The sequence below is a fragment of the Equus przewalskii genome, chromosome 3, assembly GCF_037783145.1.
Source record: "Equus przewalskii isolate Varuska chromosome 3, EquPr2, whole genome shotgun sequence".
Taxonomy (NCBI): Eukaryota; Metazoa; Chordata; class Mammalia; order Perissodactyla; family Equidae; genus Equus; species Equus przewalskii.
In genome coordinates this window covers 31,047,752-31,108,699 of record NC_091833.1, presented here as the reverse complement: position 1 = coordinate 31,108,699, position 60,948 = coordinate 31,047,752, and the positions used below count along the sequence as shown (strand labels likewise).

General features: G+C 49.1%; 1 protein-coding gene across 1 annotated transcript; it reads right to left on the bottom strand.

Moving 5' to 3' along the window:
• Positions 1-7,482: 7,482 nt before the first annotated feature.
• Positions 7,483-24,486, bottom strand: MLYCD (malonyl-CoA decarboxylase). The gene is made up of 5 exons (XM_008530749.2): positions 23,420-24,486; positions 15,106-15,218; positions 13,956-14,112; positions 10,725-10,874; positions 7,483-8,719 (listed from the first exon to the last, which is right to left on the bottom strand). The coding sequence occupies exons 1-5, from the start codon at positions 23,951-23,953 to the stop codon at positions 8,186-8,188; spliced, it is 1,488 nt and encodes a 495-aa protein (XP_008528971.2). The 5' UTR covers positions 23,954-24,486; the 3' UTR covers positions 7,483-8,185.
• Positions 24,487-60,948: the final 36,462 nt, after the last annotated feature.

Genomic DNA, 60,948 nt, shown 5'->3' with positions numbered 1-60,948 from the left:
ATATGAGTGGAGTCATACACAGATTATCCTTCTCTCCCTGGCTTATTTCACTCAACATAATTCTCTCAAGGCCCATCCATGTTATTGCAAATGGAATGATTTTGTTCTGTTTTGCAGCTGAGTAGTATTCCATTGTATATATGTACCACATCTTCTTTATCCATTCGTCTGTTGATGGGCACTTAGGTTGCTTCCACGTCTTGGCTACTGTAAATAATGCTGCAATAAACATTGGGCTGCACAGGACTTTTGGGATTGCTGACTTCAGGCTCTTTGGATAAATACCCAGTAGTGGGATGCCTGGATCGTATGGTAGTTCTATTTTTAGTTTTTTGAGGAATCTCCATACTGTTTTCCATAGTGGCTGCACCAGTTTGCATTCCCACCAGCAGTGTATGAGGGTTCTTTTTTCTCCGCAACCTCTCCAACATTTGTTGCTATTAGTTTTAGATATTTTTGTCATTCTAACGGGTGTAAGGTGATATCTTAGTGTAGTTTTGATTTGCATTTCCCTGATGATCAGCGATGATGAGCATCTTTTCATGTGCCTATTGGCCATCAGTGTATCAAGAAATACTGAGTTTTTATTTATGGCAATGATATAAAAAATGGCGATGGTGGTCACCGAATGACAGAGGTTTGAGGCCATGACCCCCCAGTTTCGCTGGGTTTGTGGTCTGGGCTCCAGGCCTGAACAGAAAGTCTTCCGTCAGCCTGAGTGGAGACCCCCAAAGGGACTGGAGAGGGGGTCCTCTGGGACATTTATAAGTGACCCTACCCAATTCAGTCAGTGACTGCCTGTGGGGGAAGCTTCACGAAAGCCACCACAGGCCACTGCAGGGCTCTGAGTGTTGTCACTTAGGCCCTGAGAGAGAATGGGAGCCTGTTGGGCGGGGTCTGGGTCCAGGGGTAAAGCCCTGGTGGGTCACCTGTGAAGAATGCAAGTTAAACTCCCAGTTTGGGAAAGGAAGAGGCAGCTGCGCCATCTGGTGGCTGATGGGCTGGGCAGCGCCCATGATGACGGCTGATTCCCACACAGTTGTTCCCGGCTCAAAACCACTGTTGGCATCGGAACGCGTCTCTGACCCCGAGTGACAGTGGCCCGAGGCAGAACAGGATGCATGGCTCCTCGCCTGCCCAGCCATGGCACTGACACCCACCAAGGGGCCACACATCTACGAGCTGCGGGTGGGACTCCAGACCTGCCTTGAAGGGTCAGCATCCGGGTTCACAGCCAGGCGTGTGCCCCACAGCCTCACGTCACGTCCGGGGGGATTCGGGGACAGCTTGGGGGAGGTGGAAGTGAGACTCAGGAGAAGGGAAGTGTATCTTTTCTATTTCCCTTTTCGTGTCTAAAGGGAACTTCCCCTGATAGGTCTGGGTCACACAGCAGCGCTGTAAGAGCAGGAGCTCCTGAGCCAGCCCCTCTGGGGGGACAGATGTCAAATGGGGACAATGACGCTCTTTCACAGGCTGCTGTGGGGTCTTCCTGAGCTAAAGCGACTCAGATCCCGCCTCCAGGGAGCGGCGCTCAGTCAAGGGCAGCAGGGGTGATGGCTCCTGGGCTGGGACTGGATTTGGAGGAAGTGGGATCTTGTGGGTGCTGGGGGGCCTGTCCCCTGTTCTCATGCAGCACCCCCAGGGTGGCAGGACTCTGTGGGGAGACCCAGGGCCAAGCGCCAAGCCTGGCCACAAAGACGCTGCATGTAAGGGGCTGCGAGGCTTCGGGTGTGGAACATACCAGGGTGATGAGCAAGGTCAAAGCCAGGGGTCTCCCCAGTCAAAGCAGGTGTCTGCACAGGAGGAGGCCCCAGGACTCATGCCAGCTGTGCCACATGGGTGAAAAAGACAAGTGTGGTCCTTGCCCCGAGGAGCCTTGATCTAGGGACACACACACACGCATGCATGCATGCACTCACACACAGGTGAAATTGCCTCACTGTGAATGCTCTGGGAAGGACAGGCCTGAAATGCTAGAAGGGCAAGTAACAGGGAGCCTGACAGTCAGGGAGCCAGGGAAGCTTTCCGAGGAAGGGGCGGTGGGTGGAATGTGGAGGATGAGTAGCCTTCCCTAGGAAGGGTGGGGAAGAGTATCTCAGGTAGAGGGAACAGCAGCTGGACAGAGAAGAGAGGGCTCAGGATGGTCCTGGAAAGCCAGAGAGGAGGGGGGCTCTGGAGGTCCCCAGGAGGCTGGGGGTGTAGGGAGAGCTGAGGGGAGAGAGGGTTTGACTGAATTTCAGAATGATAACTCTGCCTGCTCGGGTGGAGAAGCATCTGGAAAGGCTCAGTGTAGACACATGGGCAGACCCGTTGGGAGGCTATTTCTTGCGTGAGATCAGCACAGAGAGAAGGCCGCCTGAGCTAGGGAGATGGTGGTGAGATGGGAAGTGGCTTGTCCAGGGGCCTGGGGGCGGGTGGGATGTGGGGAGCAGGGGAGCCAGGCAGCCAGCAGGACCCCTGGGTCTCGGGGTTACACAGCCGGACGGTGGGGGCGGCCACACTGGGAAGGGATGGCTGGAAGAGCTGGTTTTGGAGGGAAAGTGTCAGCCTGCAGCTTCGGCTATGTCGAACCTGAGCTACTGCTGAGCCAGCCGGGAGGCGCCAAGGTGCACACTCCAGGTTGGAGAGTTGTGTCGTCCACGCACATGTGCGTCATCGGTGGAGAGAACAGAGAATTGACTGTCCCAACTGGGACACTTCTGAGAGTAAAGGGACACTCTCTTAGCAATTATGCCAGGACAACAGCACCTCAGACAGGGACTGCCCCAGGGAGGCAGGGACAATGGTCACTCTTGTCATTAGTGTGCAGGTGGTGGCTGGAGGTGAGATCCTCCAGGGAAAGAGGAGGGGGGGCTCCTGGGACCAGGCCTTGGAGGATGGTCTGTCGAGTTGTGGGGGGATGGCGCCGAGACAGCATGATGGCCCGGACAGCATGTATCTATCAGGGCACCAAGAGCATCTGGGGGACAGAGCCATCCAAAGTCCTGACCACTGCCCAGAGGGGACCTGTTGGAGTGAGCCCCTTGGAGGGTGCAGGGGCCGCGGCAAAGCTGTCAAGGAGTGGTGGCTGCGTGAGCCCGCTGGGGGCGACTGCAGTGGAGGGGAGGAAACAGAGCGAGTGCGAATGGCCCCTTCTCTCTGGAGTGGCACGGAAGTCAGATCCCTCATCCATAACCACAGCGTCTGGAATATTTGAGGCCGCTCTGTGGTCTCCCTCCTTCCCTGCGGAAGTTATCAAGAAGGGACCAACTCACGCACAGGATGTGCTGTCTAATGAGCTAATGAACGGGAGTGAGGACCGTGTTTCTGCAATGAATCAAAAATATGTACTGAGCTCGTCTATGTGCTAGGCGTTGCAGATTTACTGCAACGTATTTGAAACGGACAAGCCTGGGTTCCAGCCGTTGTCACAGATGCCCATGAGGCTTCGAGGTAGGTGGGCTATGGTGGCTCCCCTCTCTCCCTTCTCCTGGAATCTGCCTCTGGCCGTTCATCTCCCTCATTGCCATGAAAACCACTCCACTCGACTGGTCCAGACATAAAGGGGGCTGCCAGCTGGGCCAGTCATAGGGCCCGTTTTCCCATCTCCAAACTGGGCCCATCACTGCTCTGCTCGGGCCAGGGGTGAGTCTGGAATAACTAGTTGGGGGGATCCAGAGAGGTGGTCTCTGTGGTGGCGGAACGGTGGGCAGACCTGCTTTGTGCCCCAGGGCAGAAGTGAGTCTCCAGAAAGAGGCGGAGGCTGTGGAGGACGGCCATGGAGTCTGGTGAGGGGGTGCAGCCCCGGGTGGCAGCAGGCCTGGCTCGGACTGTGTGCTCCGCTCACCTACCTCTGTGTGGACTTTCTGAGCCCACTTCCCTGTCTGCCCTGAACCAGCTGGAGCCGGGCGTCCAGTTGATCCACAGGCAAACCCTGACTGCTCGGATCTGAGAGCAGACACTTGATCTAAACGTTGGGACTGTCCTTCCCACGACCCCTCCCCTGCCAGAATATTAGTGTCATGACGCTCCCTGTCCCTGGTCACTGGCCCTGTGCGGCTGCCTTTCCGACTCTGTCCCCCACGACTCCTGCCAGGTCGCTGGGCGCCTCCAACCTGTGACTTTGCTCGGGGCTGTCTGGTCGGGAGGCAGGTCAGTGTGGGTGAAAGGCACAGACTTCGGTGCTGGTCAGGCCTGGGCTCCACTCTCCTTAGCTGCTCAGCCCTCTCTGAGCCTCAGTTTCCTCCTCTGTAAATAAGAAACCCTCCTTCGGCCCTCAGGGTTGAGAGGTGGGAAGAACAATGGGCCCAGAGCAAAGAGAATGCTCTTTCTTTTTCCTCTCCTTGATGGTACGAATCAGCTAGTCGAGAAATGCAGATGCAACTTGGAAAACACAGAAAACAAAGGCCAGAAAGAGACCTGGGGTCACCTCTATCGATTTTGCTAAATTGCAAATAATGCAGAAACTTTCCGTGGTGAATAGAAACCACAGGGAGGCCTTTGTTTCTATCTAAGAATAGATCAGAATGGACTTCATATGCCAATGAATGCCTGAGAATCCAATTAAAAATCAGAGAGAGACATTCGCTCCATTTAAATCTTAAATACGCCAAACAAAGTCCAGAATAAGCTGATGCTTGCAGAAATGTTGAGATTTCCCTGGCTTTGATGCCACATACAGAACAAGGAGGAAGCAGCCCCCTGTCGCAGGAGTGTTATGTCCCCAGATGACCGAGAGAGGGCACAGCTACGCAAGCCTTAGTTGCTCTTGATCTGGAGGGCAATGAAGGTCCAGCTCTGGAGAGAGGGAGGGAGGCGAGGGAGGGAGAAGGGGAGAGGGAGGGAGAGGAGGGGAGAAAGACACAGGGGTGGGGGGGGGGTGCTGAGAGAAAGGCTGAGAGAGAGAGACGGGGGCCCCCAAGTGACTCCAGCCAGCGAGGCAAAGCCGGTTGGGGGCTTGCTGGACAAGGAACCAGCTAGGAGAGCCTGGGCCCAGCTGCTGGGGCTCCCCATCTGAGGGCGGGTACCGCTTAGTTATCAGGAGGTGATGAAGATGTCGCAAGCCCCCTGAGTGCAGGGCACAGAGCAGAAGCTCCTGCCCCTTTTCCTGAGGGAATGAATTCCTCCACTCAGTCACCTTGTAGAAACTGAACAGAAGCCAGAAAACCATCAAAACTCTAATTTGCAGCTAAGGGGATGATAGCTTCCAGAACCTACATTCAGGTGAGGATGACCATCGTACCCAATCAAAGTCCCGATGTAGGAACACTTGTGTTACAGAAAGTAACTGGTGCGCCTTAAGTACTTTGGTGCACTGTGTCCCGTGAGCTTCTCAGCAGCCCTGAGGGGGATGCAGCCGGCGTCCCTGTTGAAGGATGGGAAGACTGAGGGAGGGCAGGGGTCTTGCTCTAGGCCACCCAGCTGGCAAGTGGCAGGGCGGGATTTGAACCGGGCACTGGCCACAGCCAAAGCTGGTGGCCTCAACCATTTTGCCAGGCACTGCCTTTCCGAACACAAAGGGGCCCTCGCACAAGCCAGAGCAGGTGGGCCCAAGGCCATCAGCACCCGTCACCTCGGAATTAATCGGATTCCAGCAGAGCCCAGGCCGGAGCCTCTGGTGAGACCCTTCTAGAAGATGGAGAGACCTGGGGTCTGTCTGAACCACAGGCCCACAGCCGTGAGAGGAGAGACCTGGCGGAGCAGGGGAGCAGAGCTGCTGGCGAGGTGGGGTCTGTAGGGGGCGGTGGAGCGGGCTCTGTCGGGGGAGGGCAGAGGCACGCTTCAGCCTTGAACCCGGGGCGCTCTGGAAACTGACTACTGGTAACAATTAATCCAGCATCTGCTGTGAGCCTGCCACGCTGTGGGGCACTTTACAAAGATGCCATGGTCAGAGTGGTTGCCAGGATCCCAAGAGCAAGTGAGATGGAAACCAGGTAGGGGAAACAGTGCCTATGACGGGAGCTCCTGCGCCCCCTTGCCTTCCTCAGAGGAAGTGCGGAGCCAGGCTGTTATAGCACCTTCTGCCCTTCTAGGTGCTGGAGGAAGTGGGAGAAGCAGACAGTGAGGGGTTTGCTCTAACACACGTGGAGTGAGGGGAGTGCGGCCCAATGCAGTGTCGTCAAGGTGTCACAAGCTCTCCGCTTCAGGGACCTGGTCTGAGGCGTGCAGAGGGAGACCCGTCCAACCTTATCCATCCCCCCACATCCGCCCTCTCAGTCTGTTCCGCCTGCCGTGACAAAACACCACAGAGCGGGCGGCTTAGAAACAGCAGACATTCATTGCTCACAGTTCTGGAGGCTGGAAATCCCAGATCAGGGTGCCAGCATGGTTGAGTGAGGGCCCTCTCCTGGTCACAGATTTCTTATATTCTCACCTGGTGGAAGGGGCTAGGGAGCTCTGTGGAGTCTTTTTTGTACGGACACTACTGCCATTCTGGAAGTCTCTACCCTCATGACCTGATCACCCTTCAGAGGCTGCACCTCCTAATACCATCGCCTTTGGGGGTGAGGATTTCAAAATATGAATTTTGGGGGTACATAAACATTCAGACTATAGCACCACCCATCGCCCCATCCATCCACCGCCCCATCCACCCACCGCCCCATCCACCCCCCGCCCCATCCACCCACCGCCCCATCCACCCCCGCCCCGCCCCACCCCCCCGCCCCATCCCCACCGCCCCACCACCCACCGCCCCATCCACCCATCGCCCCATCCACCCCCCGCCCCATCCACCCCCCGCCCCATCCACCCACCGCCCCATCCACCCACCGCCCCATCCATCCACTCATTCATCCAACCATCCAACCATCCATCTATCCTCCATTCAGTCTTCAGGGAGCACCTGCCAAATGGAAGGCACTGTAGGAAATAAAATTCGACAAAAATGGAAAATTACTGATCACTGTGGAAGCTGGGTGATAAGTACACAGGATCATCACACTATTATCTTCACTTCTGTGTATTTTGTTTGAAAATTTCCACAATAAGAGGTTAAATAGAGATGAGGTATGAAACGTGGGAATCAGGAGCTGCTGTCTCAGGGCCCGCCTGCCCTGGAGAAGAAGTTGATGTGTGAACACCGAGGGCGGTGATCTCAGGCCTGCGAGTAATCCAGAGCTTGAGGGCTTTCCGAAGCAGCTCAGAGCAATGCAGAGAAGCAAGAGATGGCTTCTGCTGAGATTCAGGAACAGCGACCACTGTCCTGCGTTTGTTATCAGGCAACAAGTCACATGCAGAAGACGACAGACCAGGGGCCTGAGGAACACAGAAGGAAGGCAGCCGCCTGTCTGAGAACACAGCCTCGCACCCACCCCTCCCTCCTCCCACCACCACGGTGACCGCCGCCCCCCTCAGCCTTGTTCTCACGCCACATGCTCGAGGCCCTCTTTCTAGGGCACCCAACATGCCACTGGGCTGGCTGGGGAGCGAGGGCACAGTGACATTTCAGAGCTGATTCCAGCTTACGAGATCTCGGATCTCAGAGATGACCGCCACACCGTCTTACACAACCATGTGTTTAATGCTGCACAGAACAAACTTGTTCTTTACCGTGAGGTTCATTATGAACTCGAATCACTGTAATTATAAAGTCTACAATCCCATTTAAGGCCCAAGCAACAGCTCGTGTGCTCAGTGCTTTAACTTAGAAAAATTTGAGTCACAAGTCATGAAACTTTTCATACATTCAGGATCTCTAAAATTTAACTAGTAATACAGAGCACAGTCCTCGCTCCCTTTGCAACGAGTGGAGAGAAATGGCTAAAGCAACCGTGGCTGAATTATGTTCTAAGCTTGAAGGAAAATCTGTTTTCACCAGGGCCGTCCACCTGGGTCCCTGCGAGGCTGAGCCATCCACCCTGGGACAATGGCCGGCAGAAGCTCCAGAGCTTTCTGCAGATGGAGGTGCCATAGCACCGAGCCTGGGCAGGGAGCCAGGCCGAAGGCAGCGGCAGAGTCTCCTGGAGAGAACACAGCACCCCCACCTAGTCTGTGTGCACCTGTGCCCACCGCCGTCTTGCACCAGGAACTGTACCTTTCCTTGTGCAATGACAGTTGGGGCACAACCCCCCGGTGTGACCCGGCTGCGGGCAAGAGAACACAGTTCAACTTGCTTTACTGAAAAAGCTCCTTCTGATCCACCACCCCCTGATCAACCCAGAAAATGATGCTTCCCCGAGTCGGGGCGTCTTGCTTTGGGAAAGGTTTAAAGTTTGCTGTTCTTCTGAAACTGGGCCACCAGGCTGAGGACCTGCTCAGAAGCTTTGATGGTCTTGGAGCCGAGGTAGGCGGTGCTGTTGATGGCCGTGTCCTCCAGGTAGTAGCGGTAGTTGACCATCAGGCCGCAGGAGCTGGAGATGCCCCTGAGGCTGGCGTCGGCCATCCAGTTGAGGCGCCACATCACCGCCCCGTTCTGCAGGTGGAAGTTCGCCACGGGGTTCAGCGCGTAGCCGCGGTGCTTCTCCCCATAGAGGTACCACGCGCAGAGCCGCATCAAGGGGGCCTGCAGCGCCCTCACCAGCCTCTCGGACTGCACCCACTCGTTGCTGCTGAGAAGGGCCTTAAGGGTCTCATTAACGGGACCACCTAGGATCTCGGAGATCTCTTTACTTTCAGACTCTGCAAACAGTTCACTCCTCCCGTGATCCTTGGCTTGCGCGTTCAGGACCCCCAGGAGCCACTTGGTGAATCCGGGTATAGGAGACAGGCTTGAAAACGTCCCAAGGTGAGGAAACTCTTTCTGTAAGGCAGGGTTGGGGCAGGGGGAGAAAACACATACGCACAATTCAGCACGTGCGTCACTGACACAGAGGCCCCCCCCAGTTATCGTTGATGTGACATTAACCTGGGTGCTGCTGGAGAGTTGACAGTGATCCTGGATCCGCATTAATTTTCTCCTTTCAAAAGGAACATTTACTAAGAATTGGAAGTGTGCCAGCCTCTGGGGGCATGCTGAGCCCCCAAGGCAAGCCTTTACAATGGCGTCACCATCCGCACCATCGTTCGCGCTGGTTTGGGGGACCTGACTGACATCAGAGCTGGGCTGCTATCAAGTGGGACCTGGTATGTGGCTCTTGTCTTTCCAGCACACCACACCCTGCCCATGGACTTCTCTGTGGCCACAGAACCTGGTTCATTGCTTGGCACACAAGTATCCAATGACTGTTTGTTGCATGAATAATTGATTGCCTAGCTATACCAGAGTGGGTGCAGAGGATGGGATGAAAGAGGCAGCAATGGGTATTTCCCCACATTGGATGACACGGTTCAATCACTATTGCTCAAACTGCCTAGAGCTCTCAATGATCATTTCAAAAAATCCAGTATTTTCCGATTATAAATGTAATATATGCTCACTACAGAAAATTGTTTAAAAATGTTTGACAGAAGCAAAGAAAACCACGATACCCCACCCCTCTCAATAGTTTGAGGAAGTATAATTCCATCTGGTCTTTCTCTAGGCAAGTTTTAGGTGAGTGAGACATTTATTTCATATCCTGCTTTATGAACGTATATCACTAGCATTTTCTCATTACTGTTAAAATTCAACAGCATAATTTTAACAACAGAATAACACTGAAAGATAAGGCCCTGCTGTGATTTTCCCAGCTGTGCTCCTTTTGTGGGGCATTTGGGTGGCTCTCAGGCGTCTGCTCTCAGGAAGCCCAGTGTCACTATGTAAACCAGGGCTCGATCCTCTGTGACAATGCTCCGGCTCAGGCCATGCGCTGGGCGAGGGGCCGACCTCAGCATGGCTACAGGGCGGCTCCGACTGATCCGGGATGGCGGCTGCGTGTGTCGCCCAGAACCCCGACTCTTCTACCCTCCCCCAGTCCCCGCCCCAGCCCGCCCCTTAACGCCTTCAGCCAGGAAGACGGGATGAGACGGACCGTGGTCATTACCTGTGGCTTCTCACCCTGTCTGGGGACAAGCAGCAGAGAGTGATTCTAATGAAGCTGACACCCGGCCGAATGTGAGTTCTCAGATTTAAAACAGACTCTGCTTTTAAGACTCAGCTCATCCATGTCTGAGCTCCCCCTGCCGGCCGTGCTCCGAGGCGCTCTGCTGTGGCTCTTGGCGCGGAGACCCCGAAGCAGAGCGCTGCGCTCAGCCACTTGTTGACACTCAGTGTCTTACCCAACAATTAAGCTCCTCACAGCTCACCCAGGCGCCTAAGGGACCGTTTCCAAAGGCCCAGGCCCCGAGTGGAGCCGCAGACGTCTGCTGCAGGAGGGCCGAAGGGCTTCCGCAGGGCGGCAAAAAAGGAAGTCATAAAAAGGAGCCAGGGTGTTCCCCCTCAGGCTGCTGGTCCCACCTGAGCCCCTCACAGTGCCGAGAAAGCCCAGCGGCAGGAGGCAGGGCCCGGAGCCCCGAGGGTGGACGAGGGTGGGTGGGGTCCAGGCAGGGGACCCTGAGATGTCGCCTCTAGACCAGGGCACGTGGGGCAGGAGGCGCCCACTCACGCCTGTGCCAGGACCACACGTGCACGGCAGGGGGCCCAGGCATAGTCCAGGGGAGGCCAGCAGCCGCCGGGGCCCTCCAGCACAGCCGTGTCTGTGGCCACTGGGAGGCTGGACTCCGGACGCGGTTTGTCAGCACGGGGTCCACCTCTCCAGTCCATCAGGAAGCGCTACGGGGCCCTGGCCTCTTCTACCCTCCTTCCTCCCTCCAGCTCCCGTCTCCACCCCATCAGACGACCTGAGAATGGTGGGCTGACACCAACAGCTGCACGGCACCCCGCTCACCTGCAGCTCCTTGACCACCCGCTTGATGAGGAAGGTGCCCAGCTCCACCCCCTGCAGGCCCTGCTGCGTCAGGCTGATGGAATAGAAGATGGCAGCGGCAATCTTGTTCTTCTCCTCTGTCTCTGACGGAGGATGCTCCTTCACGATCGCCTGGAAAACATTAACGACAGCGACGGGTGGGCTTGGGCGCTCCCACAGCCCACATCTCACCTTTTGCTTCGGGCCCCGAGAAAATCCTCATCGGGTGGGAGCTGAGAGGGACCCCGGCCCCTCTGCTCAAGCCCGGGCTCTGAAGACCGCACGCGCCTGCTCTGGGCTGAGATCTCCCTGGAGCCACGGCTGCGCGACTTCCCAGGCCATGGGCCCCATGCTGTATCGTTTCCATCACTTTGAAATTCTCCTGCAAACTTTGTTCAAGGGCCATTGATGTCCCTTTCATCTTTTTCAGGCCTTTGTGCAAACTGAAACTTGATTCGTCTGCTCCCCCCCAACCCAGAGACGACACCCCAGCCTCGTCCAGGCCAGACGGTTCCAGTTTCTGCAGCTTTTCTGAGAAGGCTGCTCGCTCGACCCTTTAGTGATTTCCCTCCTTCCCTCTCCATCTGGCTTTTTAGATTTCTCAATAGGCCAGTGCAGTCCTATATCATTTTTCTTTCAGGCAATTTGCCTTTTTATGACTTTTCTGTGCACCTTTCTGATTTGGGCCACATCCTTGGTTTTTGTCACCGACAACACACATCCGCACAGACACGTCCGCGAAGCCGTCTAAGAAGGACGTGCGGTGGAAGGTCCCTTACCCATGGCTGATGTTGTTGGCTCCGAGTTTTCCCTGTGGGGTTTTGGACCTGGGTACCCTGCAGGTCACCTGGCCGGAGCGGAGGAGCAGTGGGTACCGTTAGTCTGCCTGGACGCAGGTACACCAGCCTGCTTCCAAGAACACATCTAACCCTCTCTAACCGCCTCCAGCTATGTGATGCTCCGAGTCAGGTGTTGGCCCGGAGCCCAAGATGAGGTCTGGGAGCCCACAAACTTTCTGGAACTGTGTGTGGAATGTGCGGGGCTGTGCGCATCCCCCTGGGGAAAATGTCCTCCACTTTCATCCCCTTCGGTTGCTCAAAGGTCTTTTCTGTGACCCCCGAAAAGTTAAGAACTGCGGCTGTAAGGAAAGTGGGGCAGATGGTGAAATAGAGGCAGTGACGCCCCGGGCCCATGCCAGGCCCACGCTGCACCCAGACTCTGCAGGCAGAAGGCCGTGGTTCACGAGCACTGCTCGCCTCCCATCCTCCCAGGTCTCCATCTGGCTGAATTATCTCCTCTATTTTTCCAGAAGCCTGTAGGTGATTTTGTGGTTCCTGATTTAAACACTCCCAGCAAATCTTTTTTTAAAGTTTTCAAAGTAAAAATGCCTCTTTCTTTGGTTATACAAATGAGATACGCATGTCAAAGAGGCAAAAAATAAACGCATAGAGAAGAAATCACAAATCACTCCAAAATCTGACCCCGGGCCCTGCTGTTGGCCTTTGGACGAGAGGCTCTCCACCTTCTTTCCTTGGCTTTGTGTGTACACTTAAATGTGCATGCACACAACCGTGTGCACACAGCTGCACACACGCCCAGAGGCCCGACTCTGTACTCAGGGAAGGCGCCTGCCCTCAGGCCCGGAGGCGGGCTGGGCTTGAATCCTGGTTCCAGCCTATTTGCTCCATCACCGTGGGCAAATCACTCAGGTTTCGCTGAGCCCCAGTCTTCTCCTGTCTAACAAGAGGACAGTACCACTAAAAAGACCAACTCACGGGGCGCTGGGAGCATGACATGGAATGCGCTTCGCGGGCTGATGGGCACAGGGCGAATGCTCGAGCGATATGATTAGTATTATAAACAGGATCACGCTATACGTGCTCTTCTGTAACCTGAATTTTTACTCAATAGTAAGTCAAGGTTGGCTTCCCATGTCAGAAATGTACAACGACATCAACATTCAAATACAGGCGTGGAAACCCAGCACCCGTGAGGACGTCCCAGGCGTACATGCCATCGTTTCTCTAAAGCATCCTGGGCTGAGGGACAGGGACACTGTAGTTTCCAGCCTTTCGAACTGTAGACAGGGCAGCAATGACAGGCCTGCACTCTAGGTCTGGGTATTTTTCTCCCCAGGATAAATCCTCCGAGTGGAATTTTTAGGTCAAAAGGAAGGCACATTTATATTTTCATAGATATTGCCGAACTGCCCTCAGAGAGGCTGTAATAATTTCTAGAGCGTGAGAGGGCTGGCTCCTTCAAACACAGAAATCTAAAGGAACGTCTCCCTGCCGGCCAAGGCCGCCTGTTTGGCCTCCCCGCTTTTTCTCCTTCTGATACGAGGAAACGCCCAAGCGTGCCCATCCTGTGACTGTCCTCATCTCTCTAGCTCCCTAACAGCATGACTGTGACCCAGGAGTGTCCGTGCCCCTCACTCGTCTTCACCCCCCTCCTGATCTGCTCTCCCATTTCCAGTCCCTGCCTTGGCCCTTCTGCCCCAGGCGCCAGCAGGACGGTCTCAGACATTCACATGACTCCTTAAGGAGAAGCCATGCTGGCCGCAGGCCCCCCACACATGAGTCTTTTCATCACTTTCTCAATCACACGTCTCTGAAAACTCCCCACATGCGGTTAACACACGCCAAAAGGCTGAACCATGTGCCTGCCAGCTCTCCTCCCTCACAGCTCCTCTGCCTCACAGAAAGCTTCTGTAGGAAACTTCTGCGGTGTCTCAGCTCCCAGTCGGCACAGGCGGATGGGTGCCCTCCTCGGTGCACACTGTCTATACACGGCATGGCTATACTCCATAATTGCAAATTGAGATTTTATCTAGCCAGTTCAAAAATCCGCAAAAGTCTAAGCACTTTATTTAAAAAGGGGATAAAACTAAGTTAACAAAAAAACTTAAGGGCCAGTCCCCTGGCGCAGTGGTTAAGTACACACGTTCCGCTTCGGCAGCCCAGGGTTTGCCGGTTTGGATCCTGGGTGTGGACATGGCACCGCTTGGCAAGCCATGCTGTGGTAGGCGTCCCACATATAAAGTAGAGGAAGATGGGCATGGATGTGAGCTCAGGGCCAGTCTTTCTCAGCAAAAAGAGGACGTTTGGCAGCAGTTAGCTCAGGGCTGATCTTCCTCAAAAAAACCCAAAAACAACCACCTTAAGGGACTCTGTGGGACACCTGTCTTGTCCTGAAGCGACCGTGCGCAGGTACCTGGATGTTGCTGGAGATCTCGCTGGTCAGGGCCAGGTGCAAAACGACCAGGGGCTCCCCAGGGGTGGAACAGTGAGAGAAGAAGTAACATCGTCTGTAAGGTCCCACGCGCTGTTTCATATCCATCCAACTTTTCACAGGATGCACAGCTTCAGACCTGATGAGAAAATATGAAAAAATAAGACAAACGTACAACTTACAAGTTAACTAACTCTTGCTGGTTCCTATTCATATTACTCACTAAAGTCAAACAAATCCTTTAAATACAGCTTTAACTGACTCTTCAGAAAAATTCAAAGAAAATCATTTTAATGTGAAACAGCCCTCACTGAGAGGAAGTGCAGTTGACGTTTTACACACAGAACCGCGCTCCTTCTCAATCCTGGTCCGGAGCCGGTCGGCGAGGCCTCGGGAGGCAGTGATGCAGCCACTGTTTAACTCAGAAACCGCATCAGACGCTTCGTCGTCCAACATTCGGACTTTTATTCCCTTTGGATCCCTGCAGTTTTGAAGTCAGTGCTGCAAAAAAGCATCTTTCGTTCCATTTGTCCAGCAAGCTCATGCTGAAAACCATGATTTTGTTGTCAGCCTGTGACACGGCAGCAAGGCCTTGAATCTGTCACACTTCAAATAATACAACAGTTTTGAAACCTTAGATTCCATCAAAGGACACGGAAGGTGAAGGCCCTGAGGTGGAAAGAGCTGCCCCCGTCCTCTGAGGATAGCCACGCCGTGCCGCCTGGATCCTACCTCGGCCTGGGCCCCACTGCAGCTTCGCACAATACCGTAAATTTACCGATTGTCTCCAAAGCAGAAATCCTAACCACTAAGGAGACAGATGCTGCCTGGATTGCTCGAGCAAACCCGCGGCCCAGGGAATTCGTATAGCTCTGATAATGGGGTCTTGGGAAAACGTGGGCCCATGTGCTTGAAATACAAGGACATAAATGAGACCCCACAGGGAGGCCACCAGCAAGTGACCAGTTTCCCTCTGTTCCCTTTCCTCCTCCGTGATCGAGCCATCACCTGCCAGGACGGCCAAGTCTGTGAACACTGCGTTTAGGTTTTATTAGGCTTACAACAAACATGCGTGGGAATGGAGGCTGGCTTTCGGGCAAAGCGTACGGCAAGTGCCAACCTCAGTACTCACTCGCTGATCTTCTGCAGCACCTCGCAGGGCGAGTGCCAGGTGACCCGCTCCAGGTTGAGGAAGCCGGAGGAGAACCATTCTGAGAGCATGCCTTTCAGCACGCCGTTCATCTCCTGCGGACGAGAGGGGCAGTGAGGCATTCGAGGAGGAGAGCCCATCCCGCGTCATCGGCAGCACCTGGGGTTCAAACACCGAAACGTGCGACAAAGGACGATGCTGTGGGACCAGCCTCCACAAGGCTCTCCTGAGAGGGCGCTCAAGAGCTCTTCTCGAAAACCAAGGTGGGCTGAACTCAGCTCCCCTTTTAGACTCCATTCCTGCCGAGTGCGAGCATTTGAATTGAGTTCCCCAAGTCAAATATGCCCCCATCTGCCCACAGCGTGACACATTCAAGAGATAAGGTCACTGTAACGGGGAATGGTGCCTTGTAAGGGAAAGGCCAGATAGACAGCACAGAGCTCACATCCTCACCCTCTCAGGAAAGGTCTCTGACATCTCAAAACAGGATTCCTTGTTTCCTGTGAGAAACAAGTGCTCGGGCCGGGTACCGTATTTCCTCAACTCTGAGAGGCGCATTTTCATATTTTAACGTCTCTGGAGACAGGCCGCATCTTTCAAATGATGGTGGGTACTGTTTAATTGGCAGTATTTTTTCCCACTTTAGTGGGACATAAAGTAATAGTGTATCTGGCAATCAATGCACTTCGATTTAACGGAATTATTCTAATTTTACGCCACTTATCTGTATCTAATTTATTTCCAAAAATGATCTGAGTGCCTTTACCATCAAAAGCACATTTGTACTGAAACCTTTCAAGCAAGAACTGAACAGGAGGTACACAGGGAAAGGGGGGGACGCAGATGCGGAACCATCTGGGTTTAGACGACCACGACTGTCACTGAACAGGTAAGGGCAGTAAGCTTTCTGACAGCCAGAGTGGAGAGGACACCAAGGGCAGTGGACGTGGCATGTTGTCCCTCAATAGCTGTCTTCCCATTCTCCCAAATGAATAAAAGCCTCATTTTTTTTTTTTTTTTTTAAAGATTTTATTTTTTTCCTTTTTCTCCCCAAAGCCCCCCGGTACATAGTTGTGTATTCTTTGTTGTGGGTTCTTCTAGTTGTGGCATGTGGGACGCTGCCTCAGCGTGGTCTGATGAGCAGTGCCATGTCCGCGCCCAGGATTCGAACCAACGAAACACTGGGCCGCCTGCAGCAGAGCGCGCGAACTTAACCACTCGGCCACGGGGCCAGCCCCTAAAAGCCTCATTTTTTAGCAAGGCACATGGTTGTCCAGAATAAAGATGGAGTTGCAGCTAGGGACAGTCATGTGACTGAATTCTGGCCAATCAGATGTAAGCAGAGACATCCTGCAGCAGTTTTTGGGAACCTTAAAAGAGGGTAGGAACATGCCCTTTACCCATCTTTTTCTTTTTCCTTCCCACTGCAGGCTGGAAGGTGATGTGATGGCCAGAGCTGGAGCAGCCATAAGGGGCCATGAGGTAACTTTGGGGATGAAGGTTTTTCAGGGGTAAGCAACAAGACAGAAGTCTGGGTCAACTAAGGGTACCACAGAGGAGAATCAGCCCTGGGAGGCCTACCTCCAGACTTTTATGTGAAAGACAATCTTCTCTATATTCAAACCATTATTATTTTGGGTCTCTGTTACTTATAGATGAATGACATACTAACAGATACACTGAATATTATTATTGAATAACAGTTAACATCTCAGTACATCTGGTACAGGATTGACCTTATGAATCTTTGTATAAGAATCCCAAAGACTGTGACGAATAACACCTGCAAAGAGCAGTATTCCAAAAGCTGTAAAAATGTTATGGGGCCATTTCACATTTTCATCCCTCATAAAAGGTGAGAGGACTCAGAACTTGTCACCTGAGGATAAGTTGCAGGTGTAGGGTTGGTGGCTCAGAGAAGGTTTCAGAATGAAGTGAGACCCATCTTTAAATATTTAAGGCCTGGGGCAGAGAAGAGGCCACAAATTTGTCCGGTGTGACCCCATGAGGGCGAGGAGAGGGCGGTAAATCCAGGACCAACCGGAGGAAGTACAGACTGTGGGACTCGGACTGAACTAACATGAGCAAGAGCTCTGGCACAGCTTGGGCTGCCCACAGACGTTGCCCTGGCAGGGACGAGCTCAGGGACGCCAGACACTTGGTGGAGCTGTTTTACAAAGGATTGAAGCATCGGCTAGGCGGCTGGACCAGACGACCTTGGCAATTCCTTTTAACTCCTGAGCCCACGATCTCGTTTGCTTTACTTGGCTCTAAGCTGGGTAAGGGCAGAGGTCATTGCTGATTCATTCCTCTAGCTCTCAAAGCATTCAGTGGGGCCATCCACGAGGAAAATGGTTAACAGACTGATATCGAATGAAAAAGAGGAAAACGAGGAGGACGGGGGTCAGGAAGCGGCAGGAAGGGAGGATGACACGGCATTTGCTCTTTATGATACTGCATTCACTGCACTGACCACCAGGGCTCCGGATCTTTCTGGGGCCCTCGTGGGTCCTGAGTCTGTGCTAAAAGCCAGGGACCTTCTCCCCAGAAAACCGTAGGCACATTCATAAAATTTTGCACACAATTTCCTAGGGTTCATGGACCCCTTTGAAACTCATCTACGGATCGCCCGCAGGGGTTCGCGGCCCCCGGGCTGGGGGGTCACGCACTGATGGTTTGGACTGGATTAGCCAAGCTCCCTGGAAGACGTACTGGCACCTCTAATGCTCTCATGATCGGAAAAAGCCGGAAACATCTAGTTTCAGTATTAGTTCAGGGTTAATTATGAAAGAAATGGTTTGGCTGATGACAGGTCCTCCTCTAAGTGTCTTCATTCTATTTTGGGCTTTGACAGCTATAAAATGTGACACTGGTACATGAGCACGGGGAATCTAGGGGAAAGGTTACCAGTCTCCACTGCTCGGTTCTGATGATGTCCGCTTCGAGCTGGAACCAACCACCGAACGCAGCAAGGTTACCGGATCACAAAGAACAGGAGGGCAAGGAATCACTTACGCTTTATGCTCCTTAACCTGGCCACCACCGATCAGTATCCAGGCCTCAGACACACAGCTGCTGGGAATGCTGTGCTGAGGCCCAAGGCGGTGGGAGCGCCCCGCTTTTCCTGTATTGCTGACTCCAGTTCTCCTGAATGACACTGTTCAGAAGGCCAGCCAACGGTCCCTTTCAGCAGAGAAACAGCTGTCTCCCACGCTCTCTTCTGAAGTTTTTGGCTCTTAAGACCTCCCCACTTTTGGTAGGTGAAGAAAAGTTAGTTTTCATTGCTCAGGAGCCCAGAGCTGGGGAAGGGAGCGGAGAGCGATTGGAGACGGTCAGAGAGCCGGAGCTAAGCGCTTTAGGTGCAATTCCGATCCGTGTAAGCCGCTACCCCCAGGTGAGGGGGCGCACTTTCCTATCCACAAAGAAGTTCCCTGTTAGCCGGCGACGCACAGAAGTTATAGAACCAATAAGGACACTATACTAACCAAAAGCAGGACAAGCCACCCGCAGAGCTTGTGCAAGTGTCTAGCACGCTGGGCACTGCCACAGTGGGGATGTTGCCCGTGTCTGAGACGAATTTAGTCCCTTACGTTCCAGCCAGGCTTCTGTTAAGGCTTGCGCACCACCCATGTCACCGGAATTTCTACATTTGAATCACCCATCAAGAAACTCTTCCATTTTGTAAATGCCAACTTCCCTCTAGAGCCCACAAATCACTGAACAGCACTCAGGCCTTCTGCTATGATGGGGATTCCGCTCCAAACTGAACTCTTCAACCCAAATGGGCCTTTGGAAATGTCTCTGATAAGCCACACCGACACACATACCCACACCCCCATAAACAGAGCACATCCCCACATCCCTACCCACCCCCGACACCCCCTAAGCGGAGCACACCTACACGCACACCCCTGCCAATTCACAGCGGGTTTTCTTCGGGAGGCATCGGCACGTGGCATCTGCCTATCAGATCTGCTCTCTCAAAAAACACAACACAGACATTCGACCTTTGTCAGGTCTTAAAAACTTTCTTCAACGTAGCACTTGTATCTTCCCAGCAAAGGCACTTGAAACTGAGTCTGAACTTCATATCAAAGATTAAGAATCTCCATGGGCGAGAAAAGAAACCTGATCTAAAATATCCCAGGGCACAGAGAGGCGCCCTGTCTCATGTCTTTGGTCTTCATGCCGGCTATGCTCGAAATGGAAACATCTGTCTTCAGGATTCTCCCCCATCTTCAATAATCACCACCCCTGGTCAGAGACAAAGGTCTTGACAAACAGCGCCCTCGTTTGTAAGCCGTATTTTTAGCCGAGCTCCACAATATCCCTCGGCACGTTTCTCAGAAGAGAAGCGGGCTGACCTTGAGTTGAGCGAACCGACCACCAGCCAAGCCTCTCACCTCAGCGCAGAGCCACCCGGTCCAGGCAAGTTAAGCGCCCGGGCTACAGTCACCTAAAATCATGCCTCCAACCAGAGCATGGCAAAGGAGGAGCGGGAAGCAGGCCCTTCCTTCCTCACTCATGCTTCTTCCACTATGGCCACCGTCCTGTAAAAGACACCAAGTCAGCATTGTGTCGCGGCCTCTCACTTGCCAGTTATTCTAGAAGTGCCTTGGCACCCTATAGGATTCAGCAAACAGGAACCTGTGATGGCCACGCAGGGGACTGAATCCACTCCGGGCTAAATGCTCAGGCCAAGCGCATAGCAGCTCTCCCGGAAACCAGCGCATGCCCACTTGACTTTATCCAGCAAGGCCATGGTCAGCAGGGGCTGGGGAGCAGCGTACCTCTGTGATGGGGGGCCATGTGCACACAGTAGGGATGGTAAGCCTCGCTCCTCCAGCGGCACAGGGCATCACAGGCCCCTGGCCGTCTGGGACACCTGCTCTAAAGCTTCGTGTGCCAAACTTCCGGTGGTTTCTAAGACTGAATTCCTAAAGGCACAAAGTCCTAGCTGGACCACCCCTTTAACCCGGATGCAAAATCCAGAATGAGGCAGAAGAAATGGAATCAAAGTGAACTGCAAACATTAAGTGATTCTGGAGACAGGTTACAATAGGTGATAGGTCCCAGTGACATAAAAAAGCTATTCTTTGAATGATTTCAGTGACAGGGATTTAAAAAAATTTATGTAACTCTGTAGAGCAAAGGAGAAGGGAACCAGCAGATTTAGCCACTAATGTTTAGATGCACTAGATATAAGATGTGACAAGATTTCCGGCAGAGAAATGGGGGAGGCAGGATTGAGCAGCAAGAAAAGGCTTCTGCACCCAACGTGTCCAGACCATGCGCAGAGGCACAGGTCAGGCTCTCGTCATTCATCCTCTGCTCTAGAAATATCTCTATATGTGTGACTTTTGGCCTGTCGGTACACAATGTTTTTTCCCTTACGCGTGTGGACAGCCTTGGCTAAAAAACAAGCGAACCCTAGATATTTGAGCACGTGGCATTGCTGGCAGCTCGAAATTTCCCTGGGCAAGCTCCTCTCTCCCGACAAGTCAAGTCTCAATGTCACAGCTTTGAGGTGCCACAATGTTCCTTCTCAACTACATGGCAACCAAGAGTTTCCTCGTGTGGGGAAGAGCAAGGGGACACATTCAGTAAGTTGTCACAGAGTTGGAGGATTTAGGACTGAACGGGACATTAGAAATCACCAGGACCAATGCCTGCTGAAATCTGCCCAGGGCAGTCAGGATGTCTGCTATGATGTCTCTCTCGGCTGTGCAGAAACCTGCTAAGCCTTTCTGGGCTTCCTTCCAGGCTCAGAACTCCGAGGGAGTGGAACAGTCTGATGTCAAGACAAACCGGAACGACCAGTGTGCTGACTCGGTCTCAAGGTGGGGCACCCAGGAGTCTATCCCACGCCTCATCCATCATTCTGCTACACAAGAAACTGACGACAAGAAGCTGATCACGTAGTGGGGGTGGGGGATAGTACATTTCAAACACTAAATTCTGTGGTTAGTGTATAAATTCCAAATGAGGGGTACAGATAATAAAATGCTATGAAGCTCAAAACTGGGTGAGACGCCCTGAGCTGGAGCGGTTGGAAAAGCTGCGTGACTGAGCTGGGGATGGAGCAGCTCTTATTCTAACAAGCCTCCCCAGCAGGAATCAGAGTGACACGAGTGACATGGGTTTGGGAACTTTCCATCCAGAGCCAGCCTGGCTGGAGAGGTGGGCCTATGGAGGAGAGCGAGTAACAAACGCTGAAGCAGGAAATGTCACCCAGGATGGTTTGGTGTGCACCAAAAATGCTGAAGGAAAGACACTAAATGCGATCCTTCTGGCCACGTGAGGCTTGATGATCTTTATCAAGAGGGTAATGACTGACCTGTGGTTTCAGAGAGAGCTGGGCACTGAGATTACTGATACAACAGAAGCTGGTAAAATCTTAGAAAGAGGACATACAGTCACAACCAGAGAATATTAAATGCCTGATTTGGTGACACTAAATAAAGCAAGGCCCTTGATTAACTGGGTTGTTTTATCCTGCTCTTGATTTTACAGAAAAAGGCAAATTTTAAGAGAACAAACCCATTTTAGACGTAGTTAAATCGTCGACTCTGAGAGTCCGTGTGTGGTGAAGACATACACAACTATGGGGTCAGTGAGACTGGCCCTGAGTTGCGGCTCTCACCAGCCCTGGACTCTGGGCAAGGTACTTGACCTTCACAAGCTCTGATCACCCCATCTGTGAACAGTTCCCCGTGGCTTGCTGCAGATGAAACCAGCAAGTGCATGTAAAGCACTGACTGCCCACCACGCCAGCTACTAACTCGTCCCACCCTAGACTTGGGCTCCTGGACCGAGCGACGCTGGGGCCGAGAGCATGTCTGGTACAAGATAAACACCCACTGGCCACCTGCTGGATGGATGGATGATCTCATTCTGGGACAGGTGACATTCTACCTAGTTCTCCAGCCTCCTGTGCAGTAAGAGTCAAGTTTCAGAAGGACCGCCACGGAGCACTAGTCCTTGCATCAAGAAATAAAAGCCAGCTTGGATTGCAGACTGAACCCACGCCTCCCTCGAGAGGAATCAGATGAGGGGAAGCATGCAGTGTGTGGAAGACAGTCTCAGCCATTCAGGCTGGGCTTGAGCCAAAAACGGGGTCAGTTCAGACTGCGGCCCTAGGTAACCCTTAGCACTGTAAATTAACCAGCTATCACGAGCAATCAAATCATAGCACTATTATCACTGAGATTAATCCCATCCTTAACTATACCCATTGTTTATGCATCTAAGGCTAAGCCGTCAGGAAAGATAAGAAAGTCTCTGATAAACACCATAACTCACATAGCAAGATGGGGTTATAAAGTGGGGTGCAAAGAACCCCAGATCTGGATTTGGGCGGGTGATCAGAGACATACCTATTTGCTCTGAGTTCTCGGTCAAGTTACACAACCTCAGTATGTTTCCTTTACTGTAAAAGGGAACACGCATATCACTCACCTAAGAATGAGGCAATGAACATGAAACCATTATGCCAGTGTCAGAGTTCTTAAATGAAGTAGGACACAATCGTTCAACTGCTCAATTTTTTAAAGTCAATAGCACCTAAAAAAGTTCTGAATGTAAGAAACTTCCTAGAGCATTTACATTATTTTGTGCTCACTAAAAGGGTAAAGTTATTGGTGCCTTCATATTTAATACCAACAGAATAAAAGGACTATATTCAACTATCAGCAGTCTTTCAAGTCATCATTACTTAAATTTTAAAGTACTTATTTGCATCTAACAAGAGCTCAGCGTGCTAAGCACCTGGTTACCTCAAGAAGTCACCTTAAATTCATCATATTTTAGGGCTGAAGTCAGGAAAGTAAGACGCCCTGCCCCAAGTGAACGCTGCAGAGAGAAGACCAGACAGGACTTCTTGGGACGATGGCTTACACATCGCGGGTGCGCCATTAACTTTTGCTGACCCCGTCCAGGTTTTCAGAAGGCTGGCTGATGCTCAGTTCGGCACTCGTTCAAGGATACCAGAGATGAAACCTCTCAGCTAAAATAACAAGGAAGAGACCTTATGGAGCACACTCATCAGTACGACGCATGACAGTCCCCTGGGAGGTCGGCACTACGCAGTAAGGACTGGAACAAGGCAACTGGAGGGAGGCGAGGATTCAGAAAACGTGGGAAGGAAAGGGACTGGCTTCAGGCAGGGGAAGGCAGAGTGTCTGGGGCTTGACAGGCAGGTGAGGACAATACGGGGAGGACCTCCAAGAGCCCGCGGGCCGGGGCGCCAGGCGGGGGTGCAGCCAGGGGGGCGGGGGCGGCCCGGGCGGGGCCTTACCCGGACGTGCGGCCCCTCCACCAGCTTGAGGGCCTGCGCCTCGAGCAGGTCGGCGCGCAGCCGCACCAGGAAGCGCACGCCGCCGTCCAGCTTGCTGATGTGCTGGAAGAGGCCGCGGTAGCGCGGCACGAGCGCGTAGCGCAACCGGTCCTCGGCCTGCAGCAGCACGGCCGCCTCCCGCGGCTGGTGGCGCAGCTGCAGAACGCCCGCGCTCTGCTCGGCCACCTGGCCGTGGTCCACGCCGAAGCCCCGCGCCAGGCGGCCCAGCAGCTCCGCGCGCTCCGCCGCCTCGGCCAGGCCGCCGTAGAAGCTCACGAAGTCCGCGCACTGGCCCTCGGCGGGCGCCGGCGTCTTCTCGCGCAGCTCGTAGACGGGCGTGGCCGGCACGGCGCGGCGCAGCAGCTCGTCCATGGCCCGCTCCAGGGCGCCCGCCACCGCCGCCGGCCCGCTCCACAGCCGGGGTCCGGGCGGCCGTGGCAGGAGCCGCAGCGGGAGGAGACGCCGCGCCCTCAGCCCTGGCCCGAGGCCTCGCATGGCTCCCGTGACAGCTGCCTAGGGGACGCCGACGCCGCGCTTCCGGCTTCCGGCTTCCGGCGCGCGCCTGTCCCATTGGCCGAGGCGGGGCGGCGGCCAATCCGAGGGCGGAGAGTCGGCGGCGGGGCGGGGCCAGGGCGGAGCGCGGCCAGAGGCCAAGTGTGGCCAAAGGTCCCCGCCGGCCGCCCCAAAGCAGCGGTTTCAGAGCGCCCCCTGCCCTGTCATATGGCCATCCAAAGTCAGGCTCGGCCCTTCTCCTCTTCCCGCACCGCCTCCGCGTCACCTTTCCTCTAGAGCCGAGCTCTCCAACCTCCAGGTGCCTCGGCCTCCTGGGGGACGTGTTACACATGCAGATTCCAGAGATTCCCATCCACCGTCTGCGGAGTAGCCGAGGAGGCTGCCTGCTTACAAAAGCCTTCGTGCTGCTAATTCTCTGGGAAGGTAGTCTTTGTCTTGACCCCGCCTGCGACCCCCACTTCGCTGTCAGAGCCGTACTATACAGCTGACTCCCAAAGCTGCACCCTCCTCCGTCCTGAGCTCCGGACACAGCCTTCCAGCTGTCTGCTGCAGAGCTTTTCATGGATGCGGCAAACGCGGCTCTCCTGAGCATCTTGTTTCCCAGCCTGTCCCTCCTTCCTTGATCCTAATTTGTTCATTCATTCATTTATTCATTCAACAGTATTTATTAACTGCCTGGTATGTGCCAGGTCCTGTACTAGGCATGGGGATAGAATAATGACCCAGACAGACTTGATGGTGCCCCATACAGTTGACAGTCTAATGAAGGAGACAGATGATAATGTAGGGGAGGAAGACAATTCCTCTACCCTCTAGGTCGTTCTGGCTGGTCTAAGAATTAAATTGACGTGAGACAGAATAACAGGAGACAATCAAACAAAGTTTAATAACATGTATACATACGAGAGACCCGGGAAAATTGCATAACTTGCCAGAATGGCTGAAGCTGCCACCTTAAATACCACCTTCAGCTAAAGACAAAGGAGGATGTTGGGGATAGTGGTTTGGGACTTCAAGGGGGAAGAAGGCAATTTACATGGAGATGGAAAAGCGTGTTTGGTAAACAAGTGTTTGCTGGGCCTTCTACAGGCAATGTTATCTTGTGGTATTAGCTCCTTCCTGGAACAGGCCTTCTGTCTTAAATTCTTTTAGCCAGTTAGTGGGGAAGGTCAAAGTTTCTATCAGAGTCTTTTGTTCTTAAAAATAGTCAAGGCAGGGGGCCGCCCCCGTGGCCCAGGGGTTAAGTGCGCAGGCTCCACTTCGGCTGCCTGGAGTTTCGCCAGTTCGGATCCTGGGCACGGACATGGTGCCACTTGTCAGGCCACCCTGAGGCGGCATCCCACGTGCCACAACCAGAAGGACCTACAACTAGAATATACAACTATGTACTAGGGGGCTTTGGGGAGAAGGAGGAAAAAAAAAAGAAAATTGGCAACAAATGTTAGCTCAGGTGCCAATCTAAAAAAAATAATAATCAAGGCAAAGAGACACATTTTGGGGTGGCCAATTCTGATCCCCCACAATGACATAACTACAAATTGTGATAAGTGCTATAAGGAAATAAACAGGTGGAGTGATATAATACAGCATGGCCAGAGCAGACTTTTTGCTGTGGACAGGGTCATCAGGGAAGGCCTCTATGAGGAGGTGACATTTAACCTGAGACCAGAAGCTAGTTAAGGGTTGGGGGCGGGTTAGGGGGGAGGCGGGGAAAAGCTGACCTATCCATTCTTCTAAGTAAGTTCAAAAGCGCAGTGTTTTATAACCTCCGTCCTGCCCTTCCTCCCAACATCTAAGTTTTATTAATTTCTCCTTTAAAAGGACTCCTGAGTTCGTCCCTTCTCTCTGGCCCACTGCTCCGATAGCCCATCCGCTTCTCATCATGGCCACTGCAGCCACCTCTGCTTCCAGGCTTCATCCCTCTAATCCATTCTCGGCGTCAGCTGCTGAGTGAACTTTCTAAATTATCGAGCTAACCGTGCCGTTCACTTGCTCAACAACCAGATGCTTTAGCAGAACAGCCAGAGCCCGCACCGTTGGCTCGGCCCCTGCTCCCCTCTCTGGCCCTATCTTCTGTCTCTTCTCACCTCATGTCCCTTACTTTGTGGCCTGGTGGTTCCCAGACTTTTGAATTTCAGGATCAATTTTTAAAACCCTGGGAGGACTGATGCAGGGCTGGGGGGCGGGAGAGGTGGTTGTTGGTGGTGTTGTTGGTGTTGATGGTCGTTGCAACATACTCGGTCTATAGCGTCCAAACGCATGCCGGTTTCAGACAGTCTCTCCCCACAGGAGTGAGACTTCTCCACGGTTAGTGAGAGACTACAGGGAGTCTGCAGGGCGTGATGCCAAATGGAGTGGAGGCCAAAAGAAAACCCAGCCAGGAGCCCGCTGTGCTCTGTGAAAAAGAGAAGGCTCATCTAGGTGCAAAGGATCAAGGGGAGCATCGAAAAGCTTAGAACAAATGGTGGGCGGGACGACCTGGGCAAGTGGGCTCTGGGGCAGGGGATGGACATGGCACCTGGCGATCGGTGGGTGATGGAGGGTGGACCTCTTCCTTTCTTAGTCACACAGTGGTAACTGATGCCCTGCTAAAGTCCCCCTGGTGTGCCTGTGACGAGAGAGATGCAGGCACTGGCTAAGCCCTTTACATACCTTGTTACGGTAACAACACATTCTTTAGCACTTAAATGCATTATCTCATTTAATCCTCACAGTCACCCTGTGGGGCGAGAACCCTTGTTCCCATTTTCTAAAGGTGGAAACGGAGGCACAGAGATGCAGGGACTTACCCAAGGGCTCCCAACTAGTATGGGGCAGCCGGGTTCCTAGATCGCTCTGAGGCTGGAGTGTAGGGCGATTTGGACCCAGGCCGGTCTCACTCCAATGTCTGTGCCCCGGATCCTGCCTTTGCTCAAATGAGGGTTTCTGCATTATTTAGCGTTGAGTTTATTTTCATGTTGAAACGTTGAGGAAGGTAGAGAAGAGACAGGAATCTCATAAATACCAAAGCCCTCCCACGTGGCGTATGGTTTACTGCGTTTAATCCTAATGTCAGCTCTGTTGGGGAGTCATCCCCAACTATAGGTGAGGCTGTGGCTGGATGAGGTCACGTGACTCACCCAGGTCACCCTGTTGGTGAGAGCCAAAGCTCAGGTTGATCCTGTCTACCAGCTCCTCAACTTTTGCTTTTTCTATTTTCCCGAGTCAGGTTTCTAGAAAGGTCTTCTCAGACCTTCCTCAGAGGCCATAGGAATCATCCGTTTGCTCCCCAGTTCAATCCCGGGGATGATGGGACCCAACAGGGAGGTGACAGCTATGATTTTATTATGGGGGAAAACTTCAAGGGGGGGCAGGCCTAATAATAAAATTTATGAATTAAAATGGAAAATCTACTAATTAAAATTGAATAAATAGACAAACATCTATGAAACCTAACGGAAGGTCCAGAGAGAGACCCAGAGGCACTTGGGTATTCTGCATGTGAGAATGGTCACATCCCACATCCCGGGGCAAAGTCACGGTTAACGGAGAGGTTCTTGGGAAAAAGAGCAAAGTTGGGACCTAACCTCAGACTGAACAGAATAAATTCCAGATGGCTGAGGGATTCACATTTTTACGAAATGAAACAAAAGCCTTAGAAGAAGATAATCTTGGAACAAGAAAGGCCTTTTGAAATACAGCACAAACCCCGAATCCATAAAAGAGAAGATTGATAAATTTAAGTGCATAAAAATTTTTAAAAGTTCTTTATGGTTAAAAACAAAGTCAAAAGACAAACACTACCTTGGAGAAATATTTGCGAGTTATATCACATACAAATGGCTAATTTCCCTAATATATAAAGAATTACAAAACATTGTGGGAGAAGACTGTCAACCCATCAGAAAAGTGGGGAGAGGTTATGGCCAGAGAGTTCTTAGAAAAGGAAATCAAGACGGCCCTTAAAAATAGGAAAAGTGTTCGACTTCACTTCTAACAAGAACATGCAAATTAAAACTCCACTGAGCTCCTAGTTCTCATTTATTGGATTGTAATGATCAAAAGTTGGATAATACCCCGCGCCCGTGAGCCTGTGGGGAAACAGGCCCCTCTTACACTGCCGGCAGGAGAGTAACTTGGCGCAACCCCGGTGGAGGGTGTCTTTGCGATATCTGTCAACGTTACAAACTGGCCCAGCAGCTTGTCCAAGTAGGTACTCCATCTGCTGACTGAGTTAATGACAGGTTGGCTCAGACCTGGGACACTGAATCAGCAGGACCAGGGACAGGCACGGAGACCAGGACAACAGCAGGGTCCCTATAAGGAGATGCAGGTGAAATTGGAACAGCCATCTCCGGTGAGGACCGGGACTCAGGTTCAGAAATTCTCCTCGGGAGTCCCTCTGCCAACAAAAGACAGAAAAATAGGGTCCGGGCTGGGGGGGCGTGGCAGGGTTGTCGGAGCAGCTACATCTGCAGAGGCAAGCACAGCGAGGCAGGATAGCATCCTAATGAAAATCATTGGCTCCGAAGTCAGCAGAAGGCCCTGGGGCTGCATCCTGGACCTGCCACTTACTAGTTCACTGATCATGAGTAGGTTTGGTCACCCTTTAAAGGCTGTTTCCACATCCGTGAGATGCAGTTGATGTGATCTCACAGCTCGGGAAGATTAAATGGAACACTTCGTGTCAATCACATGGCAAATAGTAAAGACTCCATAGCATTTTAACTAAATTATTTTAAGTGTAATAAAATGGCACTATTTGGGCGTGGGTGTATATTTGCGTGTGTCCAAAGTGATGACCCAGGGCAGCATTAGCCCGTAACTTGGAGACTCTGTGATTCATGTGCAGCTTCCTCCTGGAATTCTGAAATGGGTGAGGGAAGAGGCAGCTGTGGATGAGAAAAGGGATTGGAGAGAGAGAGAGAGAGAAAGGCTGAGAGAGACAGAGGTGGGGGAGGGAGGGAGGACGGAGGAGAGGGGATGGAAGGCCATATCTTTGAGCAATAGCAAGAATGACTAAAAGAGATTTTTCTTTTGAAATGATTCTCACATAGTTTGCGTTATCAAGGGAGGTTCGTTTTATCCTCTAGGAAGTCAGGCTCTGACAACCCCTCCATTTTCTCCTTCTTTCCCTTTTCCCCAATCCACTACACTTGTGGAAGAGAGTATCACCCAGCAACCAGTTCTCCCACACATCAAAACTGCAGGAGGCCTTAGGAACACATGGTGGGACTTTGTTCCACTCGGATGGAAATAAGGTATCTTTGGTTCAAGGACGAAGGAGCTGTGTACCTGGTTGACTATCTCCAGGGGCCAGAGCTTCTATAGTTAGAACCCTCTGGGCCAAGTATTGCAGTGTAAAAATACTGGGAGGTAACTCTTTATGAGGACAGCCTTTGTTGGGCCTGTCTGATCTTGCAGGGCATGAGAAAACTACATTCGGCTTCTTCTGTAAAGATGGACACACAAGGCATTCTGAAGGCCCGGCGGTGGCTCTGAGCATGCTCCAGTTCCTCTTTACTAAGGAAGTAGAAACCTCATCCAGCTGGCTAAAGGAGTCAGTCTGGTCTAGATGGGCTCCTCTGGTGCTTGTCCACATTTGCCATGTCCTACGTGCTCTTGTCTGTCCTGGGACACGCCTGCCTTACTGCAGGAACCTTGTTTCTAAATCTTTTGCTTTGCTTAAGTATTTGCTTAAAGCACACTTCTCAGTCTGTCTCCCAACTCCTCCACTTTCAGATGGTTTCTTGTTTCTGCTTTGCCCCGTGTTCATACTTGTTTTTCTTTAGGTGTCAACTGCCATTCTCTGCTTCTACCTGCTCATGCCTTGATTTAAAAGACTACCCTAATCCAAAAATGAAATTAAGAAGACAATTCCATTTACGATAGTATCAAAGTGAAAAAAATACTTAGGAATAAATTTAACCAAGGGAGTTTAAGTCTTGCGCACTGAAAACTGCAGAGGATTAAAATGAAAGATCTCAATAAATGGAAAGACATCCCATGCTCATGGATGGGAAGATTTAAAATTGTTCAGATGGTAATACTCCCCAAATTAATCTACAGCTTCAATGCAATCTCTACCAAAATTCCAATTTGTGGAAATGAAAAAGCTAAACCTAAAATTCATATGGAAATGCAAGGGGCCCTGAATAGCCAAAACAATCTTTAAAAAGAAAAACAGACTTGGAAGACTCGCACCTCCTGATTTCAAAACTTACTACAAAGCTACAGCAATGAAAACAATGTGGTACTGGCAAAAAGATAGACATAGAGATCAATGGAATAAAATTGGGAGTCCAGAAATAAACCCATGCATCTGTGGTCAAGTGATTTTTCACAAGGGTTCTAAGACCATTCAGTGAGGGAAAGAACAGACTTTTCAACAAATGGAGCTAGAACAACTGGATATTCACATGCAAAAGAATGAATTTAGACCCCCTACCTCACACCACATACACAGATTAACTCAGGATGGATCAAAGATCTAAACGTAAGAGCTAAAAACTTAAAACTCTTAGAAGGGAACATAGGTGTAAGTCTCATGACCTCGGATTAGGCAATAGTTTCTTAAATATGATGCCAAAAGCACAAAAAGAAAGATAGACAAACTGGACTTCATCAAAATTTAAAACTTTTGTGCGTCAAAGGACACTGTCAAGAAAGTAAAAAGATAACCCACAGAATGGGAGAAATATTTGCAAATTATATCTGATAAGCATCTAGCATCCAGAATATATAAAGAATTCCTACAACTCAACAATCAGAAGACAAATGACCCCATTAAAAAATGGGCAAAAGATTTGAATAAACATTTCTCCAAGGAAGATATACAAATGACCATTAAGCACATGAAAAGATGCTCGACATCATTAGTCATTAGGGAAATATAAATCAAAGCCACAATGAGATACTGCTTCAAATCCACAAGGATGGCAATAATAATAATAATAATAATAATAATGGGAATTAAGTTTTGGTAAGGATGTTAAGAAATTAGAACCTTCATACACTGTTGGTGGGAATGTAAAATGGTGCAGCCATTGTGGAAATCATTTTGGCAGTACCTCAAAAAGTTAAACATAGAGTTACCATATGGCCCAGCAATTCCACTCCTAGGTACTCAAGAGAAATGTATACATATGTTCACATTAAAACTTGTATATGAATGTTCATAGCAACATTATTCATAATAGCCAAAAAGCAGAAACCCAAATGTCCATGAACAGATGAATGGGACAAATGTGGCGTATCTATACGATGGAATATTATTCAGCCATAAAAAGGAATGAAATACCGATATGTGTTACAACATGGATAAAACTTGAAAACACTACGCCAAGTGAAAAAAGCCAGATACAAAAGCCCGCATATCATATGATTTCATTTATACGAAACATCTGGAATGAGGAAATCTAGAGACAGAAATTAGATTAATGATTGCCTAGGGCTGGGGGAGGAGAGGATTGGGAGTGACTGCTAATGGGTGTGGAGTTTCTTTTTGAGTGATGAAAACGTTCTGGAATTAATGGCAATGAATGCACAACATTGTGAATATACTAAAAGCCACTGAATTGCACAATTTAAAATGGTTAAAATGATGAATTTTATGTTATGTGAATTTATCTAAAAAAAAAAGACTGCTTCAGAGGAATCAGCATCTCTCAGTAGCGAGAATCTGATTGGTCCACCTTGGATCAGGTGACCACTCTGGGATGCAGGGCCACAGGGACCAAGTGGGGCTGAGGGGATTCCCCCTTTTGGGTGGGGACACAGTGTTTGGAGGAGAGGGGTATAGGCTGGGCAGTTGTCCCAAAAGATGTCTACTTTAAGTATAAAAAAATAGCATTAAAGAAAATCTTGGAAAAAAAATAAATCACCCATAATTCTAGCATCTTAATTACGACAGCTTTTATTTCTGCAAATCCTTCCAGTATTTGTCCACAGGCCAACATATTTTTCAAGTTGTAATCACTGTGTTTGTGCTGTTTATTTCCTGCTCTTTTCACTTCCCATCATATCACCAACATTTCCCATGTTTCTAAATCACCTTCATAATTATCCTTTTTAATGGCTGCATAACATTCAATTGAGTTGATGTACCATAATCTCTTAATCACTTTGCCATTTCTGGATATTTACATGGTTTCTAATTTTTTTCACTATAATATATATGTCATACTGCAGCAAATACTTTCATGCATACTGATTTTTGTCTTTACTAGAGTTGCCCAAATTACTTAGAAAGACCAAATAGGATAAAATTCCCCATGAAATGTCAAACTAACCAAGAAGCCTAGAAAGCAAAGAGACTCATGAACTCACCGGGGCTAGCTGGGGGTGCAGCCACGATTCCTGGAGACCTCCCCGCTCAGGGAAGCCTCTGTTCTCTCTCCCTGATGGGTGTGCGTGTCTCTCCCCACCAAGAGCTCACTGAAGTTGTCTGTGCTGGGAATACGCGAATGGAGATTTCTCTCTTCATTTGGGTGGTATCCAGGTTGGTTTGTTTTTGCTATTACAGTGCTACTATGAACATCCTTAGACACGTCCCCTGGGCCTGGAGCATGTGTGCAAGTCTCTCTCTAGACCGGTTTCTCAACCTTGACATGACAGACGTTTAGGTATGGATCATTCTTTGCGATGGGGAGCCGTCCTGGGCATCGTAGGATGTTGACCAGCATCCCTGGCCTTGACCCACTAGATGCCAGTAGCGTCCCCCAGTTGCAACAACCAAAAAACGTCACAGCACATTGCCAACAAGGGCAGACAGAACTGCCCTCCTGCTGTTGAGAACCACTGCTCTAGACTAGTGGCTCTCAAACTTTGCTGCATTTTGGAATCCCATCGGGGACCTTTAAAAATATTCCACGCCTAGACTGCACCCCAGTCCGATTAAATCAGACCCCCTGGGGCACACTGTTTGATACTGATTCTCAAATTGCTTGCAAGCTGGAATCACCTGGGAGCTTTAAAACATGCTGATGCCCGGGCCACACGCCCAGAGGTTCTGATTTAATTGGTCTGGAGTGGGGCCGGGGCATTGGAATTTTAAAAGTGAAGCCTTAGGTGAATCTCGTGTGCCCACATTTGAAACCACTGGGGCAAATGAGTCTGAGCAGAGCTGCTGGGCTGCACGGCTTCACTTTACTAAATGACCACAAACTTTTCCAACCGCGTTTTCTTTTGCACATGTCTATCTGCCTTCCTCCTCGCATCTGTGCCTCCATCGCTGGACTCTGTGAAGGGAGGGTCTGTGTCTCATTTATCTTTAGATTCCTATTGCCTAACCCAGGAGCTGCTACATAGTAGCTGCTTAATGTATATTTGTTACTGAATGATCGGAAGTGGGTTATAATTTTGCCGCAGTTCAAAAACACCTTGTTGGAGCCAACAGAGAGAGAAGCAGAATTGCGGTGACTGGAGATGGGGGTCAGCACCCGGGGAGTCTTTAACATGCTCCTCAGGGCCGGTACGAAAGGCAGTCCATATCAGCAAGTGTGAGGACTCGTAGATGCTTCATTCTGACGACTCTGGAGACCCAGATGGCCATAAGGGCCCTCCTTGCTCTCTGAAGGGCGTGCCAGGAATGAGGACCTCTGGGATGCGGGCAGAAAGGAGTCAGGGCTGTGATGGGGAGGCGTAAGCAGAGAGGATCTGAATGGAGATCGGGGTGAAGGGACTCGTTGGTACCATGCCGTGGTCAGCAGAATGATGTCCCCTCAAATCTACGTCCTAGTCCCTGGGACCTGTGAATATGCTGGGACCTGTGAATAAGGGGAATTACCATTGTAGGTGGAATTAAGGCTGCCGATCAGCTGACTGGGATGGAAGATTATCCCGAGTTATCCAGGTGGAAGAGGGAGGCAGAAGAATGAGAATCAGAGAGAGATTTGAAGCTGCCAGGCTGCTGCGGAAGACAGAGGAAGGGGCCACAGGCCAAGGCATGCAGGCGGCCTCTGGGAGCTGGAAAAGGCCAGGACACAGAACCACCTGGAGCCTCCGGAAGGAAACAGCCCCACTGACACCTTGATTTTAGCCCAGGTTGACTCCGGCTGGACTTCTGACCTCCAGAACTGTGACAGAATCAATCTGTGTTGTTGGAAGCCACTATGTTCGTGGTCCGTGGTCATCTGTTGCAGCAGCCACAGGTGCTCACATACCTTCTGTGTCTGTGGTCATTTGTCACAGCTGACGTAGGATGCTTACATACCTCCCATGGATTGTTTTGTTTGCTCTGAAAGGAACTGCAATGGGAAAAGTATGTTTTGTATCAAACTCTGGCCTCTATTAATAGTAAGAACATATTAGATATTAGATGCCAGATATCATCCCACACACCCCACATACACTCATTCATATAACCTTCACAACAACTCTGAGCAGTAGGTTCTATTTTTATCTGCATTTTTCCTGATCAGGTAAACTGAGGCACAGAGAGGTTAAGTAACTTATCCAAGGTTGCCCAGGCAGTCTGGCTCCGGAGTCCACACAACACACTGCCATGCTTGTGCCTGGTTACTCAGATGGCCAGTTTCTTTCTGGTAAGACCACAGCCCTTCCAGGTAGGTGTTGCAAGGAGCAAGCCCGCGTTATTGTGGAGCAAGCCAGCTCTGCATCAGCCCGGTGAGGGTTGAAATGACGGTTCTGTGGCTTATTAGCTGTGAGACCCCAGTCAAGTTACTTACCCTCTCTGAGCTTTAGTCTCCTCGCCAGAGAAATAACAAAATGAAACAATTCCACCTTAAAGGGTTTGCGTTTCAGTGACATGAGGAAAAGGAGGAGAAAGCACTCTGTGACTGTATTTTCATGCTTGCCCCTACCTGGTGCTACAATGCAGGATGGTAGGTAAGCGGTTGGGACAGAGGATGCCCAGTCTTAGCTCCTGTCTTCAAATCCTGGAGCCACCACTTGCTTACTGAACAGGGACCCGGAGGGAGGGCTGAGTGGGACAGGACCCAGAGAACCAGGTGTTTCCAAGCACAGAGGGTGGACAGCTGGAGGTTCGGCCACTCCTGCAAAGACCTTCCACGGCTTACACAGCGGTGGTTGTGCTCAGGGCGAACGAAGAGTGGCCGCTGGGAGTCGCCTCTCCATCCTGGGTCCCCGGCTTTCATTTCCTGCAGGTGCATATGGCAACCCTCGCCCACCTGGGGATCACACGTTGCCACGTGAAAAATATGCAGTTACAAAACTCTCTTGTACCATGATCCTATTTTTATTTTTTAAAAAAGTGTTCTGAAACGAAAGTTCACCAAAATATTAACAGTAGCTATTTTTGGGTGATGGCACTTTTTAAAAACTGCCCTTTAAATATATTTTTGAGTTGGCTGACGTTTTTTTATTGCGATGAGCACGCGTGACTTGTAATAATAAGAAAAAGCCATATTTTCCCCATTTCCATTTCGGATGGAAAAAAAGAAGCTATTTATCTAGCTTCATAATTTGTGCATCTTCTGGAAAGCTCCGTCTCGTCCTTTATTCGATGGAATCTGCTGCCGTGGACATTTGCAGCCATCTCCTCTGTGCCAGCCCTTGGCCCTGGTGTGACAGGATGAGAGAAGCACAGTGCCTGCTTCCAGTCAGCTCAGGATGCCCAAGCCATCACTCCTGGTGTTTGCAAGCGTCTCGCGTTTTCTGCTTTAACAACTATATTAAATACAATTCAATCTCCTCTTGATAACTCAGCGTTTCACCAAAACCCAAGTTATTTTGAAATACTTTGTGGGGTTTAAATGAATGTTTTGTGACAGGCACTCCATCATGTTCCTGGGGGCTTCTGCAGCATACAGGCCACGTTCTCCTCAGACTGAGTGGTCTTAGACTGTTGGGATGTTCTTGCTCAGTAATAGTGATGACGGTATTCTTCTCTTCTGATCACTGACTATCTGCTAGGAGAAGTGCTAAGCCTTCCATGTGTTAGATTCTCAGTTAATTCTCAGATAACCCCACGAAGGAGGGGCTTTATTATTTCCCCATTTTACAGAGGAGAAAACTGAGGCTCAGAGAGGTTGTATAATTTTCCTGAGGTCACACAGCTGGGACATGAAGTGCCAGGATTCGAACCCGTTTCGGGCTGATTCCAAGGCATGAAATGTTGATCTCTGTGCCACACCTCTTCCCCACATGCGTGATATGTTTCACGGGCTGCAGCAGACTGCATGTTCCAAAGATATATATATAATTATATATATAATAAGAATTCCCGTCCTCTTTGTTCTTCTAGGATCTTCCTCATCAAGGCGAGGAGCCTAATTCTCCTCCCCTTGCATCCGAGTGGGCCTGTGTCGCAGCCATTGAATTCACTGCTCAGATTTCCCTTTGAGAAAGGACTTTGTGTTCAGCCGCAAGGAATGCAGTGAGCTGATATCTGCAATTGTCAGCGCGTGCAGCAGGCACTCAGCTTTCAGGCCAAGGCCACGCTTTTCCTGCACAGCTCTGCCAGTGGCTCACGGGGCAGGGGTCTAGGGCCCGGCTGCTCTGTCCAACATAGGCGTCCTCTAGTGGACGATCTTTGCTCCAGAGTGTGAGGTTGGGCTGGCCACGACTGTCCAACCTGCCTTGGCCTCTGAAGCTCTCCCTGCCCCACCCTGCACCCCCTCTTCCCTTCGCAGGTGTCACATCCACACTGTGGTCTGAAGGCTCTTCCTGCCCCATTCTGCTTCCTCCCCCTGTCCTCTCCCAGGCGTTGCCCCCAATGAACTCTTGTACTCCTAACTCTGTCTCAGGGCCTGCTTCCCAGGGGACTCACCTGACACAGCCTATTGCTGTCTTGTAACCAAGAGAATGTGGTGGAAGTGCTGCTGCATGACTTCCAAGGCTGGGGCATAAAAGGCGAGGCAGCCTCTGCATTATTCACGGGAGTGCTCGCTCCCGAAGCCTTCAGCTGCCATGGAAGCAGGTCAACTTCCCTGAGGCCGCCATCTTGTGAGGAAGCCCAAAATAGCCCACAGAGAGAGAGAGAGGCCCTGGCATTACATGAGAGGGGGGAGGGGAGGAGAAGGGAGAAGGGGAGGAAGACGGAGAAGGGAGGGGGAGGGAGATGCCTGCTCAGCCACCACCGACTCCAATGCCCTGTTCTTCTACTTCCAGCCCTCTTTGGACTGGAACCACGCAAAAGACCCTAAGCCAGAACTGCCCAGCTGAGCCCTTCCCAGATCCCTGACCCCTCAGGCTGTGAGAGGCAAACTGTTGTTCATTGTTTCAAGTCACAAAGTCCGGGCTGATTTCTTCCGCGGCAACAGATAACTGGTGCAAGCACCCAGTGGACAGAGGAACGCGAGCCTGAGGCCTGCCCCTTCTCATAACACTCAGCATCTTTGCTGCTGTCTGAGAGCCTGGCACATAGTAGGTCTTCAACACACATTTGTTACTGCTTTGCACATTCAATAAGATTATAAACACAGACTAGTTCTGAGCTGCCTAGAAAGACATGTGTAGCAGTTGAAAACATTTTCTTTCTAATTAAATTGTGTTGAGGACCCACTCTAAGACACTCTCCAAACATTTCTTGTTTAGAGAAACAAGGTGCCTCTGAGACCCGGGATTAAAATTGTGAGACTGTGAGACTCAAAATTATGAAACTCCGAATGTCAAATAAGCAGAAATGACTGTGATGACCCAAGTCTATATAGCTATAAAGACCAATGCAGTTGATACTAAGGAAAGAAAAGTTGTCCTTGGGTCTCCTTGGCCCATCCCAAATCCTGACACAGGCCACGATGTCTTTGAAAAGGAAGAGACAAAAAGAAAGGAAGAGAAAAGAAAAAAAAGGCATGATGGGTGGAAAGTTCCAGACCCACGAGTATGTGGCTTCAGACACTTCTGGGTTGTCTGGTCTCAGGGAAATCCTTAATCTTTGCTGGGCTCAGTTTTCTCATCTGTAAATGGGGAATAATAATAATAACACCTCCCTTAATAGATCTCTGTGGGAATTCAACGAGATTTACTTATGAGAGAGTGTTATTGCCTTAAAGCACTTTACACATGGAAGCTTTGCTCATTGAAAATGACTAAGAAGAGGGGGCCAGCTCAGTGGCATAGCGGTTGGGTTCACATGCTCTGCTCCAGTGGCCCAGGGTTCGCAGGTTCGGATCCTGGGTGCGGACGTGGCACCACTCATCAGCCATGCTGTGGAGGCGTCCCACATAAAAAATGGAGGAAGACTGGCACAGATGTTAGCTCAGAGCCAATCTTCCTCACAAAAAAGTAAATGAATAAATAAAATAAAATGACTAAGAAGCATTTGTTTTCTTGTAAAGATCCTTTATCATATAACTTAGGAAGCAAATATGGTAGTTAAAAATGCAAAGAGTTTTGAACCGGGCATATCTGGGTATGAAGCCCATTTTTACCAAGGTAAATGTAACTGGGTGGTAAAACTGTTGGCCAAATTACCAACACTGAACATATGCATTCCATATGACCCCCAGTTCCCTCCTAAGTCTGTACCAAACAGACAGGCTTACATATGTTCACCAGAAGACGTGAACTAGAATGTTCATGGCAGCCCAGGGTTTTAAAAGCCCAGACCTGGATACTACCCAAATGTCTACTGTATTCGTTTCTATTGCTGTATAACAAAGCGCCACAAAATTAGTGGCTTAAAATAACAAGCATTTTTTATCTCACGGTTTCTGTGAGTCAGGAATTTGTGCATGGCCTTTGCTTTAGAATCTTACAAAGCTGCAATCCAGGTGTCTGCGAGGCAGTGGTCTCATTCCAAGGCTCAACTGGGGAAAAGAGCCCTTCCAAGCTCGTGTGGTTGTTGACAGAATTTAGATCTTTGTGGCTGGAAAACCAAGGGCCTTAGCTTCTTGCTCAGTTCTCAGAGGGCGGCCCTCAGTTCCTTGCCACATGGGCCTCCCCAAAATGCCTCTTGCTTCATCAAAGCCAGCAAAGGAGAGTGCCTCTTTACGAGATGGAGGTCACAACACTACGTAATGTAATCACGGATGTGCATTCCATCACCCTTGCTGTGTCCTATTGGCTAGAATCAGGTCACATACCCTGCCCACTGTCAAGGGAAGGAGACCACACAGGGGCATGAATACCAGGAGGTGGGCGTCACGGGGGACCACCTCAGAGTCCATCCACCACGTCCATCAATGGTAGAATGGATAAAGTGTGGAACGTCACACAATGGAATACCCTACAGCAATGAGAATGAGCAATCTCAGCCTCATGCAATGATATGGATGACTCTCCAAACACAGGATGAAGTGAGAGAAGGCAGACACAGAAGAGTACGTGCTGTGTGATTCCATTACCTGAAGTGCGATAATTGTCAAAACCAGCCTCTGTTGTTAGAAGTCAGGATGGTGGTCACTTGGGGGTGAGGAATGAGATATGAGGGGGCTTTGGTGGGGGGTAGGGAGTAATGTGTTTCTTCATCTGGGTGCTGGTTACGGGGTATGTTCACTTACTGAAAACTCATCATGAGAGGTTCACTTCTCTGTACATACGTTATGCATCAAAAGTTTTAAAAAACTGACCCAAGAAGAAGTGGAAGAGCTGAATAGCCATAGATGACACTGAAATGACAGTAAAAGAGCCACGACCATTCCCTCCCTGCTCCTCCCCCACAAACGCGCCCTGAACTCAGTTCTACCAGATCTTCATGAGACACATAATTCTTCCTCAGCTTATACTAGGGGATAGTTTCCCACCGCATTCAAAACAAAAATTGGGTTCCAAACCATGGCCAACGTGACCTTCGTGTTCTGATCCATCTGGTTCCACCAATTCATCTCCTGCCCCTCCCTGACCTCTCCAAAGCCCCAGTCACACTTGGCATGGCTCAGTGCCTCTGGTGTCCCATGCTCTGTCCGACCTCTGGGCATTTGCACGTGCATCCGCTCTGTCTGGAGCGCACGTTCTCCTCATTCTCCAGTTGGTCAGCTCCATCACATTGTTACGTCTCAGAGAGGTGGATCCTTACCAAAACCATCTCCCTTACCCGTACCATTGCTCACCCCTTCTTTCCTCTGTCGAAGCCACTTAGCCATCATAGCACCCATAACATATATATAATTATTTTATTGATTGATGTTTAATTTGACTTTTGTTTCTCTCCTCCTCACTGAGCTGTAAGCTCCATGAAAGCAGGGACCACAGGAGACTTGCTCTCCGTCGTCTCCCAGGGTCTCCAGCAGCTCCTGCCCCATGGTATTTGTTGGGTGAACAGCAGCATGTGGCCCTCTCCCATCTCCCGGTTCACATGTCCTGTGAGAGAGGGACTGGCAGAGGCTGAGAAGCAGCTCCACACCCCGTGTCCAGATTCTGAAGCACACGTGTGGGCCTGATGGCAGAGGAGCTGAGCTCTGAGGTGGCTCCTTCTGAAGGCAGTGAGAGTGGATACAGAAATGGCCCCAGTGACACCTCCCAAGGCTCCTGCTACACATTTCTTCATCCTCCGAGCCTGAGACCACTCCTTGCCTACCTTTCAGGTTGGGTTTCTTTGGCAAAACCATCCTTGCTCTGTGTCTTCTCTTCCTGGGAGGCAGTGACAGGTGGCGGATCCCCAGGTCATTTGCACAGGCTGCGGGCAGCAAGAGCACACGGCTCCGTGCTCTCCCCAGCGCCTGGCTGTGGAGCTGGAAGGGAAGTGCCGTCACCACGGGAACGGGATGTTGGTTGGACGAATCGATATCATTTCTGACAGACGCAGGGCAGGGAGACACAGCTCTGCTCCTTGGGCTGAAAGTTTAATTCCAGCAGTAGGCTCTTCCTAAACGGAATGAGAAATGGCAGGAGTGAAAAGCAAAATACGCAGACTAGCAGCCATGGGCGTTCTCTTCTCTTCATTTCACCCTCTGCATGTTCCACGGCCAAGCCTGGCGCGGCCGGCCCTCAACAAGGACATCCGTTCAGTCACAGAAACGGTGGTGTTCGGCCCCCAGAGGGATCGTTCTGAAATTCTAAACGACTACACTACTCTCCTGCTCAAAACTTGTCAACACCCTTGGTCACCCAAAACAGATTTTTCAGCAGTAGTTGGAAGCCCTAGCATGTTGAGTTTGGAGTAGTTGTGAATACGTCCCAAATAACTTGTTACCGTTAAAAGTTTAGATATGGCCATTTGCAGATGACTTAAAAATTTTTGTAATTAGAAATTTCTGAAAGATATATAGATAAGAACATTTATAATAGCACCAACTATAAATAGCCCAAATGTCCACCAACAGGAGAATGATAAATAAATCATGGAATATTACTCAGCACTAAAAAAGAACAAGCTACTGATACACACAACAGCATGGATGATTCTCATTAATGTCGTAACGAGCAAGAGAAACCAGACACACCGACTGTGCAATGTGTGTTCCATTTGTATCAAATGAAAGGTCAGGGAAAACTAACTTATGGTGACAAAAGTCAGAACAGCAGTTACACCTGTGGGGGCATTCACTGAGAAGGGAGCCTTCTGGGGTGTCAGAAAAGTTGTGCGTTTTTGTCTGAGTGGATTACGTAGAGAGATACCTATGTAAAAACCATAGAATTGTCCCCTTAGGATTTGTGCATTCTAGCCCCGTAAAAACAGTGGGTCTGAAGTTATCCACATGTTAACCATCACCTCACTCTCCACTGCATTCTGAGAAACTTTTGGGGGGTGAGAAGAAGGAATGAAGCCAGAGTTAGTACTTTTGGAATTTGCACAGAAGTGGGGGGCCCACTGAGGCTGTACTGACTGTGGGGACCCCGTCTACCCCTCTGTTCAACAGTTGGAACCCCTGGCCTGGAGGAAACAGTGGCTCTTCACAACGCCCTTTATGATCTGGCCCCTTCTCGTCCCCACAACTCCATCGCTTTCAGCTCCCCAAACACTCCCTGAGGTTTATAACTTCCAGAACTGTAAGAGAATACATTTCTGTGGTTTTAAACCTCTAAGTTTGTGGTAATTTGTTACAGCAGCCGTAGGAAGCTAATACAATTATTACAATTATTGCTGCTATCATTTTCTGTATCTCTTCTTTCCCTTTTTCTGTCTGCCTTCAAGTAGACGTCCATGCACAAACGTCAACTCAAAATGGGCTGAGGACTTGAATGTAAGACCTGATGCTGTAATAATCCCGGGAGGAAACATAGGGAGAAGCTTCATGACGTTGGTCTTGGCAATGATTTCTTGGATATGACACCAAAAGCACAGACAACAAAAGGAAAAGCAGACAAGTGGGACTACATCAGACTAAAAAGTTTCTGCACAGCAAAGGAAACAAACAACAGAGTGAAAAGACAACCTATGGAATGGGAGAAAATATTTGCAAATCATATATCCATTAAGGGGTTAATATCCAACATATATAAGAAACTCCTACAACTCAATAACCAAAAACTCCAAATAACCTGATTAAAAAGTGGTCAAAGGACTTGAAAGACATTTCTCTAAAGAAGACACACAAATGGCCAATAGATATATGAAAAGGTGCTCAACATCACTAATCATCAGGGAAATGCAAATCAAAACCACAGTGAGGTGTCACCTCACACCAGTAGAGCGGTTTATCCAAAAGACAAGAGAGAACAAGCGCTGGTGAGGATGTGGAGAAACTGGAACCCTTTGGCACTGTTGGTGGGAATGCAGCTGTTGTGGAACACAGTTTGGCAGTTCCACAAAAAATTAAAAATAGGATTACCATGTAATCCAGCAATCTCACTTCTTGGGCATTCTTCCAAAAGAATTGAAATTGCGATCTCAAAGAGATGTCTGCACTTCCACGTGCATTGCAGCGTTATTCACAATGGCCAAGGCATGGGAACAACTCAAACATCCTATGACAGATGAATGGATAAAGAAAATGTGGTATATACGTACAACGGAATATTATTCAGCCTAAAGAAGAAGGACATCCTTCTATTTGTGTCAACATGGATACACATGGAGGACATTAAGCGAACAGAAATAAGGCAGACACAGAAGGACAAATACTCCATGATTCTATTTGTATGAGGTATCTAAATAATCAAACTCATAGAAGCAGAGAGTAGACTGATGGTTGCCAGGGGCTCGGGGAGGAGGAAATGGGAAGCTGTGGTTCAGTTATGCGAGACTAGTGAGTTCTAGGGATCTGCTGAACAACACAATGCCTACAGTCAACGATACCGTATTGTGCACTTAAGATATTTGTTAAGAGGGGAGCTCTCATGTTAAGTGTTGTTACCACGAAAAACAAACAATGAAAAACAAAACAAAACAAACAAACAGGACACAAGGAAATGTTTGGAGATGACAGATATATTTATTACCTTGATCGTGGTGTTGGTTTCACGGGTCTATGTATATGTCCAAATTCATCAAATTGTATGCATTCAATATGTGCAGTTTTTAATATATCAATTATACCTCAATAAAGCTGAAAAAGGAGAAGATACAGATTTCTTGAGCTTGAAAAACTCCCCTCTTTTCCCGCTGACTCCTCTTAGCAGGAGAACTTTGACGCCGGCATCTCCATTTCTCTACCACCGGCCCTCCTTCATTTAGCATTTGGTGAAATTCTCCTGGACGGTCCGTGTGTATCAGACTCACTGGGTCAGGCAGGGTAGCGGTGGGCGTTGAGGGGCCTTTAAACGTAGATCTGGGTCCTGCTCCAGACCTACTCATTCTATATCTTACAAGATGGGCATGGGGTACAAAAATCTCCATTTAAAAAAAAAGGCACCTTCGAAGTTTCTTACACACATGAAAATTTAAGAACCACTGGTTTGGATGCGAAATGCATCCTGTATTCAATTTTTATTTGTTCTTAATAAATATTGTGGCAAAATCTACAAGTTCCAGCAGAGGGGGATGTTACTGCACGAAAGAAGAAGTCTTCGGCAGGAAACCGTGATTTGACGAGCCCCACTTTCCAGAGTAGCAAAATGAAGATGTTTCCTTTGAGAGGAGGTTCACCTGTGAAAGGGTTTCTCTGTCACCCACCACCTTAGAGATCTCAGAAGAGAATCTAGGCACTTGGCAGAATAAACACTGGCAGGTTTTGCTCATGTTCCGAGAATTTGGGAACTGCCAAAGGGCAATGCCGTTAAATTAGTAAGATCTTTGTTTTTAAGAAAATTATTTTGACACCCATTGCCATGTCAAACGTGCATTTCATTCTAAGTTGGTTGACTTTCATTGTCATGCTTCACACCGCTTTGAGAAAGCCGTGAATGAAGCTGTATGTTTCTTAATCCTTAGATGAAGCGAGAAATCGTTGCCAAGTGGCATGTACTCTGGGACTCAATTGCGCCCATGTTTCTGCATCTTTCTGGATGAGGTTTGTTCCCTGGATGCAGAATTGCAAGGATGGAAATTCTATCTGGAAGAGGGAAAGAAACTGACAGTTCTTCAGCAGCGGGCCTGGTGCCAGCAATTTATCCATTGTAGCTTTTGGCCCTCCTCAGCGGCCAGTAGCTCAGGATCAGAGGGGCTAGGAAAATTGCCCAGATCATTCAGGGAGGGAGGAAGCGCCTGAATCAAGATCTGAACCTCAGTCTAGCTGACTCAGTAGAAAGCAGAAGAAATAATCATCCGAGCCTCCTGCTACCTTAATAAGAGGAGGTTTACTACTTGTTGCCAAAACGACGGAAATGTGACAAAAGAAATGCCACGTGCATTAGCTGAAGTTGAGGTCCAGTGCCCTTCACAGTAAGCTGGTGGAGACCGCCCTGCTAGAGTGTTCACACCCAGTCTGACCCTGACCATCACAATTTCTTTCTTTCTTGGGTCAATATCATAGTTTCTGCTCAAGGTCTTTGCGGCAGGCAGTATGGCGCCCCTAAAGACATCCATGTGATAATCTCCAGAACCCGTGGATATGTTTCCTGAAAAAAAAGGGACGTCTGCAGATGTGGTCAAGGACTTTGAGATGGGTAGAGGATCCTGAGTTATTTGGCTGTGTGCAATGTCAGCATAAGTTGTAAAAGGGAGGCGGGAAGATCAGAGTCAGAGAAGGACATGTGACGGTGGGTCAGGAGCCAAGGGGTGCAGCCAGCTCTAGAAGCTGGAAATGGCAAGGAAGTGATTCTCCCCTGGAGGCTTCAGAAGGAACACAGCCCTGCTGACACCTTGATTTTAGCCCAGTGAGACCCATTTTGGACTTCTGACCTCCAGAACTGTAAAACAATAACTTTGTGCTGTTTTAAGCCATTAAGATTATGGTAACTTGTTACAGCATCCATAGGAAACAGATACAGTCTCCAAACATTCTTGATCATAATACTCATCAGTAGGAAAATTTGCACTGCACAGATTTATCATGTACATTATAGGACATACAAAAACATAGAAATTCAAAAGGATAAATAAAGAGGACATAAGAAATACTCTAAGATGCATTTTCAAGTTTAAATGTATTAACAGTAGAAAACCCTTTTGGTTCTCATTAAAATTATTTGTATTATAATGTTAATATTTTTAATTTAGAGTGAAGGATTGAATTTGCTTTATTATATTTTAAACGCTAACACTTTGTGATACCGCAATTTAAGGAGCCGACTCCAAGAATCAGTAGATTTTAATACATGGTTTGAAAGAGCATCATCACTGAAACACATCCCCACAAAGATCTGTGGCTCTGTGTATAAGAAGCTAATGATGCTCACTTTTCAATCTCAACCGCCAATTATGCAGAGACTTGTTGACATCTGGCTAGTAAATTTCCACACTTCCTGACCTTGATGTTCTTGAAAACTAATTGGAAGGTACTTCTTTTGACATTTATAACAAGTGGGTTCAAAACCCACTAAAACTTTTCCTACTAAACTTCTTCTATTAAAACTTCTCCTGCTAAATTTTTTTATTCAGGAGACTTTGTAAATAGTTAGAATGGTTTATTTTCAAGATTTTAAGCATGCCGCTATGAGCAATTTTATAGATGATACATTTAGAATTGGTGTGTTTTTTTGGGGGGGGAATTGGCATAATAATGAAAAACTTCCCTTGAATGCCCTCTCCATAGCAGGAGTTTCTTTAGAAAAGCAATCTCCTTCTCATTTGTGTTAAAGACGGAATCTTTAAGTGACAGATTAATGTTTATTCTTTAGAAATTATTTGCTGGGTTATGCATTCCTCAGAGCTACTTGTCACGATGGAAAACATCAGCAAATTTAAACATCTGTCATTTTGTTTAAAAAAAGTGTCATATCTTTAAGTTCAACAACTGTTGCATGTCCTCTGCCATGAGGTACTGAACGTGTCTGTGTGGTTTCTCCCCATCTCCTTCTGAGCTCTGGATCTCACGGCACTAACGGAGGACATCAAGTGGCGTTGATGCCCGGTGGACCAATTTCTTTTCCTTCCTTTTCCTTACCACCTCTTCCTCCTCCTCCTCCTTTTCTCCTTTTTTGACCTTGGGTAGAGATGACTGGGTTAAACACACTCTTCAGTTCGTAACACACCATCATCATCGGTCCACTCAAGATCTCTCATTTAAAAAAAATATTACTTCCTTTTTTCCTATAGGTTGTTCCCATTTCTCCAGTCCACCAAGCAACTCTTCTTGGGTATTTAATTTGGGGAATGCATCCTTGCACAATATATATTGTTGTTTTGTGTGATGTATTTTATTTTAAATGTATGTAAAATTATTAATTTTTTTAATGTATGTAAATACATGATGTATGTAATGTATGTATGTAATAGTGTATGTAAATAATGTATGTAAATGGTATTCTATCTCACTACTTCTTCCACTGAGCATCTGTTTTTAAATCCATTCACGTTGCTGTGTATGCATCTAAACTGGCCCTTTAAACTCCTTGCCCTGGGTTTGCAACCCTGCGTTTTCTTTCTTTCTCTCCCAGGGATGGACATCCAGCTTGCCTGACTCTTTGTCACTACAAAAAGAATACATTGGACACCCTTGTCCCTGCCCCTTTATAAAGCTGTGCAAGCCCTTCTTTGAAATATTCTTGCTACCCAGGAGAAGCATTGCGAGGCTCCTGGGCACGTGTGCTGCATCTCTTTGACTAATGCCGGTTTTCTCCTCCCCAGAAGAGCTATGCCTTTCCATTCTCTTGCCCACAGGACAAGAGGGTCCCACCTACTCACATCTTTGCCAACACTTGGGACTATTCAGCTTTCTAATTGTTGTCAGTCTAATAGGTAAAAAATGCTATCTCATTGTTTCAATTTCCATGATTACTAATGAATTTGAACATCTTTTCAGCTTGTGAGCTTTTGGGGTTTCCTCTTTTCTAAGTTGTCTGTTGATGTCCTTTTTGCATTTTTCTGTTGGGATTTCCCTCTTGTTCTTACTGATTTTAAGGAGTTCTGTGAATAGTCTATGATTCTGCCATCCAATGTGGTGACACTAACCACGCGTGGCTACTGAGTGCTTGAAAGGTGGCTGGTCCAAACTGAGATGTGCTGAATAGTGTTAAATACATTTAGAATTTTAAAGGCTCAGTATGAAAAAGAGAAAGCGAAATTCTCATTACTAATTTTTTATATTGATTGCATGTTGAAATGATAATATTCTGGATATATCAGGTTAAATAAAATATATAACCAAAATTAACTTCTTTTATTTTTATGTTTTTAAATGTAGCCACTAGAAAACTTAAAAGTTATGTAAGTGGCTTGCATTATATTTCTAGTGAAAATTCTGGGCTAGATATTAAGCCCTTGTCTGTTTTAGACACGGTAAATATCTTCTCCCATTCTGTCCCCTTTTTATTAACTGTATTCATGGTATCCTTCATTTTTGAAAAAGCCCTAATTTTCCTGTGGTCAAATTCATTGATTTTTTTGCCTTATGGCTTACGCTTTGAAATGTGTTTTGGGAATTTCTTCTTTTGTCCTTGTTCACAAAGATATTTCCCAAAGTTTCTCCTATTATCTTTATAGTTTCATCTTTCACTTTTAACTCTTTAATTCATTGGTGGCTACTTTTATGGAAAGTGTTACATGGGGGTCTTGTCTTCGTCAGTTGCTTTTCCGATTACCATCTGTTGAGCAATCTACCTTTTATCCACTGATTTGTGGTGCTGATACTGAACCTCTTAATCTCAGGTCCACACCTGGGGCACAGTAGAGGTCAATCACCGAGACACTGGTGCTTGAAGATTGAAAGTTTTATTCAAGGGGCCGGCCCCATGGCTGACTGGTTAAGGTTTGCACGCTCTGCTTTGGTGGCCCAGGGTTTCACAGGTTCAGATCCTGGAAATGGACATGGCAACACTCAACAGGTCATGCTGAGGCAGTGTCCCACATAGCACAACCAGAAGGACCTACAACCAGAATATACAACTAGATACTAGGGGGCTTTGGGGAGAAGAAGAAAAAAAAGTTTTATTTGAATTTGCCAAAACGAGAAGGTGGGAGAGTTGGTTCTCTCAGATCCACTTTAACAACAGAAGAAAGCAGGGGGTCTTTATAGGGCTAAAGGGCTCAGGAGGAGGGGTTTCAGGGAAACCAAGGGGAAGTCCGTGTTTCTTTCACTTCAGATAAGACCTTGAGCAACTAGACTTCTTGGTGTCAGTGGCAGCTGGGGTCAGGTCATCTGGTGGTTGTAACTTCTGCAGAACAAGCTCCTAAACCCTTGTGACCATTGAGTCACCCCTCTGGTTAGACAAGAAAACAGCAAATTAGGAAGCTATAATTACGTGTGGGCTGTGAAGCAGGCATTTGGGCTTAACAAATACATCTAACGGGGGTTGAGGTTACTTATCTAGGATTTTTGTGGGTACTAACTTCTCTTCATCGGTGGCTGTGATGGGAACAAGGTCAAAGGATAACCATGTTCTTGTGGGATATTTACAGTAACCCCCAGGTACCCAACTTCAGGGCTATCTTTACTGTATATTAAATTCTTACACACACTGACACACACACACACACACACACACACACACGGGTCTGAGTTCTTCTATGCCATCATGAGTTACACTTACACAGCTTTTCCATAAAACATTCTTATTAAAGAAGTAACATACTACTGAGAATATGTATTCCCTGGTACATCTTTCATTTAATGGCCCACAAAAAGTGGTCTTTTGTGTATTTCTTTGTTGAAACAAAATCTAGCAAATACCTTTAGCTATGACATGTTTTTTTTTAAATCTGTGCTCTCATCCAGTTGTATAGAAAACCTCCTACCCGACATACTTCCTTCTGATCCTAGTTTGTTCAAATCTTCAATGTTTTCTATGCCTTTTCCAATGACAATACTGACAAAGAGATGCATTTTACTTTATATTATTTTACCCCTTTTTACTGCAGAGAAAGAATAAGCATTTCCCCAATGGCATGTGTCTCTTTTGCCTTTCACTAAGAAATCTCAAAAGAGATTTTCGTATATTTATAATTATATTTGGTGAAATTTTACAAAGTACTAGACTGAGCATTGCCTGATTTTACATATTACAGAAAAAAAAATCATGAGGATTTGTCTTCACATCCTGCATGTTTAGTTTTTCAAGGTCCTGCTAATCACGCATCTTTAACTCTCATTAGCTAAAATCTCCTGGGGTACCATCAGGTAGGCTGAGAAAGGGGTGTGCTGTGCCCATCAGTGTCCACTCCTCCTTCCTCCATCAGCACCCCGATTTGGTGTGGAGTAATCACCCCCTTTTACTCTCAGCACATGACATTGTTGTACAACTGACAGCAGCCCAGGGGATCCAGAAGTGGGCACATGACCCAGGTCCAGCCAACCAGCCTCTTCCATCGCTTGGCCCTGATTGGCTCACAGATGGGCACCTGACCCAGGCCAGGCCAGTGAGACTCAATTCTGGGGTTTTGTTGACTATTAGGAGAGAGAATCTTCCTTTCCACTGGTTGCTAAACTGAGGACGTAAGCTGGACCACCAGGAAGGCAGTCTGCCCAAACTCAGGAGGCCTGATGGCGCAGGTTGAGCTCCTCCATTGGCCTTGCCTGACCTCTGTGATGTGAACGCTAAAATGCCCCCTTTTTTGTTTATGGCTACTTGGGACGTTCATGGTCATTTTCAAACTAAAGAAAAACTGAGGAGCCACTACATCCTGTTCTCTGTCTTTCAGGCTGTTTTCCTGTTTATAAAGGGCCCCAGTGAAAGCACGTGGCAGAGTGACTGTGTCATCTGAGGCTTTGTGTGCATTATCTAAGACTGGCAGGCTTCCAGATGACATGGATGGAAAGGCCCTTCTCATAATCTACTCTCCAGGCTCACGCCGATGGCGTGGAACAGGAATTCACCAGCTTTGTGCCTACCTCTCAAACAATGTTAATTCAATATATCAATAGTTAACAACACTGTATTGTATGTTGGACATTTGCTGAGAGAGTAGATCTTGTGTTCTCCCCACACACCCAAAGAAAGAAAACAGCGACTACTCGAGGTGATGGATACGTTAATTAGCTTGATTGTGGTGGTCATTTCACAATTTATATGATGTCAAAGCATCAAGCTGTATACCCTAAATATATGCAATTTCTAATTGTCAATTATACCTTAATAAAGCTGAAAAAATAGAACGCTGTGGTGAGAGTACTAGCGTCTTATTTCTGATCTGTACAGATGGTTCTGGAAAAAGGGAGGATTTGCCAACTCAGCAACCTTCTGGGTACCTAATTACCCAGAGAGTTTTGTGTCAGGGGATGGTGACACAGCTCTTACAAGAGAAGCCCAGAGCCCAGACTTAGAAGGATCTCGAGATTCTGATCCGTAGCCTCATAATCAGAGGCCTTGTGTCATCCTAACAGAAATTCATTGCTCAGGTATAGTTTCAGGGCACAACTCTTTAGAAAAAGGTCTAGAAGTTTCTTTTAAAACTAAATATTCACCTACTCTACAACCAAATAATTCCATTCCTAGATTTTTACTCAAGAGAAATGAAAACATGTGTTTACACAAAGATATGTACACAATGTTCTCCATAGCTTTATTCACAGTAGCCTCAAACTGGAAACAATCCAAATGTCTATCAACAGGAGAATGAATTAAAAAAAGTGACAAATTCAGAAAATAAACTACACCTCAGCAATTAAAAAGAATGAAATACTAAACAAATAATTCGATTAAAAAACGGGCAGAGGAACTGAAAAGGCATTTTTCCAAAGACATTCAAATGGTCAACAGGTACATGACAAGATGTTCAACATCACTGATCATCAGGGAAATGCAAATCAAAACCTCAAAGAGATATCGCCTCACACCTGTCAGAATTATCTATTATCAAAGAATCAGAGATAATAAATGTTGGCGTGGGTGTGGAGACAGGGGAACCCTGTGCGCTGTGGGTGGGAATGTAAATTGGTGCAGCCACTACGGAAGACAGTGTGAAGCTTCCTCAAGAAACTAAAAATAGGACTATCATATAATGCAGCAATTCCACTTCTGGGTCCATATCCAAAGGAAATGAAACCAGGATCTCAAAGAGACACGTGCACCCCCGTGTTCATGGCAGCATTATTCACACCTGCCAAGGCATGGAAACCTAAGTGGCCATGGGTGGATGGATGGATAAAGAAGGTGTGGTACATAAACAATGGAATATCACTCAGCGTGAGAAAGAAGGAAATCCTGCCCTTTGTGACAACATGGATGGACCTTGAGGGCATTCTGCAAGTGAAATAAGTCAGAGAAAGCAAAATACGGTACGATATAACTTACATGTGGAATCTAAAAAATTCGAACTCACAGAAGCAGAACCTAAAATGGCGGTTACCAGGGGCTGGAGGGTGGGGGAAAAGGGGAGACGTTTGTCAAAGATGACAAACTTCTAGCTCTAAGATGAGTAAATTCTGGGGGTCTAAAGTACAGCATGGCGATTATAGATAATACTGGATTGTACACTCGAAAGTTGCTGAGAGAGTAGATCTTAAATGTTCTCACCATAAAAAAAAAAAGGTAATTATGTGAAGTGATGCAGGTGTCACCTAACTCTATGGTCGTGGTCGTTTTGCAGTATGTAAATATTAAATCAACATGTACGTCTTAAAATTACACCAAGTTCTAGGTCAATTATATCTCAAAACTGGGGAGAGAGGGGAAAGAATGAACTCTTGTTAACACAACACAGTTGAACCTCAAAAGCATCATGCGGAGCGAAAGAAGCCAGGTGCAGAGAGTGCGCAGTGCATGGCTTCAGTGAGAGCGAGTCCTAGACAAACGGTCTCGGGTGTAAAAGTCAGGACATGCGCCTTTGCAGCGCTGGACCCACAGCGGGCGGACCCGAGGATGCTGGGACCCTGGAGGAGAGGCAGTCACTGCCAGAGATGGGTCCAGAAACACTCTGGCTTCTCCCTTCCTCCTGCCTTCCGGTCACGGCCAGTGCCTCCACCGCCCAGACCAGCTTGCCCGGGAGCCTGGAAGTCAGGTATGCATACTGCCAACGTCACCCGCTCCATGATGGAGCTGAGAGGCAAACCCAGGTCTGCCCTGCTCCTATGTTCCGGTTGCCGGAACAAGCTAATAAAGATACAAGACGAGTAACGAATTTCAGATAAACAACCAATGATTTTTTTAGGATAAGTGTATCTCATGCAACATTTGGGATATACTTATCCTAAACAATCATTCCTTATCTGAAATTCCAATGCAGCTGTGCATCCTGAGTTTCACCTGGCAGCCCTCTCCTAGCCCTCACGCTGTCCGCTTCACTGTCCACCACCTCTTATGGGAAGAGACTATAGTGCGTGGACCCCCTATGAGGTAGGGTCACAGTGTAGATTCATACGTTGGCATTCTGGGAGTGGTCAGGATTTTATTGAAATCCAACGTTAGTTAGGTTGCTCAGTAGCTGACATTGTCAAATCTTGGCAAGCCTGGGCCTCCCAGGCTGGAACCAGGACTCCTCCCTCCCTCCGCCCCCTCTGCACCCTGCCTTCCTTCTCTCACATCAGCTCCGTGCATGGACCCAGCTCCCAGACTCTCATTTTTCCACGAGCAAGGGAGGGGCGGAGTCTTTTACTGGGACTGGAGAACAATCCGTGGAAAGTCCATCTTAGATCTCAAAGAAGCAATCTCCCACATCACAGTGTGGTCCCCAGAGGAGGAGGAGGAAGAGGAAAAGGAGGAGGAGCAGCGGCAGCGGCATCCACGGGAACTTGTTCGGAATTCGCGGCCGCCTCGCAGGTACTGAATTAGAATCTGCTGAAGGAGCCTCCACTTGAGGCCCGAGAAGCTCTCAGATCGGAGAAGCCCTGCGCTAGATGAAGGGGGAGCTGCTCTTTCCAGAGGAGGAGGAGGGTTCCGGGAAGTAAACAGTCAATGGTTGTCCATCACCACACCTGCCTCTCTGAACCGAGTTAACGCGAGATCGCTGGATGTTTTGGTCAAATTGCGTCCGGGAGCCTGCAAGAGCTCAGACCCAGGAGTGTGATGACGTCACCAGGACCTGTGCATGGGTGTGATGACGTCACCAGGACCCGTGCATGGGTCGGGTGGCCTGGTGCTCAGCCGTCCCCAGGTGCATTCCCAGCCGGGTGTCTTTCACCCCTTGACCCCTCTCTCCCAATCCGACCGCCCTTCCCACCTCCATCCCTCCGTAATCAAACCGTCATCAGCCAATCATTAGCATCCAAGACAGGGCAATTAAGCACTCAAAACAAGGACGCAGGCTTCAGTTGTCTCTTTTAAGGACATAACGGGAGCCTTTTGCATTTTGTAAAACTATGCTATTATATTAATATGCCTGATTATGGTTTCTTCAACTGCCTTTCTTTTTTCACTTAAGACATTAAGGCAGACATTTTAAACCACATCTTGTGCATCTCCAACATTAACGAATTATTAGACACTAATTGCTCTGGGTCCTAGCCACCTCTGTAAACAAAGTTTTCCATTTGCAGAATGTAAAACATAGCGGAGCAATTTGTGTTCCTTAATAGCTACAAATTTGTTAGCTTGACTAGGAACCCGCAAAACCTGGCAAGCTATTATGTAAATATAATGTCTCTCCATCATGGTAATTAATGCAGAGATCTCCAGAAAGGATTCTCATTGTGACTGGGTCTATCATGGTAAGCACCTGAAAGCCTGTGGGGGGCACAAAGAACCCCCAGATCATTTTCCTGGCCCCTTAGCAGTTTTTTCTGAGTCTGAAAAAGCCCTTCAGTTTCTGTAGAAGGAATAAGAAACAGGGTGCAGACTCTCTTCTCCTCCGAAGGCTCAGAGCTGACCACGAGCAGAGCAGCCACAGCAGCTGGGTACACTCCTCTCCCTGTCTCTCTCCATCTCTCAAACAGTCAGTGCCACTTCCAAATAGAGTGCTGGGTCTGACGTCAGGGCATCTAATTTGTATTAAAACCAGTGTCAGGGCTGGCCTGGTGGCGCAACGGTTAAGTGCGTATGTCTGGCTTCGGTGGCCCGGGGTTTGCCAGTTGGGGTCCCGGGTGCAGACATGGCACCGCTGGGCAAGCCATGCTGTGGTAGGCGTCCCACATATAAAGTAGAGGAAGATGGGCAGGGATGTTAGCTCAGGGCCAGTCTTCCTCAGCAAAAAGAGGAGGATTGGGAGCAGAAGTTAGCTCAGGGCTAATCTTCCCCCCAAAAAACTCAAAAAAACCCCAAAACCAGTGTCACTAAAAGTTATGTTTACTCTCAATCAGGGCACAGGTGTGCACGTTCCAGGAGACTCCAGGCAGTGAGGTTCCATCTGTCACAGCAGGAAGGGGCTTCCCTTCAGCTGACCTAACACTTGCATTTTACAGAAGAGGAAACTGAGGCCAAAGGAGGGAAATGATTCATCGAACTGAAGAAGTGGTAGGTTATGGAAGGGGACCAGGAACCTCGATCGCTGCCCCTCCCCCAAAGCGTAGACCCGTCTTTATAGCATCTCCTGACTTCACATCAGTGAAACTAGCATTTTTGGGGTGTGTGCTGGGCCTCGGTTAGTGTTCAGGGTGCTGGGAGCATAGAGTGATGGGTAAGATGTGATCTTGGCCTTCAAGAGGCTTTCAATCCAAAGTGAGGGTCAGACATGCAAAGAAATTAGTAACCATATAAGGCAGAATGGAAGAAAATAGTGACCTCTCTGAAATGGCTTGTCCTACTTGCCACAGGGCCTTTACACATGCTGTTTCCTCTGCATGGTTCACTCTGTCTTTCCCCCTCACCTCAATAATTCCTATTCATCCTTCCTTGTTCCGTCATTGCTTCTCTTCCACTGAGAGAAGTCAAAGTTCCTCTTGTGCACTCATTACACACTCAATTCCTTAACCAGACGGAGAATTCCTTGAAGGCCTCACCTGCATCTTTGTTGCTCATCTTTGTACTCATCAAATAAGAATGTAAACTAGGATATTCTGTGTATTTTTTCCCCCTTGGGCTTTATTTGGGGCTGTTGGGGGAAGGGAGGGAGGGAGCTGGGACTGGTGGGTAGATGGGGGAGGGGCTTCTCGACTAGCTTTTAATTTGGTGCCTGTTTCCTGGAGGTTAGAATGAGTGAGAACAGCTGTAGAGGTGGAGGGAGAGGAAAGGGGAAGGTCAGAGAATGGACACCTTCCTCAGGGGAGGTAGCCAGGGCCAGGATACAGGGACCGGGGGTCGGGGGAGGCACCCCTCATACACCGTGAATTTCAAAACTGGGTAAAAGACGCCTCATGTTCTCATGGAAGCAGATGCGTCCACCTTCACGAACGGCCATCGAGACCACAGCAGGCCCTGAAGACTCAACGTTTCTCTTGCTTGACCGCCCCATGCATTGCAGGACATCCAGCATCCCTCTGAAGGCCACCGTCCATGCCAGGCATTGTGACAACCTGAAACTTCCAGAGCACCCCCTGGGGAGTGACAACTCCCCCACTGGAGAGCCGCCACTCTAGAAACCCAGCAGAATTGGCTACATCCAGAGATGGACCTGCTGGGATGCCCCATGTGGGTGGAGACGGAGGAGTGACAGCATGGGGTCGTTCTGTCATCCTTTCATGGGTCCAGCACTTACTTGTGTGTGTCCTTGCTCAGGCTGGGTGTTAGGGACCCAGGGGCGAGCAAAACCTGACAGAGTCCCTGCCTGCATGGGGCTTCCCATCTCCAGAATTATAACGTGGGCTGTAGGTAGGGTCTTTGATATTTAGATGGAGGGGAGCTTTGCCCCACTACTGGTTAGAATGTGCTGGAAGGAGTGACAGGACTTTGGGAGGACTTGGCACCTCTTGGCCGAGTGTTGGTGCATTGCATAGAAGATGCTCCCTCCAGCTCATTTTCATGTGTACACTCCTCTGTCTGCCCATCGCAGACAAAACAGATGACATGTTTTTCAGATTTGGAGACGAGAACAAAAAGATGGCTCTTACACTGGATGAGAGAATTAAGATTTGAAAAATCTGAGCAGGTTGAAAGGACAGTTGGAGAAGAACTGAGTAAATCCAACGAGGGTGAACACTAACAACTAGTCTTATATACCTCTCCCAATCCCCACAAGTATAGGACAGAGATCTAGCTTAAGGGAAGTTTATATGAAACCCTGGGAAGTTTAGGTATCTCCAGGCCAGCAATGGGATGTGGTGGCCATAAAGTAAATGTAACCCATTGGTCATATTAATAAAGGTATTGGGTCCAGATGTAGGGAGGGGTTGGTCCCTCCTGCGAGGCAGTTATTCTTGACTTGCAAATCATACTAATACTCTTACTGAGTCTGCCTACCTTCCCCTCCCACTCTACAGGCATCTTATTTTCATCATTAAAATATGGGGGCTTTGAGAGAACCTGGGATAAAGCCCAGTGGAAGGAGGTGGCCTTCCTCACCAGCTGTCCTTTTGAATCTCCGTTCCGCCACTGTTTAGCTGAGCGACATTGGCCAAGTTAATTCACCTTTCTGAGCCTCAGTGCCACCACTTGTGAGCTGGAGATAACAATATGCGAAGATAACAGGAGACGATTCATATGTAATAGACGGTAGGCCTTCAATGACTCTGAGGCCCCTTCCTAATAATTTCTAAGATCGGGTGTGATTTTATTTCTTCTTTCCTTTTCGTCTAGATTTGATGCATGATTAAAACATTCCACGTCGTGAAAGTGAGGGTCTTGTTACCAATCCCAATTAGATATTCCAAAAGCCCCATAAATCGTGGTGAATGTGTTAGAGGGAATTGAAAGCTGGAATTGCACGGCTGTTGCTCTAAGGAACACAGCAATCATTCTCCCAGAGCCCTCATGTAATTTTTTCGGTCTGCTTAGCAGTGTGTGTCCATCAATAATTGGCCTGTTATCGATTTCCTAACCCTGAATAATGCAGCAATGGCTCCTGCTTTTCCCAGGCGGGACTAAATGAAGAGGCCAGTGTGTGTGGGAAGATGGCGACTTGGCTTATTATTTTGGGAGCGTGTTAATTCAAAGCCCGAATGACCGGCACCGAATTTGGGTGTCTCTGGCTTTTGAGAATGGAATTGAGTATTGATTTCTATACCATTCTCTTATCCTTTAATTAAACAGACCGCTGTCCCCGAGTGTGCGCTGGGGACCCAGCCTCCTCCTCATTAACAAGCTAAACGGGAAGATGTACAAGCACCACACACTTGTCATAGTTCTGTGCTCGAGGGACAGTTGGCTTCTTGACAATTTGGAGTAGAATCTGTGGTTCACCTTCCACTTCCTGTGTAAGACCAACCCCACTCAAATCCTCAGTCAGTAACCCTTGTTCCTCTCGTCCAGCCGGAGGAATACGTGATGATTCATTTCCTGTGTCCACTTGACTGGCACCAGGTACCCAGACAAAACATGGCTTCTGAGCGCGTCTGTGGGGGTGTTTCCAGATGATCCACCTTTGACCCGGTGGGCTCAGGAAAGCAGGTGGCCCTTCCCATCTCATCTCTCCTGCCCTTGGACTACACCGTCGGCCCCCTGGCTCTCAGGCCTCTGGACTCGGACTGAATTTCTCCGCTGGCCCTCCCCGGTCTCCAGCTTGCAGACGGCAGTTGTGGAACTTCTCAGCCTCTGTGATCGCATGAGGCAATTCCTCATAATAAATTCCGTACATGTGTGTATCTCCTCTTGGTTGTGTTTCTCTGGAGAACCCGCTTCATACGTCACCTTCGGATGGGGCCTTTGCTCCCCTTGTTTATCAGGGCACCAGGCCCTACCTGGCTGATCGCCCCCAACCCAATTGTCTGGAAACAATTGGCAGGAATTGGGGGAGGAGACAGGAAGTAACTGAGGAGGAAGCGGGGGAAGGGGCTGTGACGGAAGGTGTGTGTGCGCGTGTGTGTGCACACCTGTGCGTGTACCCCTGTGTGGGTGTGTCTGGTAGGAGGGACATACGTGGCAGAAGGTCAGCACCCGTGGGGAAGGTGTTATTTGTGTACTATTCTTTTACCCTCCCGCCCTGGCCAAGATGTCATCGTGGGTGAGTCTACAGCTGACGTAGGGCTTAGCCCTGTGACGCGCTTTGGCCAACGGAATAGGAACAGATGTCACATACACCACCCTGGGCCAGAGTCTTTCCATGAGCTTTCCTAATTTGGCTTGGCTTCTGGTGCCCCCAACTTTCCCCTTGAGAAGAGCATGTCCCCGAAAGCCATTGGCCCTTCAGGAATAAAAGACCCATGAAGTAGATGGGCAGCCAGCCCGCAGCCAGAACACAGCTGAGCCTAGCTCACCCACTGACGCACGAGTGAGGAATAAACAGCTGTCGTCAGCGCTGGACCTGGGATTGTTTATTATGCAGCGTTATTGCAGCAAAACCTGCCTGCTGCAGTCGCTGGATCCGGCACTGGGGGACAGCGGGAAGAGGTGGAGAGGGGACTGAGAACGGAGATTTGCCTCACGGGGCCCAGACTCTGAGCCAGGGGCTTCGTCCGAGATTCAGATGGTGGCTGCCTGCTAAACGCCGCCCCCCCCCCCCCACCCCGGGTTTATTTCCCTGATAGGTAGATACACCTCAGTGACACTGTCACACGTGCTCAAAGTGAGGACAATAATTGCAGTATTGATTAAAAAGAGGAACAATTAGATACAATTTAAAGGTCCATCCATAGGAGAAATGGTAACTTCTAGAGGGTACCTTAAAATTCAATGGAATATAAAACGTAAGGCAAACTGAGCGGCCCAAACCGCGGATATCCTCTTGGATGCATTTCACAAACACTGTGGGGCCGAAAGAGCACGTCATGGAATGACGCAGTCTGAATGATAATATTTATATAAAGTTAAAAACCTAAAAAGCCAATATCGCATATTGTTTACAGATGCATCAATATGTATTAAAAGTCTAAAAACATCCACATGAAGGAGAAACACCAAGCTGATGATGGAAGAGCCCCAGGAGAGGTGGGGGAGGCACGGACGGGAGGCAGGCTCTCGAGAGGCCTCCGCGAGTCGGTGATGCTTCCTTCCTTAGAAACACAGAGAGAGAGTGGAGCAAGTGTGACGTTCGGCTAAGACTGATAAAGCTGCGAGGGGGCACACAGGCATTCATCATCTGTTCTCTCTTTTTGTCTGTGTGTTGGGAATATTTCAGATAAAATGGCTTTAAAGAAAGAAATGTCCGTGGTGTGTGATGTGTGTGAGGAAGGATGAGGGATGATGGTGGAGGTGGGAGTGTGGATGTGGGAGGGGAGGTGATGGGGAGAGGGTGTCCACGGCAGGTTGGAACCCCCCGGGAAGCCGACTCTGGGAGGTTTGTCGGGGTGCCCTGGCATCGGCACCGTCAGGGAGGAGCGCAGCTGGGCAGGGGGCGTTCAGCTGCCATGCAGCCTCGGTTGGCCCCCCGGGAGCTATGGGGCTGGCGTGGCCCTCAGAGTTGTCCCCAGCTGGGCCAAGATGACCAGGCCTTCATGCACTGGTGTCGATGGGTCATTGAACGTGGCTGCCCAGGGAGGGCCTGGCCTCAGTGTGGGTGACCCTGAGGGACAACAACTGAGCGCCATCTGCTGACACCACCACCAGCAGCCAGGACATGTCCTCATTGAGAGAGATCTGGGCAGCCCCGCAGGTCACCTGTCACCACAGGTCGTTTGCGGCAAGTTCATGAAGGATTCAGGCAGGAATCTGGGACTTGGTTCTCAACAACTGTCGTTCTTTAGCACACACTGTCGCTGCACCTATAATTTCAAAAAACATTGAAAAAAATCTTTGATTTGAAAAAATATCAAACCTACAGAGAAGTTGCAAGAAAAGAGCAATGAGCAAGCACATCCGTACGCCCCTCCCCTAGATTCGTCACTTGCTAACATTCGCTGTTTACAGATCATGTCATCGTTCCGCATTTTCTCAGAAAGCAGTCCTGGACCTCTGAGTTGAATCTGTTCAGACGTCACCGACGCTTTATCTTTCAATACGTCAGCATGTCCCCCGGAGCAAGGAGCTCCTCTTCTGTAACCAGAGTGCAATAATCGGCTTCAGGAAGCCTCATACTGAGTCAATACTATCCTCTAAATAATAATCTGTATTTCATTGTCCAATCCGATGCCGGGTAGTGATTGTACCCCCAATCCAGGATCCAATCTAGCATCATTCATGGCATTTCACAGTCATGCAAAACCGCTTTTTAAAGGAAAAATATTTTGTGCTTTTTTGAAGTTTCCTGACATTTCCCAGATTCCGTTCATGGGGAGCCTCAGCTTGGGAAGCGAGGGTTTGCCTTGCAACCTTAGCTTGGCCTCGTGTGGGGGGCCCAAGCCCCAGTCCTCTCTCTGCCTCACTCTCCTCTGTCTGCATCCCCTCCCGGGATGCTAATGGAGACCAGAGGGAAGGTTCCACCTGGCTCCTGGCTCTCAGAGCCTTGCTGTCTTTCTCCACGGCAAGCAGGAGAGTGAAGCCACCGAGAGTCTTATAATGAGGGTTCCGGCCTCACTACGGTTCTCAGGCGTCTGAGAAGCTGAGCTGGGCTGTTGGGTTGGAGGAATACGCACCTCAGCTTGACCAGAGCTGCGTAGTGATGCTTCTAAATCCCACAGAGATGCTCCCATTGTTTCCAGCCGCACAGGGCATCCTGGCATGCCCGTTGGAACTGGTACCGAGAGCAGAAGCCCCTGAGATTTCTACCAAGTGCACACCCACAGCTGGTGCCCTCAGCCCTCTTCCATTATCGACCATGCCTTTAACGTCACTGGTTTGTTCAGCCGCTGCCTTCTCTCTCAAGCCTTCCCCCAGACGCA

Coding starts and splice junctions, on each gene's coding strand:
- MLYCD (XM_008530749.2), bottom strand. CDS start 23,953: ATGCGAGGCCTCGGGCCAGGGCTGAGGGCGCGGCGTCTCCTCCCGCTG. Junction 15,219..23,419: donor TGGAGGGGCCGCACGTCCGG/GTAAGGCCCCGC, acceptor TCTCGTCCGCAG/GAGATGAACGGCGTGCTGAA. Junction 10,875..13,955: donor AGATCTCCAGCAACATCCAG/GTACCTGCGCAC, acceptor AATGTTTTCCAG/GCGATCGTGAAGGAGCATCC.